This window comes from Xiphias gladius, chromosome 12 (genome assembly GCF_016859285.1).
Source record: "Xiphias gladius isolate SHS-SW01 ecotype Sanya breed wild chromosome 12, ASM1685928v1, whole genome shotgun sequence".
Taxonomy (NCBI): Eukaryota; Metazoa; Chordata; class Actinopteri; order Istiophoriformes; family Xiphiidae; genus Xiphias; species Xiphias gladius.
This window is the reverse complement of record NC_053411.1, coordinates 6,373,328-6,445,416: the sequence shown is the minus strand read 5'-3', so window position 1 is coordinate 6,445,416 and position 72,089 is coordinate 6,373,328. Positions and strand designations below refer to the sequence as shown.

The following is a 72,089-nucleotide window of genomic DNA, read 5'->3' as shown; positions in this document are numbered from 1 at the left end:
TGTTGTACTTAACTTTTACTCATTTGGATTTAAAAAAAAAAAAAAAAAAATGAAACCAGACCAGTACGTTTTGATTTTTGGGGGAAATGGTTCTTTACATTGTGAGCAGTTATGACTAATGCTGTAACTGTGGTCCACTGCTGCTGTTTGAATGTAGAAGAAACAATGGTGTGTGCAACAGATCTGAGTCAAACTGCAGATTTATCACCACATGCCTCCTACATTAAGCCTCAGTCAGCAGAGTGGAGTAGAGGCAAGAGAAAAACCCGGAAAATCATTTTGACTCACATCTTCTGTGGGCTTCAAACATTAACATTTTCTCTTGTCTCTTAATCCATTTTTGATTACTTGTGGCTAACTGAATTTTACTTTTGCCCTGTTGCTGTCTGAACAAAACACATGCAAAATGTTTTCCCATCCCAGACAGATGTGAACAGGACGGGTGTGTGCTGAAAAAACAAAAAACAAAACAAAACATATTTTCTGTTTTCATCCTTTGCTTTTTCCTGTCATCTTCTTTTAGCCTTCCCTCAGTTTTTTCTACTTTCAGTTTTAGTTTAAATTCAGAAATAGAGTTGTTACACAGAATGCTGGTATGCAGATCTCCCGACGGAACAAAAATGTTTTGCTTGTTGTTGTAGTACACATAACAAAAATAAATATATAGAAAATAAAAGATCCAGAAAAGTTCAAAAGAAACGAAACAGAGGACAACATTACAGATTATGCACTTCAAAATGAAAATTAAAAAATATCTAGAGTTAAAAAATAATATAAATAAGCAAACAAACAGACACAACAAGAAAGAAAATCAATACGGCAAAATAGGTCAAATGTTCACACATTTTAATCTCTTATATATAAATCTTCATTTCTGGATCATCAACTAAAAAAAATTCTAAAAAGAAATTATATTAAAAATTGATATTAAAGCAGCATTAATTCTTTTTTTTGCCCATATGATTCCTTATAAAGTTGATATAGTGGACATGTTAGCAAAAAGTTGCCTATTTACACATCATGCAGTCTAACATTAACATTCAATTGGAGTAGTGTTTCTGCCCATCTGAAAAAAAGTCCAATATTTACCCTTTTTTTTTAACTTCTGTTTTTGGTCTCCAACTCCTGAGGGAAATGTCTGCAAGCATGTCCAGCTAGTTGCCATTTGTGTTGCACACAAATGACAACTATTGACAACTATTGACAACTATTGACAACTAGTGACACTATTCACATTACACATATACTTTTGAAGCAATGTTAATATTTTCGCCACTAATATTTCTTTTTCACTTATTAGAAATGGAAGAAGAACTGGTTTGTCCTGTACCCTGCCAGCCAAAATGGCATTGCCCGCCTCGAATTCTACGACTCACCCTCGGGCGGAGGGGGCAGTGCCGGTGGAGGCTCAGGAAGCGGGTCCAATGAGAAAACCAGGAAGCTGGACAAGAAGATCATCCGCTTGTCTGAGTGCATTTCCATCTTACCAGCGCTGACGGAGAGCTGTCCCAAAGAAAACATGGCAGCATTCTGTGTGGAAACCAATGACAAGACTCATGTGTTTGCTGCAGAGAAGAACGCCGCCAAGGAATGGATGGATACCATGTGTGACATTGCATTTCAGGTATCTCTACACTTTTCCTCTCCCTAAACTTTCAGGTATGCAGAGGTGCGTTTCATACAAGCAGGGTGACCAGTGAAATAATGTGTTTGCTTTAGGAGATAGTGTTTGCAGTTAGTGACTAAGATATGGGTGGATGTGTGGTTTTTTTTTAAAGTTCATGCTTCCTCTGTTTTAAATGTGTTTGTCTTTTGCTCTATTTACAAAATATTTTTGTGCACTCCCTGTCTCTGCTCTGTGTTTTATTTTTTTGGTCTATTTAAATAATGAAAGAAAATATTCTTATTTAGGTAGGAAAAAACTGAAGAACTATTGCCTTACATTTAGTTTTCAACTGGGATTGCAGTTTAATTCTCTTTGTTTGCATGTGTATATCAGTCTTCCAAAATTTCCCACATGCCCCTGGAGTGCCTGTGCAGGCCTCAACTTCTATTGTGTGCGCGTACACACACATACACATGAACACAACACATATTTGCAGAGAGGAAGCCAGAGGGAGTTTCCAGGAGGAAGACTCCATCCGCTTCGTTCTGAATTGCACACACAGCCTCTCTAACTCTTTATTCTTTTTCTCTTTCTCTTACTATCTCTCTTTTGGGTCTACTTTGACCTTTTAGTGTTTATACTTGAAAGCTCCCAGTTTCTTTAGCTCTCCTCTAAGCTGGAGAGCAAACTCCTGCATGTAATGTTAAAAAAAATACTATTTTTTTTTTTTTTTTTTTTTACTACTAATACTAATTCTTTCTCAGCTTGCTGATTGTCAGTGTCTCTGTGTGCCTGTATTCACAGGGAGGAGGTGGCAGCAGCACCACTACTGCTGTGGACTCTAATGGACGACCCCAGGACCTGCAGATGTCTGAAAACCTCATCTACTACTCCAGAGAGGAAGGTAAGGACACAATTTAATAAGGACATAGTTTTAAGATCTCAAGAAAATGTTGCAGTACAGATCGTTTGGAAGTAAGAGGATTTAAGTTAACCTAAGCAAAACCACATTTCCCATCTCCTTGCAGTGAATGAGTTCTGGGTGAGCATTCAGCGCACTGAGGCGTCGGAGCGCTGCGGACTGGCGGGTAGCTACTGGCTGAAAGCCGAAAGTGATGTCTTGATCTTGAAGGAGCCAAAGACCAAGAGGAAGGTGCTGGTGTGGCCTTACAAGCTGCTGAGGAGATACGGGAGAGACCGGGTGGGTGCCTGATGCACAGAAAAACCCTGTGCTGATGAGAAATGACAAAATGTCTCTTCGGGGATCAGAAATGGTTGATCTCCGACACCTGATAAGTACAGGCAGAGTAGATTTGGTTTGTTAAATTTAAGCCCAGACTGCAATGACTGATAATAGTTAGGAAGTGCTCAAAATATTTTTGGTATCGGTGTGTGTACATGTGGTCAGAGCCTTGATGTCAGAGAGATATATCATTACAGTCTGTGGTTGTTTTTGGGCCACTTTGGTGCCTCAAGCTAGGATTGAAAAGTGACTGATGACCTTTAAAGAGTATGTCAATTTATCTGCATATGATGTTTGTTAATGCGTGTGTCAAGACTGATACTAATTCTGATGATATGCACAGACAAGATAAAAATAAGATGCAACTTTTTTTATCCGTATGCGTGTATAGAATGGAATTCAACAGTAAGTGAAGCTTTCAAACAAAACAATAGATGGACCTAGAAAACTGAAAAGTAAAGTTCAGTGAAAAGAACAAAGCAAGCATTTTAGTGCCGAGAAAGATGATTAATGACAATCACTGGAAAAGGGTGCAGGAACTTCTATGACTAGCTTCCATGACTTCAGCCCATTTTGGCATTTCAGGCACCTCTGTCTGTTTTTATTTAGTCACATGAACTTGGACACATATTGAACACTGTTGACCTTCCCCCATTTTGTCTATTTTATCTATTTCCTTTTCTTTGTTTCCTTTGTACTTTAGGTTATGTTTTCGTTTGAGGCGGGTCGGCGCTGTGACTCGGGCCCAGGTAACTTCACCTTCGAGACCAAGCAAGGCAATGAGATCTTCATGCTGGTGGACCAGGCCATCCAGTCGCAGAAAGCTCTGGCTGAGGAGCGCCACCTCAGCTGCCCCCTCAACTTCGACCCAGACTGCCCCGTGTTGCTGCAGCACATGCGCAACACTGGTGGCATCACAGGAAGTGGTGACAGCAGCAGCTGCAGCAGTCGGGAGGCAGATGGCGATTCAGGTGGCAGCAAACCGGGGTCTGCTGACGGTGTGCTGGGGAAGAGAGAGGGGGGAGACGGAGGAGGAGGAGGAGGAGGAGGAGGAAGAGGGCAAGGAGGTGGAGCAGCAGGAGGACTTAAAGGCAGGAGTTTACCAGAACCACCCGCCATGTTGGGGGTTTTGGGAGGAGGAGGGACCCCTCCGCGGTCTCCCAGAGGGCAGTCGGCAGCAAAAGGTCTTTCTTCAGCTGATGAACATGCAGGTCTTTATTCTGAACCAGCTGACTCGGTCCGCCTGCCTCTGCACAGCGCTGACTGCCTCTACTCCGACCCGGTGGACAGCATCAAGGGCCAGAACCAAACCAGCAACGCATCCACCCCTCCAGTGCCCACCCCACGCCTCCGACCAGTAGGAGACGAGGCCTCAGCCGCTGGTGTCCAAGGAGATCAGCACCACGGAGGCACCAACCACAGGAAGCCACCAGACCTGTACTCACATGTGTACGACCAGATCAGCATGGAGCTGAACCAGAAAACAAGCGCTCTGAGTCTGAATGGGGCTCCAGGGGGAGGAAGAGGGGGAGGAAGAGGGTTGAACAATAACAGGCGACCACCAGGAGGCCAAGCAGAGGGGGCTTCCTCACCTCCTGCTCCACCTCCGGAGCACATATATGATGAACCGGAGGGATGCGCCAAAGGAAGCGCGACCATGCCAGCCAGTTTAGGGATGAGCATTTACAATGAGGCCTGGTTGGAGCCCCACAGCCAGAAGAGACAGGAAGAGGTGTCGGCCCCATCAGGACTGGAGGGGAATTACAGCACCCCCACCCATGGAAAACCCTCAGAGTCCCACAGACACTCTCCTCCACAGCTTGGCCTGGGCCGTGGCACGCCGCATCCTCTGGCTCTGAGGGGGCCCAAACCGATCACCGCTCCCAAACCTGGCAGGGGCATTTTCGGTCGGAAGGAGCCTGTGCCACTGCCCCCTGGGAAACATGGAGGTCCTGGAAGTAATGTGAACAACAACAACAACATTTGGGGTGGAGGAGGAGAAGGAGGGGGGAGGGAGCTCTACAGCAAAGTTTCTAAACAGAAGCCTCTGCCATCGAATGTGTGGTATAGCCAGCACCACCAGGCGCCGCTTAGATCACCAGATATCATCTATGACAACTTGGGAGATATTTGACATCTTTATTCTACATTGACTGAAATGAAATGTTTATCCCTTTTTTTAAAAAGAGGAAAGATGCTAAAAGAGAAAAGATGATGCTAAAAAACAAATTTTGGTCAATACCTTTATTCTTGCAGCTTTTGTAAGGACTTAAGGACATTTTTTCATTTCACGTTTCTTCCATCTGTGGACTGGAATAATTATTTGAGAGTCGATTCAATGGGAGTGGATTAGCTCACAGCTATGAGAAAACCACATTATGGATGCATTTGGTGCAGCTATGGTAGGGCCACCCTCTGCGTGTGTGTGTGTTTGAGAAAGAGAGAGAGTGAGTGTTTGCATGGTCAAACCCATAATTTCTGTACCAAGCCACAGTGTGGTTGGAGCCAGGCACTTCACTTGAACACACACACAGAAACCGCATGGATTTGCCAAAAGGAGCTCGGCCTACAGGCTTCACTTTAACAAGCTGAGAGAGCGGCTTGGCTCCTCTTTTATAAAAAGTCTGCCATGCTTATGAAGTGACTGGGAAACATGTTTTTGCACTGCTGCTTTTCTATTTCTCTGCAATATGAGACAATGTGACTATGAGGAGTTATTGGTTGGAGTATCTATTGGTGGCTAGAACTTGACCAAAACAAACTCAACTTTTTCTGTTTCGTTTTACTGGACTTGATAATTATCATAACTCCCATCCAAACGAGGATGTATAACATTTTCAGCCCAGGACACTAATATGCGACATGGTTTGCATCTTAGGATCCGCTAAATGGAAAAACATTGTTGTTACTGTTTTGGACGAAGCATGATAAGGTGGGCGTTTAAGACCCCATCTGGGTCTTGGAAAAAGACATACATGGCTCTTAAAAGGGGCTATAGGGTCACATGGATTTACAGTGGCAACTTCCTGCACAAGATAATATTATTTGAATCCTATATGTTTCTATGTACAGATAAACTAAAAATCTAACTAATCAGTCCCCCGCAAAGTGTCAGTATGTGTGTATGTGTGACAAACAGCTGTGCTGTCTGTAAATATATAAAATAAAACTAATAATAAGAACTCCCCTAATGTTGCATCACTACTTCCCCTCTGTCTGTTTGTCTTGAGCCAATCAGACACAGTTTTGTGTGTTTAAAAGACTTTTCTGTTCTGGACCAAACGGGTCAGTAAAACAGCCTGACCTCATCCTCCACTTCCCTCCCTCTGCCACGCTCTGTTTTTGTTGTTTCAGTCGGTTTCCAACCACTTAATCACACCGTTAAAGTTGAGCCTCAAAAATGAAACAAAGACTTTCTTTCTTACTTACTTCGTCTTTCTTGCTTCATTTCTCCCTCTCTGCGCTAATTCTGTTGTTAGGTTGCTGTGGTGACAGTCAATGGCGGCTGGTTTGTGTCAGACACGCTGTGCATTTTAACTGCAGAGAGACACCGTTAAGGGAGGGCAGGAATACAAGATGGAAAGAGCAGACAAAAAAGAGAAGATAGAAGGAAAAAACAACTGACATGTTGAAGAATGCAGCAGAAAAAGGGGAACATGTGGGTGAATATCCTGAGCTGAGGATGATGAATGAGAAAGGAAAGGGACTTAAAGAAAGAGAAACAGAAGAAAAAGATACTGACATGATGAATGCTTGTTAGATGAACCTGTCTGTGTCTGGTTGGCTAACAAACAGGTACAGACTGTTCCCTTCACTACTGCTGCGGCTCTTTATCCCCGTCATCCCTATTTATCCCTCTCTTTTTTTTCTGTCTTTATTTCCCCACTTGCTGCTGGAGTACTTCCTGGGCAAGAAACTTCTCTTGAAGTAACTGAACTGCGTCACAGCTTCCCCTGTTCTTTCAGACAGAGTAGGGGAAGAAAAATCATGAGAAAAAAAGCAACGACAAACTTCTGTCTTTCCCCTTAAACTCCAGTTGAACTCATTGAAAAAACATACGCATGGTGGGGAAAGGGAACACACACACACACACACACACACACACACACACACACACACACATTCAGCACATTCACGCTGTCAACATTTGCGTCTTTATATGGTTCAACACTTCCTTGTCGAATTATCCAAAACAAGCTGTTTACACTGTTACAGTCAGTCTATGTGTGTTTGTGTGTGCCTATGACTTTGGCCATATTCTGGTCATAAAGTGAAGCGCACATGGCTATAAGAGTGAAATTTAGATTGTGATTACTTATTCAGTGGCTGCTACTGTGCCTTACCTAAAGGGACTTCTGTTCGGTTCTGCTTTAAGAAATGATAATTCAGCAAAAACTCTCTAATTTGAGAGTTTTTGTGTCTGATAATGGTTTAAATGCTTTCAGTAGATTTTCGGTTTTAAATACCACTTTAATCAATCATTGGCGTCATATATTGACTGATTAGAACTTATGTGGTGTAGCCTTTCAAACTTGTAGTGGTTCAGATCTTATTCCTGTGTTACCAAATGCTGCTCTTTGGTTTGTCACCTCCTCTCCTTCCTTCCTCACATTTTTCTCCTCGTCCGCTTTGACCTTTTACGCATCTGCAGAACAGTTCAAACGACTGCCTGATGAATGCTACAGACAAGTGTACGTGTGATAATGTATAAAAGGGCCAGTTGCTGTCAAGTTTGTTAGGCTTATGGCACCAGGGTGGGTATTTCAGTGTGCGAAATGAATGAATGCATTGCACCACTGTGTGTGCATTCCTGTGTAATTGTGTGTGTGCACTCAATTTTGGTAGCCTCATACTGAAAGCATATAAGAGACCTCACTTCATAGTTTCAGATCAACCTCTGTGAGTTTTCTCAGGTTTTGGAGAAATCTTACGTCAGTAGGAAGTCCCTTAAGGTTTTGCTGCAGAAGACAAAAGTTATCATCAGTGGATTAAAAAAGTCCTCCTGATTAGTTTTGAATAAGGAAAAAAGAAAAAAGGAGAGACAAAAGCCACTTTGGTACAGATAGATACACTGACTTTCAAATGACAGTGACAACTCAACTTATATGTGTGTTTGTGTGTGTGTGTGGCTGGCTGTTTCTTGCCAGATGACTATCTTTGGCCAGCCAGCTGTATCTGCAGGTTTGAGGTCTCTGCATTTTTGCATGTCTGCATGCAGATGTCACAAACACATCTTCGACTATTAATTCTTCTTGTTCTCTTCCTGTTGTCTACCCTGCCTATCCCCAACATTTTATGACTGTTCTTCCTATCAAGGTCTCTTGTTCGGTCTCCTTTTTAAAGACTTACTGACAGAGAACGGGATCAGTCCATCAACAAGAGGCACTGAAAGTAGGCATCAAACAAACAGGTGAATCTTGTGGAGGCTGGACTGTTTTTACATGCTGGGAAAAAAAATCCCCAGAATTTTTAAAAGATTAAAAGCCTTCACATCATTACTGTCTGTTATGACAGAAAACAAAGCTAATTTTAGTGGTGGCACTATTGCATGCAAAGCTAAGGAGATTTGTGATTGGATGCAGATGGTCAAATTTGCGCTAATGACTCGAAGTGAAAATGCACATTGCTTTTTGTCTAAATGCACCTTTAGTCCTGCCTTATTTGATTTTTTGGCCACTTGCAGCAGATGTAAACACAGCCCTTAGAAAGTTGATAAGGCAACACAACATGTTAACACACTTGTCTCTTTACATATACAGCCAACACAAGAGTAGGATTAACAATTTGAAATGTTTGGCCATACGTCAAATGTCAGTTCTTTTAGCTCTATTTTGGTCTTCACCCACTCCTGAGGAAAATAACTGTCTCTTTAGCTGCGAAAATGTGCCATTATGTTCACCAGCTAGTCGCTAACTTTATCTATTTGCCATTTGGTGCCAGGCAGGTAGTGTACAGTGTATTTATCCTATTTGATATCATGGGAAGGTGTATAAATAGCACGCCACTTTTAAGGACATTTCGCGCTATGCATTTTAAGCGTTTTGCATGTCATTTAAGCCCGTTCTACTTCCGGTTAGGATTAGGGGTTAGTCAGCAGAAAAATGTGCAGTGATAACATGCAAAATGACTTCAAAAATTGGTGTGTTACACATATGCCACTAGGTAATACCAGGCTATGTATATCGGAGCTTTTTGTTAAAAACAGCTGCCTGCTGCTGCTGGAAATAAGGAGAGTGGTGAGACAGAAGAAGACAGTAAAGTTGCAGGCCCAAACATCAAAACAATGAGCTGTAAGATACTAAAACGCTCTGCAGAGCTGACGGAAACTGTAGTTAGTTGATAATTCTCTGAGGGTTCATCACTATAGGTGACACCTTTCACATTATACATAGTCATTTGATACATTGTTAATATAAAAATATTTTTAATGTAAACCCAGTCTGTTTAACTGTAGAAAACTCAGTTGACAAATTGATCAGGCTAAGATTCCAAATAACTTTGTAATGATTACCAGTAAATATAAAAAAATCAAGATATTTGTCAGTGCTATTACTTGAAATTTCTAAACCTGAAAACTTAGAAAATTGTTTTCAATGCAGACTATGCAGATATGTTGAGACTCGGCCTGCTTCTAATCTTGTGAAAATTTCACACCTGTCAGCTGCTCTTCTTAAAATAAATCGTGGTACGCAGTTCCTCAATCTGTTAAATATGAGAGGCCTTTCTCTTGAGCATATCTGTTGAGGGTTTGTGCGTTCTGCCTTCAGAAACACCTTAAACTCTAGTCTTTGATTCAACAGACCACCAGCTTTTATTTTTAGCTCTGCGTTGGCAAACCCATTCAGTTATGTGTCTGAGAGTTTCATTCACTCTTTCTTGGCTCTCAGCACGAACTAAAGGAAATGGCAGTTTCTCATTCAGTTTCTTGCTCTATTGCCTCGAAAATAAAAGGAATGCCTATGCAAAACTCAGAGGAATATGTGTATGAAGGTGAAGAGTGACGATCAAGTGAGTGACAACAGCGTATTGTGCTATGCAAAATGTGCACAAAAATGTTTTAAGACAATAACAGGCAAGTTTTCACAGACCAAATTAAGTTTTTAATTCCATACTTATTAGTGTTTAATTTCCAAGCCAGATTTGGCGATTGGAGCTGTTTTTTTGTGTGATTTATGTTTATGATTTTGTATGAGACATGAAAATAAGCAAATCAGATTTCAAGACTTTTCTACTCTTTCTGGACTAGCGTGGGAATAGAGACCTTTCAGATTTCTGTCAGTAGGATTATAATTCAGGTCCAGCAGCCTTCTGACTTCACCTCCTCACTTCCTCCTCACAAAGATGCATTTCCTCTTTCTGTTCTTACTCAGAGCTGCTTGTGAGAGAGTGGCTTATTCTCTGCCTGTAACCTATATATGAATTGTGACTCTTGTGCTGGCGTGCTCCTGCTCTGTTCTTCTCTGTGTATAGTACTAGAGTCCTGTGGCCTGTGACGATAATTACAGGAAAGAGACAGTATATGACAGTTACAAGACGGATAGAGAGTCCGACAACGTTTTTTTCTTTCTGCAGCAAAGAAGGAAATGGAACATTGAGAATAAAGCAGGAAGTCAGAACACTAATATTATCCCGACTCAGATATAGACACCAGTGAGACATACAAGAAATATTATTGCACTTTTTAGACAGGCAGACCAAAAAAGTTCTTTTTTTGAGGTCAGAATGGAAAAAAACTTTCTGAAACCCCAAAATATTTTAGTAAACTGCATCAAATTCTAGAAGTTTCAAGAAACAGAAAGCCAAGAAATCTATGTATAAAAATACAAAGAGCCTATTAGCCAAAGTGTCTTATTCATGCTGAATGAGATATATAGACATGTATTCTCTGTCTCCAAAATGAGACAAAATGGTGCAGTGAAAGGTCATTTCTACATCCGCAGGACACAATGAATCAAGGCTTAAAAAAGCAGGAGACAAACTGTTTCCTGTACAGCGGTGAGTGATCAGTCTATACTAAACAATGATACATCTTATAAATGTTATGGTTTTAGTTGTGTACTCTGCTGTGCGTTTTTTCTGAAAATGAGTCTCATCAAGCCCCAGCACCAGGCGAAACTAATTGCGCAGGTGTTTAATTTTTGATCAGGAGTTACTTTTTCCCCCCAGATTTTCTGCTGATTATTAATTCATTAAAAAAAAGTTAAAAAAAAAAAAAAGTTTTAAGTTTTTCTTGCTGTATAATCACATCTAATTCATCCATTTTAACACATAAATTAGTTTAACTACTGATATGGTATGTCTACACAGCAGCATTTTTCAGTTGTCCATCTTGCGCCGAAGACAGAACAGATTCGCTCCTCCACAGGCCATGTAACAGCTTGCATTTCTTAGTTGTGCCTAAACCCCCGTAAGCATGACCCGAAACTTATTTTTATGCTTCAAGGCTATTTTCCTGCGTTTTATACAGGTAACTAAAGTGACTGTGTCCTGGGCTCTGAGCGCTTCCGAAGTGTGGGTTCACCAACAACTCAATACCGTGCTTGAAAGCATCCTGTGTGGACACACATGGATCACTGGAGCTGCTGCTGCTCTGCTAATGTGCTGCGCACATTATGCCCTCGGTGTAGACACGGTAATACTGTTAAGCAAAGTAGCACACTGCATTAAAAACATGACAAGGATATTAATCACATGGAGATGGACACCTGCTGACACTAATGCCATTTCTAAAGTCAGGAAGGGCACACCAGAGAATAGGTGCTGGTCATAGCAATGACATATTGAAGAGAAGATGATTAAGCGCCAATCACTTTATTACTGGCCTTTTGACCACACTTGGGCTTTCTCAAATTTGCCTCGAGATGCAATTTCTACCATTTTGCAAGCAAAAAACACAAGTTCCATATATCATTTGGCAATGTATAAAGATGACGTTTCACTGTGGAGAAGCTGCACTGTATGTGTCAATGCAGGACTGGACTATACCCTCCTGTTATCGGCCTTATAGAATATGATATTCATCATTTCTTCAATTATCAGAATTGTTATTTTGTCTGATACTATGTTGGCTAATTGACATTGTGATGTTTAGTCAACATTGGGTTTTGGTCATCATACCTCACAACTAGAATGTCGTTATTCTATGTCAAGATAGTTATGGAATGAGACGTTTAGAAGTGTGGGGTTCTTAACAACACAATTTAAAACCAACAACATATTATCATCAGCTGTCATCAGTATTATACGTCAAATTCACATTGGCAGTAAACGTTGACACTGAATTTTGGTCACCCGATGTCCCTACCTACATTCATATACTGGGGTTAGTGTATATAAATATAAATATAAATATATATATATATATATACATATATATATATACATATATATATATATATACACACACACACATATATATATATATATATATATACACATATATATACACACACACACACACACACACACATATATATATATATATATATATACATATATATATATACATATACATATATGTGTATGTATGTATGTATATATATATATACATACATATATGTGTATGTATGTATGTAGAACTTACAAGATCCTGAAATCAAACAACAGCTGAAATATAACCAACTTATATGAATTTACAGAGGGAACAAATGACATAAATTCATGTTATTTTCCTTTGTACAGTAAACGGTAGTTTCAACAGTAAATTAGATTAAACAGTCAACACACACAACATGAAAGCTGAACAGGAACATGAGTGAGTCGACACTGAGGTAAGATTGTTTGTCATGAAAACATCAATGAACAAAGAACTTTCCTAGAAAGGAACGGCTCTAGATCAAAAAGTTGCCAAAACCTAAAAAATCTCCTTAGTAATGCAATACTCTGTCAGATTCAACTCCCAATGAATTTGCAAACAAAAACAATCACACTTTTGTTACTGTATGTCATATTCCATCAGTCTCTTAAAGTTGTGACATTTAATGAGGAGTGTGTCTGATAGCGTTCAGGTCAAACAGAGGAACTTTGGCTTCGACCTTTTTGGGGATAGAAGCTGCTGTTGTTCCATCTGAACAAATTTATGAATTTCAAACACGTTGACTCAACTTGAGCTCGTGAGGATTAAAAAGAAAGTACTGAGTGAGGGAGAAAGGGGAAAGGACAGAGAGAGAGAAGTGGGTAAAATGTCAGTGGGTAGTTTTGGATGTCCAGTTGAATTTTCTTCAGAGACAAAAGCATCCTTGTGGTTGTAATTCGTGAATGCGGAAGTCTTGTAACTTGTAACAACGTCATGAAGTCATTTGCCACTGGGTAGTCCCTAATGTTATATGGTTCAACAAGGGGGTGGAATGGCGGGAGACTGATTAAGCCCATGTGTAAGTGTGTGTGGATGACGAAGCTCCTTGACGAGGAATAAATTAGTAATAGTGACGATGTATGTGTTCAATGACTAATATCTACGTAAGAGCATGAATCAATGACTATATGTGTGTAAATGTTGTGCAGAATTCAACCAATGATGCCACTGCATGAACTGGAATTGACCCTTCCACGCACACAGAAAGGCACGCGCGCACACACACACAATGGAAATTTCTTTCTTCATTGCAAAGTTTTCGTGTTCCTTATTTTACAGAAAATACTGGACGTTTTTTTTTTTTTGTTATCAGTTTTATTTTGTCTCTGTTTCTTCCATCCACCCCCATCTCGCTGCCTTTCAACCCCCAGAGTGAGAACTTGCTGTGGGGGTGAAGGAGAGCAGAGAGGCCCCTCTGTCCGCTGCTTTATTCTCTGTCTCATTAAAACAGTGAAGCTGTGTTCCGACTGGGACTTAAGGGCAAAATGGAATAGGAATGTGCATATATGTGTGTTTGCTTATATGTCATTATAGTATTATAGCTTCAGTATGTGTGCTTTATTATGCCTCAGTTGTATTTTTGGAACTGGTTTCTTTCTGTTTTGAGTTTTTGTGTTATACTGTGTGTGTTAATGTGCATTGTGACATGCAGACAATGCCTTTTATACATCCATCAGCTTTTAATCTCCCTCTGATCTCCCACACCAACCACCTTTTGTCTTTTGTTCTTTCTTATTACTTTCCGTTCCTTCCCTATTTTTTGACACTTCCAGGCTTCCATTGTCTCGCTGTTTCCCTTCTTTTCATCTTTTCGCCTGCCTTTTCATTATGGTGTGTGATTTTTAAGTTTTGCTGCCTCAGCAATCTAAAGATGGCTGTGAGTTGAAACGCACACACGCACACATTTTCACACACACACAGACTTGTTCAATTCACATCGAGCCAAAGATGGCAGAGAGTGGAAACTTTCCTTTCTAGCGCGTGCACACTCGCGCCCACGCACACACACTCGCACACTCGCACATACACACACACACACACACACACACACACACACACACACACACACACACACACACACACACACACACACACACACACACACACACAAAATTTAAGGCTGAATTTAAGGGTTGTTCAATTCACATCTAGCTAATGTTGTTTGTGTGGTGAGAATAAATAGAGATGAAAAGAAGTTGTAACCACCCGGAGTGCAGCACAAAATAAGTGTGTATTCACAGTCTGTTCACAGCATTTGACTGTGTTTGTGTTGTGTACATTTATGTGCAAATTAGAGTGTGTCTTTAAAGGCTTTGTGAGGTGCCTGATTACTCACAAACTTTACAATGGAGAAAGATTAGCTAAGTGTGTGTGTGTGTGTGTGTGTGTGAGTGCGCGTGTGTTAAATGACTTGTTAAGAATGTACTTCAATGCCTCCTTCTCTTTCTCTCTCTCTCTCTCTCTTGCCTCTGTCAGTGTATTGCTCTCTTGGTCCACTTTCTTCCACTCAGCCTCCAGTTGTTCTTACTACATTACCACGGAGTCATGATCGTCTTCTTCCTGTTGTGTAGGAGCCGGGGCCCGGCGGCATCCACTGCTGCTGCTGAGGAGCATCAGAGCCGGACGGGAGGCCTTAGCAGGAGGGGGTCCAAGGGAGGAGGAGTGGTAGGAGGAGGAGGGCATCGGAGCCACAGTGGCCCTCACCTTGCTGTTTGTTCCCAGTTGGCGACCTGGGTTTTGTGGCTGAATGGAGACAACACACACCCTTCACGTTTCAAAATCAAGCCTATTTATAAGTTTTGAAAATACTTTTTAAATTCTATTTAGAATGAAATTAAACAATAAAATAAATGGGAGGAATCTGACCTTTTGTTCTATTTGATTCATAGAGAGACAAGAAAAGAAAGAGTGATATAAAAGAGAGGAGGAGGAGGAGACTCTGAAGGAGGTGGAATGAAAGAGAGATAAGGAATTACAGAAGAAAAGAAAAGAGGAGAAAGACAGACATAGAGTGTTTGTATAAGCAAATCCAAACATGAAGCTAAGGGTTCCCATAGTGGATAAAAAGAGTGTACCAAAGAACAGAACGAAACAAGAGCAGAGCAGAAGAACTTTTTCTCTGTGTTTTACCGCCGTAGTTAACTATTTGCATGTCAGCAGCCTTATCAACCCAGATGAGTCATACTGCCAACAGCAATAAATTCTCAGGTCACAGTAGCTTTCAGTTGATGTTAACGAAATACCATGGACGGAGGAAAGGTTAAGATCTTTCAAAGTAAGATATCGACCATGTGTAAAAAAATTGACCCTTACTGATTATTCATATGAGATCACTGTAAGTTATAAAACATTTTAAGATCTTTGACTAAACAGTAGCTATAGGATTAAAATACTCACTGGCATATTTCAATGGTTGAACTGTTAAAGACTTCTGGAGAGAAACCATTCTTATATTAGGAATGTTAGTAATGCATTATGTAACAAGTACAACTAAGTCTAAACCTCTGGGATGAGTCCTTTGTGGTGCATATACTATACTATACTATACTATACTACACTATACTATACTATATATGAGGATCAGAAAGTGCCACAGTACTCACGTCTTCTAAATTTATCAGTGTTTATGACTCATTATGAAAAATAAAGAATAAAATAAAAGAATGATTCATACCATTATCTGTTTCAGTTTACAAAGACTCAGTTTGTGTTTGACTCAATGAGACAATCATCTTCCTGCAATAACACTTTAGTTATGAACCCATATGAAACCAAGTTTTAAAATAAAAAAATAAACTTTAATATAAAGAACAAGTTTGTGCTTTTGTGTGTAGTTACAGTAAGCATTAAACTGCATCTAGAGATGTCTGCCATCTAGTGAGCAAGGAAGTGAGAAGTGAGGATGAAATTGCATTAGTAAAGTACACACTCCCTGTAGACAAACCTCAAAGAGGTTTATAAAAATATTCTTCCGGCTTTCAGCTGTCACATTGGTCTTGACTCATGAAATAATCATTGTGCTCATATACGTGAGCAGCACGTCATGACCTTTATACTGTCGTAAAGCTACATTGTTTACCTGCCGAGGAGGTCTGCTGGCTGTGGTTTTAGGGCCCTCTGGTGGTTTAGGATGGTCTCTGAGGACAGAAGCTGGCTGGAGCCTGGAATCAGTCATTATCATCATCATCATCGTCGTCGTCGTCGTCGTCATCGTCATCACCACCATCACCATCATTGTTGTCATCATCCTCATTATCATCATCGCTATCATGTCCTTATAATTACCGTCTTCATCAATTCTATCTATAATCTTACATTATCACAACTATCATATTCTCATCCTCATCCTCTGTTACATAACCACTATCAATATTACACCACAGCCTTTATCGTAATCATCTTGCTCTGCTAAGTCATTATCATCACTCATTCAGTTGCAATGTCATCATCCTCGTTTTCAACGCCTTCTCTTACATCGACCTCTACATCCATGAATGTAGTCCACTGTTCGAACTTAATTGTAAGGGGTACCCAGATTTCTTTGCATCACTATTTCATCCAGGCTTACGTTATCATCATCCTCCTCCTCACTGACCTCAAGCCCAGTGCGTGCTGACCTGTATGGGTATCGCGGCTGTGAGAGCAGGCCTCTGCTCCGGAGGTGCTGGTAGAGGTTACTGCTCAGAGAGAGAGGGTTGAACACAAACTCCTCGTCCAGCTGAGTGAGACAACCCTGATGGAGACAGAAAACACACAGTCATCAACCGAACCAGCACCTTTTTAATGTCTAGACTGCTGTCTGTGGGCTTTGAATACGTGTGTATCTGTTGACACTTTGTTAACATTCAAATAAGCCATCTGAGCGGTATACAATATGAAGCAATGTAGATAAGCATATCCTGTCCAAAATATGCATGATATATAATAGCATCTTGACAGCCGTCTCATCTAAAATTAAGCTAAAACTTAAGAGTAATTCATTTTTTTAGAAAAAACAAATGCTACTAATATTTAGCAAAAAAATCTATAGTTTCATTGCAACATAAAAGGTGATGAAATTAATCAAGCAGTGTGACCATCTTTGCATCTCTGCTTTGGCGTGAGTGGCTGATCATGGGCATTATAGTCATGTGATATATGCAATAATAAATAATAAACAGTAATATAGACTTGTAGTGATTTGATACTGTAACAATTAGTGTTGTCTAATAAAATATGCAGTTTTATTGGTTATCTCACACCCCTTGTGCACATTTGTATAAGTGTGCTTGTATTTGAATTTGTCATCATAACTCTATATATACTGTATCTATATCTATAAATATCCATATACAGTATATCACTAGACGAGTGCTGATTTTTTTTCTTTAATTGGTTCAAATTTGATTCATGATGAGCTGGTCTACATCACATCCATAAACCGGACACTACTTCACTGACACGCCTTCTTTACCTAAGCACCTCTAAAACCTGTCAACCTGTTGGATTTTTCTTCAGTTTCCTCTTGCAGTACTGTTTTTGGCAATGATACATTTACTACAGAAGAAGGGAGAATCACCTGACTGGTGAGCTCAGTAGACAGATAAAGAATTAAACAGGTAATATACGTAGTTTTGGATCAGCCTTATATTCAGTTCCTGGTATAACTGCACACATAGGTGATTAAAATTGATCTGTTTCTGCTTTAGAGTTCTGGATGCCTCGTCTGTACTTTGTTTATAACGCACAAAGGTCACCTAACCTGTATAGCCTCCATGGCGTCAGGTGCAGCGTCCTGAGTTGAGACAGGCAGTGAGCAGGGCAGCAGCAACTCTCTGGAGACCACGGGCTTCAGAAGGAAGGAGAGAGACGGGGACGGCTGGAGGACATAATAAGAATACACACCTGTGTTGTGCACAAACACACAAACATACACAGGGCATATGAGTGTGCGCACACAATCACACACAATCACAACACACACACACACACACACATATATTTATATATATATATATGGACCTGAGCTACCAGCTGTGGCCCTCTGGACAGGCTCCACTTGCAGAAGAAGGAACAACTCACGACTCTGAAAGAGGGAAAAATAAATCTCACATAAATGTCATTCATTTGTACGGGAGAGAGGAATACCGGGGATGTTTAGAAGTGCAAAAAGTAACTCAAGAGTCAATCAGAGAGAGAGGAGAATGAAGAGTGTGATGCAAATTATTATTTTTTCATACCTGATTTATACCTAACTTGTAGCAAAAAACTGATGCAAAGTTGTTTGATTATTATTTTTGATTATAGCGTAAATGTTTTTACAATAAAGTACTTGATTTGATGTATCAATTTTACTCTTAACAGAAAAATGACCAATACTAATCCTAGTAGCTTTTTTGTTAAATGGTAAAGAAAAAAACTGGATTCATTATAACACACACGCAGATTCACAGAATGAAAAACCTACCCGAGAATTATCAAAAGACACCAAGATGTTATTATGCGCAGCTGGAGCAGCAACAGTCTGCTCTAAACTAACATAGTGATATGAATCTTTCAGGAGCTGATGCAGAAGTTTTGATGTGGTCAGTTGTTGTTTCAAAAGTTATTTTGAAAAATAAAATGTTAAAAATGTTTAAATTGAAAGGACAATTGCCACAAGGTGAAAGAACAGTGAACACATTCACTTACCTTAAGTGTGTGGCAGAGAGCGTGGAACAAGTTGTGGTTTGTCTCCATTTCATCCCAGTCCAGCTGCCAGCAGGAGGTGGGGCGGATCACCAATGGAAGGCCGTACAACACACTCTCACACACCCCGTTTGCACGCAAAACCCTGTAACACACGCACACACACAATCTTGGTTAGCAAGCAGACCAAATAATGAAGGACAGCTGTGTCTACAATGTAACCACTTCCTTCTTCTTTAAGGTCACAAAATATTTTTCAGCAGAACACTTTTAGTATGAAAACACGTAACAGAGAAACCAAGAATGATATCAACCCTGCTGAGACGGATTTGTTAACAGTGTGACCGTCCTTCAGCTTCATTGAAATATCACTGCTGTAAATCATGATCATCAGTATGGAAATCACACAGACACAGACACAGACACAGACACTCACGCACACACAAAAACATACAGAGCACAGTAGCTTTTTGCACGACCCGAATCGAAAACAAACACTCACAGTCACACACAGGCACAAAAAAAACCCCTACAGTGTCAAGTATAATGTAAGTATAACATATGAATGATGACACATGAAAATGCATTCACAAACTATTACATGAACACAAATGAAAAGATTTGATCATATTAATTTGCTATGTATGCTAACTATGTTTTCATGCGCTAATAAAATTATAGATGCACATCTGCTTAGCATTTTACCTTGAGTGCACCCATGGAATAAGTCTTACCCTGGTTGTGATCTATTTGAGTTTACACAGAACCCGAGAAACCTGGTTATTCCGATTTCTGATCACGTGTGTGCATGCGTGTGTTGATTCCTCAGCATCTCAACTTCTAATGTCAAATGTCACGGAGCTATTTTTCTGCTCAGCTCTAGTCGTTTTGAGTGTTTTTCAGCATCACACGCAGATGACTCCAGTGGAACAAAGCAGACTCTGACATGATGACAGAGTTTCATCTAAGAAATATTTCACTACTCCCTGCTATCAGAATGGCGCCATTCATAGACAGACAGGGTTTTAGTGAACACAAACTACATTACATGGAGCATATACACATGATCATCCACACACATATCCTCCCTCCCTCCAACAATCTAAACAACAAGGAATGATGGATGTGACTGGAAAAACTGTGAAGGCAGACATCTAATTTTCAAATTGGGGATTATTTTTGAGAAACATATGCACGACTATTTAACAAAGATCCATTCTTCAAAAAACATAAAATAAAGACCAACTAGAGGTATGGTTACATTACAATTTCATTTTACATTTTAAAATATGCAAAGGGTGTGAAAAAGAATTAATATTCATTTTCAAATATATAATTTACATGTTATTTACTAAGCAACACATTTCCTGGCCTTTTAGTAGTCTGTGGCTTTGAATAAAGTTTAAAAAAAAAATAATTACAACACTAGTATTGTATTAGGCATTAAACACATTAAACTTTAGTATACCATCATATGAGCGTCAATGAAAATAATACAAGTTGGGTTTCTGGATATAGTAAGAAGCCACACAACCTGCTGTCTTACTTGATTACTTTCAGTCTCTGTGGCGGTGGGCTCTGATTGGCTGAGCCCTTAGTGACAGCCAGGAAGTCCCGGACGCTCTCAGTCCTCACTCCCAGGTTGGGGGGCAGGGGGATGAGTGCAGGGCTTATCAGACGCTCCTGCATGTCACACTTCACACACACTACACAGGGGACAAATGTCATATGTATAACAAATGATATACAGCATTATACATAAAAGACTTCTTTATTTTCTTAATTAGACTTCTTAATTTTTATCATTATTATGTTTTTCCTGCCTTTGGGACCAGTTTTTATATTCTCTGTAACATGTAAAAAAAACACCACTGGTTATATTAAAACTGTATAAGTAAACTGTATGTTCTTACAGCATGAGGCTCAAAACGTCCACTCCAGTTATGGTATGCTGTGTGCAAGTGGGTATGTAACTGTGTAGATTGGTCCATGCTTGTACTAGTTTTGTCATTAGCTGAGATTAAATTTATCCATGGTGCTGATAAACTAGTGAATACAAGAGTGTCTGCATGTGTGTGTAGTTCAGTATCTAACCTGGAGTGGGACTGTCCATGGGGCTTGGCAGCAGGAGGTGGAGGTGCTCTCTGTCTTCTCCCTGCTCTTGAAGCCATGCCTTCAACACCGTTTCCATGGCGAACACACTGTTTTCCACCGGCTGCAGGTCGACCTCTGTCCCCAACATCAGACACTCTACAGACAGACACGTGGAGGTATAAATATTTGGATATAGGTAGACAAGACTGATTTAGACTGGGACTCTGGAAGAATTTGATAAGTGTCAGTTAAAAAGAAGGACACATCTGGTAAAAATGAACTTTTCAACAATTTTCCTCTTTGACCACTAGATGGAAGCATCATTCAATAAATTAAATAGACAGTATGGTCTCAGTGACGGAAGACCTGTTGACATCTGAAGGTTTCAGTGTCTCTGGATCATCAAAAAACCTTATTAAGCTTGTCTGGTTGAGAGGGTTTGACAGTGATTTCCTGAAGGGAAAAAGCAGGACTGCATTTTGGATGTGATGCCCATTTTCTTTCCGGAAGACACAAGATGCACGGAGGAATTAGCCTGACCATTGCTCTGCTTGGGTTTATTTTAGTAATATAATGTCATTCTCTTTGTATGTTCTCTCACTTTCTGTGCCGATGCTTTATCCCAGAAGACAGAATGAACTGACCCTGCTCTCCTCTCTTTTCCCACTGATTTTCACTTATCATTACAGAACAGAAAACAAGGCCCTATGGACCTGCCCCACCCTCCTCCCCATTCTTCTCTGTTATCATCCCCAAGTGTCCATTTATTATTGTAGACGAGACACAAACCTTAAAGAATGCCCCTCTTCTCATTTCCCTCTATCTGGTGTGTAATAGTTAACGATCCATCAGGAGATAACTAATGGGACTAAAGAGGGTTTTTGACAGAGAGCGGGAAGAAAGAAGAAAGAGCAGAAAAGATGGAGGGAGAGTAGGCAAAGAATTGAAACTCTCCCAGCCAAGGACTTTTAGGGAGAAAACGAGAAACTTTAAATTCTTAGAATAAAACATGTCATTGCTCCTTTTCATCTGTCAGAGGCAGCTACAGTACAGAAGCTATTTTTGGCCAAAGTTTCAAAAAGTGCTTCATCTAGAAATAAGTACTTCATCTGAGGGGAAAGAATTATGTTTGCTACGTTCTTGCTGATGGACGTTTGTGGTCTGATCCCTGCTGGGTGAAGGCAAGAAGGATGAAGGTTGAGGGAGAAAGAGAGAAGATTAAGAGGATAACAAAGCATGTACTAATGGCACTTTTGCTTTACAAGTGCTCCTTTTATGTGTCAAAAAAAGCATACAGTAAAGTCAAGATGCTTTGCTTTTAATTCTGACATGTGCCACATTGCTCCTGCTCTTACAGTAATAAGGATTAAAGAACTAGTGGAAATTCTTTGATACTTGGGAGCAGCACTATAATAAGACCTGTGTACTTCTGTATACCAGCATCAGCATTACTATGATCCTTACAGTGTGACTCAGGAGAAAGAGTATAAAAGGAAAAACTAAAGAAGGCGGTACAAGGAAGAGGAGGGAGAAGCCTGGATCATTTCATATTACCCCATTAATAATTACAGAGAGAATGACAGAAAAGTGAAGGCAGAGGAAGAGGACATCACAAAGACGTGTGCTCCTGCCTTTATGGAAATGATAATGGAGAGATAAGAGATAAATCCTTGAGATGGACAAAGATGGAGGAAAAAGGTTGAGGAAAATCAATTGCCATCCCCTCAAATAAGGTCTGTCTGGGAATAGGAATGGAGAGAGCAGGAGACAGAGTGAGTGAGAGAGGGAGAGAAGAGAGAATTATGGAAGTTGGTGTGTACAGAAAAGGGAAGAAAGTATATATGACAAAAAAGAGCAAGACCAGGAGAGAAAGAGTGGAAGAGAGTGGATGATAAGATGAGACAGAAGAAGAAATAGATGGGAGTGATGGATGAAGGGCGATGGAACACAGTGTCAGAAATGCCTGTAATCAGACGATGGAGTATGTATCTGTGTGTGTTTATATGTATGTATAAGAGAGATAAAGGAAAGAAAAGGAAAGCGAGAGAGCTTCTCACAGCAGTATAAATAACTCAAGACAGTCCATCTTGTGTGAGTGTGTCGTAATTCTTTCCACAGAGGAATACGTTACCAACTGAGGGGGATAAGCAAGAGTAGTTGACCCCGATGTGTGTGTTGAATGAGACAGTAAGGCACTGAAGTAATGATGCTGTCTGTGTCTCTCCAAAAGGCTTATCTGCATTCATGAAGAACTTGTTTACCCTGCTAAATCCTCCTTCAGATGTCTCTCCCTCTCAATCCTTGCTGAGTTCATTAAGTGTGTGTTTAGTGTACGTATGCAAGATTAGGAAAAAGAAAAAAGAAAAAAATCAATAATGCATTATCATTCTTCCCTCCCAACTCTATCTCTCCATGCCTCTTGCTTTTTCTGTTTCCTTTCTCTCTGCTCGGTGTGAAAGATTAAGAATCTATTAAATTATGAGCCAGACCAAGTGACTCATCCTTCTGGTCTACAAGTCTAACTGTGCTCCTGAATCTCATTAGCATGTCCTCTGTGTGTAAGTGAATACATGAGAAGATATAGTGTGACACACGTGCTGAGGTTAGGATGCACGGTCACAGTTGAATCTCATTAAGTGTGTGTTAAATTTTCAATCACACACACGCTGGTGGTAGGTTCAAACATGAGGATCATGGGTTAAATATTTCGATGAATGTGCATGGGGGTGTGTGAGTGACTATTCAGCTATTGCTGGCTATTAATTCACAGTCCTTGTAAATTGTCATCATACGAGGAGGGTCATGAAATTAGATTATTCAGATCTCACACACTACTATACACACCCTGAAATAAAAGCTGTAAACATTTAAGATGCTAGACACAAGATGTTCCTCTGTCACTCAGTTTAAGAGACAGTTATGACGATTACTATAACCAGTACTATATTAACTCCAAAATTTTCAAATGGGATGTTTTATTTTGTTTATTTTATTTTGGGGAGTAAAACCTTGAACTGTCAAAGCCACCGTCATATGCTCTTCAGTTTTAATATAAGAGAATCTATGAATCAAAACGAAAACGCACTTGTGGCATTTAGGGCTCAAAACTAGACTTCTATGACTGCTCCACTGTGCCTTTTCGGTTACACCCTTTCTAACCACAAGGTCGCCCAACTGCCTTTACTGTGTAGCCTCTACACCGCATCTGTTGCAACAATTAAGACAGTTCAGATTTTGACTGCAGGAACTGAGTTCCTGTTGCTGACTCATCACATCCCTGGAAACAACAATTATGTAAAGCATAGCTGATAATGCCTTGGCTGCTTACTTTTACATTAGCATCTCTCATCTGCCTCCACCTATGTATTGATCTGAAATCTTTTCCCATTCATGACTCATTTATGTTTCTAGATGTTGATGCACACCTTAACAACACCCATATCAATATTTTGCTTTACTTGACACCTTATTGCTGCTGCTGAATCTTTGGCACATTTGAGATTTGCCAAAGGGTAGACATTTTTGTGATTCACCTCCATACAGACACAAATAACCTTGAAAAACTATTTGATTAGATGAAAATGTAATGACTTCACTTTTGCTATACTTTCGCTGGAGACATCTGTTCTTTTTGTGAAATGAATGACTGTAATGATTGCTTTTCAGAGAAGGTTGGGTTAGTAAACACCTCTGTCAAGGGGGTAGGAGTTTTGCTTTTTGTTTAAAATTCAAGCTACTCTTGGATATGAAAAATACAAAACAAAAACATAAATATGAATTCAAAAGAGACAATGTGTAAGCACAACAGGCTGTGCCCTGTGCCCTGCACTGCACAATCTGTTCTATTGTATGCCTTGTTGCTCTCAGTGAGGAGTACAATTGCTGGTCTTTTCGTTACGTCAATCTGCAGAAAACCATTTTGCATATGACACCATCGAATTAATGTAAGGCCATTTGCTGTTCCCCTTTTAAAAATGCACCTGAATCAAAGTAACCTTACCATAAAAATACATCTGCATAATACATTTGCATTCAAATTAATATGAATGCTATATGTTTAATTGTAATACTTGAAAACTTTAAGTTTTTGGAAAAATGAGGGGGAAATACAAGGGGGAAAACAACTTAATTGGCTGTGGCTTCCTACAAGACATCAGGTGATCTCTGTGAGTTTCTGTCTCTCTGACCAGATACACATCATTTTGCTTTGCAAGGTGGTTACTGGGAAAGTATAATTAAATGCAAATTACACCGGAGAGGTATAAATTCCTTGATTTCTGTAACTCAGGCTCTAGGGATTGTATTCCCCACAGTCTCTTTCTCTAAATGCCCATCTCTCCGCTATTTCTTTTTATGATCCTCCACTCTCTCTGTCCCACCCTGGCCCACGCCCAGTAATGGTTCTTTTCACTCTGTGCATTAGGAAGAGTGCATCATCCTCATGACCATCGACCAATGTAACATTAGCTTGTGTGGGGAAATCAGTGACATGGTGAGCTAATGCACTACTACAAGAGGAAGCAGAGCACTAGACTAAAAGTCTGTTTTCACCCATTCATTTAGATATGGATCAGCCTTACCAGATACAGATAATGGACACTGTGCTCTGTATTGGTGGGAACCTCATGAAAGCTTCTGACCATTACATTGTCTGATTCTAGAAAGATCTTGCTAATGGAGAACTCCTTTCAAATTCTTCCATCAAAACATTAATAGTTTGGAATTCTATGTTCTGTTTTAATTAATTCTTTTGGCTTCACGAGTTGTTTAGGATGAAAAGTTAAGATTACTTGATCCAGTTTAAGCTCATTTGAAAGCCTATTTATCTATTTCCAAGAATATTATTTTTTTCATGTAAATTATAGCATTTTACTGATAACATAACATTTCTATTGAGGTCAGAAGACAGATAGCTTGGGTCTTATTTCTATAGGTTTGGCCCTCAATTTTACTTATGACAATAGCATTGTACTGACCAAGTTATTGCTTTTAGCTATTGTTTTATCATTAAAAATAAGTTTTAATTAATTGATAACCCATATTCCCAAATTTCAGCAATTAACTTGTTGCTACAAAAATAATGCCCCAGTTGAAATAAACCGGAATTATCCTTTAACATCCAGGTAAATTAATTATAACGTAATGAAACCACTCTTAGTTTGCCAAGTGACTCTGCTTATTAACACAAATAAAAAATATTGCTAAACCGCACCAATGTGTCAATTTAATATGAGGATGATGCAATAGTGTGATATCAATGTAATTCATCCCCCTGACACAAACTTCAAACTTCACAAAGTGCACATTAACATGAAGGAAGCAGTGATGAGTGTCAGTCTGTGGAATTTCCCTTTAACATCCATATTTCACTTACAGAGCAATACTGACAGCACAAACTCTGTCCATGTCCGTCAGTGTGTCTGTGTGAGCACTAATGATGAATAGCTCATTGATGTAGTTTTAGACTGTGACAAATAGGACATTGATCATCTGGTCTGAAACACAGGCACTCGACACACCAGCGCCAGTGTGACCTAAGTGCCTTGCAGTCACTTCTGCTAGAGCCATGTGGTCATAGAGACAATTAAAGCAGACAGACACTTGAAAAGGACTAGAGGACGAGGGGGCAATAAAAGCAGTGTTATCTGGCTGTCATCACTGAGGAGGAGGAACAAAAGAAGACAAAAAAAGAGATACGCTGACAAATATCTGGGAGGTCAAAAAGGGGACATCCTTTTATGACAGCTCATAAGGCGTGTTTGAGTCTGTACATGTGCAAAGTGCACATGTAGCTGCAAAATGATAAAATGTTGGATAATAAATTGCAATTGACTTATAACATCCCTCCATGTTCCTGCTTTTAATTTGTGCTGCTAATGAGATGTTTCCTGTAGCGCCCCCCCCAAATCCTTCCTGACACCAAACTACTATCAAAAAATTATGTAAACCTGGGATGCTAGGGAAGATGAGCTGTAGCCATGTTAATGTAAATAAATCATGTTATAATGAGCACAGCCAGCAGATAGAGAGCAAAGTGACAGCAGGAGATCAACTGCTTGGTTTCAAGCAGAATGTGGAAATAGGAGAGGGGTAGATGGAGGAGAAGGACAGAGACTCAGAGAGGATGGCAGCTGGGTGACTTCTTTGAAGCTCTTGAAAAAGACAAGTGGACAGAGGATGAGAAGAGCTCTGCAGACTGAATTCATAGAGGCCCAAAAGAGAGAAGAGGGTTACAGAGGATGAAAGGAAACCAATAAAGGTGGTAAAGAAAAAGACAGAAATCTACTTTTTTAGAAAGTATACTTTTTTGAGGACGTAACAATGAAAACAGTTAATCACAGTTGCAATTACAGCTCTGAAAAATCTACTTTCAAGGAATCAACAAACGTTCACTCTCATAGTGACTCCAATAAACTTTTGGGGGGTGTTTAATGTTATGAAACGTCCACAAACGAAAAATACCATGAGCTTGTGTGACAAGACAGAAAGATTTTAGGTGGCAGAGCAGCCTTATAAAAGAGGGTGTAGAGAAAGATGAGAGCAGGGATGAGATCGGCTTGAAAGCCAAGATGAGAGAGAACACAAGATATAAACTAACCTTAGGCAAATGAAACAGAAATTAAAAATTGGGAGGATGAGTTAAATTACTGTGTTGTACTTATAGAACAATCTTAGCAGGCTGTATCTTCTTGCAGTAAAAGCACTGAAATAAAACACATTTAGCATATTTTTATATTGAGTTAAGATATACCGGTGAGTGTTTTAAAATGCTAATATATTTAATCACATATAGGAAAACGATTTATTTTGCCAATCTTGAAAAGATGTTCAGAGGTAAGGGTCAGCTACAGAACAGAAACCATGGAGGAACTGGTCAGGTTAGATGGTCTTGCTCAACAGCACTTCAACATGGCAGATATTACAAGGGTTTGATTCTCCTATTTGATCTCTGGGCGTTCCTACAATCTGTACTGTCAGAGGACAAGACAAAAGCAATCATTTACTTTGCCTTCAATTTTCCATCACAACATTCTCACAATACATCTGACTTTCAGATCTCGTAATACAATTTTGTCGTGGTAGTAATACAACGCCCAGTCTTTTCTCTTTGGAGAGTGAGGTGATGAAGGCAGAAGAGGGATATGATTGACGGAGCAAGATAGCGGCAGACAAAGGCAGGTACACAGAGAATGGAGGGGAGAGAGTGTACACTCACTGGGTGTTTAATAGCTGTGAACCACTCTGAGGAACCCTTTTCTTAGTTTTCTTTCACTTCTTTCTCTGTTCACCCCTTTGCGCTTCCTTTTACTAACCATCTGTTGTTCTAAACACCTTACAAAGAAAAAAAGCAAGTGGGAGGAATCACTGAAGATTTAAGACATTTGTTTTCTCGTTAAACAGTAAAGTGGAAACGATTAAAAGATTTATACGGAGATAGACAGACTAAACAAGATGTTGGGAGGGGTTAAATTAAGGAAATTAATAACCTGATGTGAGAACAACCAGCAATTTCTCAGTGTGGGACTAATAGGTTCCATATCCTGGTGTGAAGAGTGATGCCAGTCTCCATCTGTATGATCACCTGCTGCTCTGCTAACGTCACACAGAGGTGTGAACAGCCTGACCTTGGCACCACGTGTGTGGGTGGCAAGATGAAAAACATGCAATGCTGATTTTCATGCGCCTACATTGTAAATCATGTTAAACCATATGTCTCGACAAATAAATAAAACAGCGACATAGAAAACAAACTTTTTCTTACTGTCCTCAACAATGCTACCCATGTTAAGGCCAAATTATCTAAGTGTGTATGCAGGGTTCCTCCTCTCTGTGTGAACGTTTTGAAGCAGCTGTGTGTCGGGTGTGCGCTCTTGTGTCAGCAGGTCTGGGTGGATTCTCCTCCTGACAACCTCTGTGCACTTTTACAAACCACACACTAAACTAAACTAGCTGACTGTGATGGAAAATTAACTGGATGGCAGAGACAGAGAAAGAGACTGAGAGGGAGAGAGCGACCCTGGGTTGAGGGACCAGAAGTATGTGGTTGTAATTGCAGCTAGGAACTAAAAGTCTGGCGGATGGTGGAAAATAGTTTTTACACAGAACCAATTACACAAAAATGTAGGAATGTTGTTTATTAACATCCTATGGGAGTTAACAGTGGAGTTAGTTGCACAAGACTGATACACTGAGCAGATCACAAATACCATCGATAACATCCTCTTATTACTTCCAGGGTAATACGAGAGTGTTTCCCTGTTGAGTTCCAGTGGAAGAATAGTAACAAAAAGAGATTGTTTAATCCCAAAAGACAGTAACTTTGGAAGATATTTGTCTAACTGACAGCTGAAGCCTCGTTAACTGCAGATAAAGAGCGACAGTTTAAGGGTAAAAACTCCAATTGGCCTTTCTATGAGGGAGCATGTGCTGGACTATTTCCAAACATTTTCATGAAATCTTTTACTTGCTAGCAAAAATGTGTTGTTTTGGACAAGTTAGAGGAATTTTGTCATTGGGGGAAATGCTATTTGGGGCCCAGTGTGTGTGGGTGTATGAATCCTTTTTTAAGGCTGAGCATATTAAGGCTTTATTCTCATTTGGGGTCAGGTTGCAGGGACACTATCTTTCACCATCCGGATGACCACAGTTAATACACCCTTTTTCAAGCATTTGCTCTGTCAAAAATATTTTTGGAAAAGCTCCAAGTTTTCTGCTCTGTAAGTCTAAACTCCTTGTGGAGAGGAGGGCAACTGAGCAGAGAAGTTACCTCTGGGGACTGATGAAGTTTTACATTATTATTGTAATGTAATATGAAGAATAAGGTTCATTGTGAACCCTCAGGATGAAGACTTGGTTTACCCTTTTATAATTCTTGACTGTAAAACAGTGGATTATAATCCTCCTCTCAAGGGGCACAAATTTTCAGAGTCATTATTCTTGTGACTAAAAATGGTTTTTGAAATGTATGCTGATCCAAGTGCAACTGTGTGGGGGGTGGGAATGGCTTAAGTGTTCTAAAGGAGGCAAATAAGGGAGAAGGAAGACACTTCTAAACAAAAATAGCTTTACGTATTCAAGGTGGCAGTCACACAGATGAAAAGGCACACAGTACATGCTGCAGGCAGTGTAACAGTTAATATGATTACGGAACACCCACAATCTTGGCAACAAGTAGATATTCAATTGTGACCTGATCTAGAGTGTAAAGACTGAAAACAGGCTCCCTTCAGAGTATACAGTATGTATTGTTTAGTCATGTTTACCGCATGCATTTTCATCCTCGAAACATTAACACGCTGATCCGCCACAACCCTGTTTTAGGCTGCTAAACATAACTTAATTCCATGCGTAAAGTGCATGTTTTAAATATTTTGGCTACATAAACACTCTAAACTCTGATACAAATTTCCTTGCAGTGTACCTCTCACAGTTACAGACTGCTACGGAAGTAGCATTTTATTGAATGGAGCCCACTTTTAATCTAATCAGACCCACTTCTTGAAAAATCAAAAGTGGTTAAGGCTGAGGAGTACAATAAATCTAGGTTAATACCTCATAAATCTATGGTAATACAAAAGAGATACAGTGAGAACAAGATAAAAGCACAGAGGAAATGGGACACGAGGGAGGAGAGAGAGAGAGTTGGAGACAAAAAACATAGCGGCGAGATTCTTTTCTTTCTCCTAAAGACAGACAGGAAAAGAGGAAAAGGGAGGTGTAGGAGGTGAAAGTAATCAAGGAGCTTGAGAGAGAAGGAAAGGGGAGAAAGTCCTCTCATCACTCGGTTATGCTTTGATGGAGCACGAGAGATCTTGTGAAGTTGGGTATGATTAAAAGAAAAGTGAAAATTATATGCCCCACCCCCAAATACACACAAACAGAGAGAAAGATCCTGGTGAGTCACTCGTTTATGCCATATTTGTTCTCAGGCACATGACACACACAAGAGCTTACAAATGTTCATAAGCAAACAAAAATAAATAAGCAACAACCTGCAAAAACAGACACATGCCAACTGAATTACATATCACTGAATCACTGATGGGGTGCCGCTTTAAAGAACTGTTTGTCCAAGATGAGTCTGCTTTTAGACTGCTTCGGCCTATAGCTCAGAGGTCACATGGAGAAAAAAAAAAAAATCTTTGTGAACAATTGTTTGTTTTGAATAATGTTACATTACGAAGCAAATATATGTATTCATAATATTCTTATTATAGCTTTTATGGAATTACAATAATTTTGAACAACTGTAACATCCCACAATACAGATAAGGCTGTGGCAAACAGTGAGGGTGAAACTATTCTTGTATGATTTTCTAAAACCATAATAATTGCACTAGTAATTATATTAAAATTGCAATATTAAATTGAATCATAGACAACACTGATGCTAGCATTAACATTTAGATGACCTCTCCATAAATCGAAACAAATCGTATTTGAATTATGAAATAAGAATTGTTTATTAATTTATTAGCAACTCAATTTCTAATTACCATTTTAGTGAGAATTAATACTGCTCCCAGATAGGAATTAAAGTGATAAAATGTTTGACTTTGATTTTTTGCCAGTCCTGGGGAAAGATGAGTAAGTTTTGTTTTTAAGTTTAAATTACATTAGCTATACCATATATACTATACTGACGTAATTCAATAAAATGTTCTCAAAAGTAAAATACAAACAGGTGTGAGCCTGTTGCATGTGCACAGTCACATTCTGAATATATTACATTTTGGGTTTTGAAAATGGAGTAGAGGTCAGGAAGCATACAACATAAATAGAATGCCTGCACAAATCTATGCATCAGATGTAGTGCATATCTGCTTTATTTCTTTTCAAAATCTACCTTTAAATGTTAAACTATTGGAAATCAGGTTGGATTATTAAAGGTTTTGAAAAGAACATTTCTCTAATGCTATTGTAGTTTGCATAGTCTGAAAGAAACCAGGATCTTTAGGTATTTAATCACAGAGGTGAGACAGCCATCTGCTAGTTTAAAGTGGAAACATGTTAAACTACAGATAGAGGGGATGTAGCTCAGTGGTAGAGCGCATGCTTTGCATGTATGAGGTCCTGGGATCAATCCCCAGCATCTCCACCTCTTCTCTTAGTAATCGTGCTCGTGATGTTCTTGGATGACGAATTAAAAGCAAATGTACACGATACGCACCAGAATATCTCCACATCGAGAGGGGATGTAGCTCAGTGGTAGAGCGCATGCTTTGCATGTATGAGGTCCTGGGATCAATCCCCAGCATCTCCAACTTCAGTCATAACTGTTAACATTTTTTGGCTGCGGATAATAAATTAAGTTTGTGTCAAAGATGCACAATAAGACTGTGGTTCAGTGGTAACGTGTAAGGGGTCCTGGCTTCAGCACGACCGTCCTTTGCTGACAGTAGCATTGCTATGAACCTCTTGGAGGAGCACACCATCTGCTTGTGTTGGTGCGTGTGTGAGGAAATAATGTTTACCTCAAAGCTCAGAGCTAAACTAGAGAAGCAATAAAGGAGGTTATTGATTTGAGAGAAATGAGTGGATGGATGAAGGAGAGATCAATGAGGGGATAATACACAACCTCCACAAGCAATCTCAAAAACAGTTCTGTGGACGGTTTTTAAACAGAAAAAAGACTGTCACTTGAAAGCTGGATTTAGGGGCTAAATATATGTGGATGGAATGGCTGTGTTGTCACTTTGAGAGGGATTTGCAAACAAAGACTAAAACTATTTGAATGAGTATTTGTCAAAATAAGATGATACTGAAAAAGATTTTGGCAGCCATTTGGAAGGGATTTTTGAGAAGCATGCCTCACATGGATTTTCATTACATAGCACCTTATTATAAGGCAATTCTAACAAGACAGAAAAATACACACTTATTTGCATACAGATTTAAATACTATGTAGAAAACCGATGAAAATGAACAAATATACACAGTAGCAAAGAATGCAACGTCACATACTGTACTGAACAAACGCAGATTACTTGTGTCATTTACCAACGTTTGTGGATCAGGTATGTAGAAAATATACTTTTTCAGAACAAAACGCAGATGAAGCTTTGTCATCTAACACCCAACATTGTACATACTTTTTATTTAAATAGCTACGTTTAAAGGTGATAAAAGATAAAAACACATAGTAAGCAGAAAGCTGTAGTTTTTAGAGAGACAAACATACTATATTGCATTTATAGGTAACACACAGGTAGCAACATTGCCTGATGTGTGATAAACTCCGTCAGGGAGGTTTCAATTCAAAAGTGTCGAGTGGAGGTGAAGGGAGAGTGTTACTATCAGCGGATGTGTGTTATGATTCATAATTTTTTCTCTCTCCTCTTTTGAAGCACACCGTGTCTCATTGCTGCCAGCAGGGAGGCGATTAGTTTGGTTGAGCAGTGACCACAGACAGATGCGCCAAAAAGGCACATCTGGCCAATTGTTGCCTAAGTAGGTGTGGCTTTGGGAAATTACAAAAATTGTACGTTGAAAAAAAAATAGTATCTATCTTCTGAGAGAGGCTTGTGCCACTTAATCTCTTGGTCATAATCTCTAAAAAATTATTGCGCAGCATTAATGACAGGTGCATAAGATGAAAGACTCTTTACTTGAAAAGGAAACCAAAGAATCCCTCACACTGTCCAAAATTTGAACTCACATTATGAAGACAACTTTTAAACCCTCAGACTTGAATCAGGCAAAATTCTTACCTTCTATTCTGTGAATTTTGCTTTGCTTTGCATGTATGAGGTCCTGGGATCAATCCCCAGCATCTCCAAATCTTTCATTAATAATTTTACTATTTTATTTTTCTTGGTTGAGGAATTAAAAGCAAATGTACACGATATGCACTAGAATATCCCCACATCAAGAGGGGATGTAGCTCAGTGGTAGAGCGCATGCTTTGCATGTATGAAGTCCTGGGATCAATCCCCAGCATCTCCAAATATTTCATTAATAATTGTACTATTTTATTTTTCTTGGCTGAGGAATTAAGAGCAAATGTACAAAAAATGCACTAGAATATTTCCACATCAAGAGGGGATGTAGCTCAGTGGTAGAGCGCATGCTTCGCATGTATGAGGTCCTGGGATCAATCCCCAGCATCTCCAAATCTTTCGTTAATAATTGTATTATTTTATTATTCTCGGATGAGGAATTAAGAGCAAATGTACACGATATGCACTAAAATATTTCCACATCAAGAGGGGATGTAGCTCAGTGGTAGAGCGCATGCTTTGCATGTATGAGGTCCTGGGATCAATCCCCAGCATCTCCAAATCTTTCGTTAATAATTGTACTATTTTATTATTCTCGGATGAGGAATTAAGAGCAAATGTACACGATATGCACTAAAATATTTCCACAACAAGAGGGGATGTAGCTCAGTGGTAGAGCGCATGCTTCGCATGTATGAGGTCCTGGGATCAATCCCCAGCATCTCCAAATCTTTCATTAATAATTGTACTATTTTATTTTTCTTGGCTGAGGAATTGAAAGCAAATATACACGATATGCACTAGAATATCTCCACATCAAGAGGGGATGTAGCTCAGTGGTAGAGCGCATGCTTCGCATGTATGAGGTCCTGGGATCAATCCCCAGCATCTCCAAATCTTTCGTTAATAATTGTACTATTTTATTATTCTCGGATGAGGAATTGAGAGCAAATGTACACGATATGCACTAGAATATCTCCAGATCAAGAGGGGATGTAGCTCAGTGGTAGAGCGCATGCTTCGCATGTATGAGGTCCTGGGATCAATCCCCAGCATCTCCAAATCTTTCGTTAATAATTGTACTATTTTATTTTTCTCGGATGAGGAATTAAGAGCAAATGTACACGATATGCACTAGAATATCTCCACATCAAGAGGGGATGTAGCTCAGTGGTAGAGCGCATGCTTTGCATGTATGAGGTCCTGGGATCAATCCCCAGCATCTCCAAATCTTTCGTTAATAATTGTACTATTTTATTATTCTCGGATGAGGAATTAAGAGCAAATGTACACGATATGCACTAAAATATTTCCACAACAAGAGGGGATGTAGCTCAGTGGTAGAGCGCATGCTTTGCATGTATGAGGTCCTGGGATCAATCCCCAGCATCTCCAAATCTTTCGTTAATAATTGTACTATTTTATTATTCTCGGATGAGGAATTAAGAGCAAATGTACACGATATGCACTAAAATATTTCCACAACAAGAGGGGATGTAGCTCAGTGGTAGAGCGCATGCTTTGCATGTATGAGGTCCTGGGATCAATCCCCAGCATCTCCAAATCTTCATTAATAATTGTACTATTTTATTATTCTCGGATGAGGAATTAAGAGCAAATGTACACGATATGCACTAAAATATTTCCACAACAAGAGGGGATGTAGCTCAGTGGTAGAGCGCATGCTTTGCATGTATGAGGTCCTGGGATCAATCCCCAGCATCTCCAAATCTTTCATTAATAATTGTACTATTTTATTATTCTCGGATGAGGAATTAAGAGCAAATGTACACGATATGCACTAAAATATTTCCACAACAAGAGGGGATGTAGCTCAGTGGTAGAGCGCATGCTTTGCATGTATGAGGTCCTGGGATCAATCCCCAGCATCTCCAAATCTTTCATTAATAATTGTACTATTTTATTTTTCTCGGATGAGGAATTAAGAGCAAATGTACACGATATGCACTAGAATATCTCCACATCAAGAGGGGATGTAGCTCAGTGGTAGAGCGCATGCTTTGCATGTATGAGGTCCTGGGATCAATCCCCAGCATCTCCAAATATTTCATTAATAATTGTACTATTTTATTATTCTCGGATGAGGAATTAAGAGCAAATGTACACGATATGCACTAGAATATGTCTACATCAAGAGGGGATGTAGCTCAGTGGTAGAGCGCATGCTTTGCATGTATGAGGTCCTGGGATCAATCCCCAGCATCTCCAAATCTTTCATTAATAATTGTACTATTTTATTTTTCTTGGCTGAGGAATTGAAAGCAAATGTACACGATATGCACTAGAAACTCAGTGCATTAAGAGGGGATGTAGCTCAGTGGTAGAGCGCATGCTTCGCATGTATGAGGTCCTGGGATTCCCAGCATCTCCAAATCTTTCCTTAATAATTGTCTGGTAGGCGCGTGCTTTGCATATAAGTCCCTGGGATCAATCCCCAGCATCTCCAAATCTTTCATTAATAATTGTACTATTTTATTTTTCTTGGCTGAGGAATTGAAAGCAAATATACAAGATATGCACTAGAATATATCCACATCAAGAGGGGATGTAGCTCAGTGGTAGAGCGCATGCTTCGCATGTATGAGGTCCTGGGATTCCCAGCATCTCCACCTGTTTTATTAATATTTGTCTTCTGTTATTTTTCATGGCCGAGGAATTAAAAAAAATGTGTAGACGAATACGGAATATCCAAGATAAGGGATGTATCTCAGTGTTAGAGCGCATGCTTCGCATGTATGAGGCCCTGGGATCAATCCCCAGCATCTCCACCTCTTTTATTAATAATTGTACTGTTTTATTTTTCTCGGATGAGGAATTAAAAAGCACATGTAAAAGACACACACCAGAATGTCCACATATCTCAATGGTAGAGCGCATGCTTTGCATGTATGAGGTCCTGGGATCAATCCCCAGCATCTCCACTTCTTGTGATCACTAGGGACCACAACTAGGGATAGTTCAGACTGATGTGTAGATCAAATCACCTCAAGAAATTGAGAAAATTATACTCTCTGACTATACCAGCCATAAATGTGAGGGAGATATTTCATATAAACAGGAGTCCAACTTATTAATGCTTACAGATGTTGTTTTCAATTGCAACATTCAGAAAATGCAACTCTAATTCAGAATATCACATATCATATCCGAAGGTAATGGCTAGCTAATGTCTAACTGAAAAAAGTCAGCAAAATGCCTCCTCCACACAGTTACTTTTTGATGTAAGTTTTTAATTTAACTTTCAAAAGAATCTTCTTTATAAGCTTTTCCCTCTTTTTCTCTCCCTCTACTTCTCTCTTGCATTTACTTGAATTAATTTACACTCCTGATAGAAACACCAGTCCATCAAAGCCGGGCGGCATTGGCAGCAGTGTCCAAACCTGGTTGAGAGGACGGTTATGAAGGAGGTGGGGACCCATTCAGATAGGCCCTTGTCACAGGGTTGATGGGCATATGTAGCTGAAGGGGATGTAGCTCAGTGGTAGCGTGCATGCTTTAAATGTATGACATCCTGGGTTCAACCCACAGCATCTCCACTTATTGTAAAACCTCAGGTTAAAAACGTGTTAAGATCAGAATTAAGAACGGTGAAACTGCTGACTGTGTAGATGAAAGCCACATGATAGTACAAGAAAATACAACATTGCCACCAAAACTTTGCATAATGGCGCTCTGGACCTAACGTTAGGGTTTGCAATCAGATTTTTACTATAGGATTGTAAAGCTGTGTCTATTTCAGAAGCTTCTTTCTTTGAAAAGAGATGTTTACTGGCAACAAAAAATCTTAAAACTTATTCAGACTAGAAGGCTTTAAAATGCAATATCAGATGATTTTTGAAATCTATTAAAGGGTTGCAGGATAAGGTTGGCAGGTAAGCAGGCAAAAATTTCAACCACATGTTTAAAACACACACACACACACACACACACACACACACACACACACACACACACACACACACACACACACACACACACACACACACACACACACACACACACACACAGTAAAGTAAAGTAGATTGGTGATTAGACTTTGGGAAAGCTCTTAGCTTCCGAAAAAATAAGGGAGATCAAAAACTCTGCCAGCTCACTCTCTGTCATAGTGTTTGGGTTTAAGATGGCTCAAAGAGATAGAGAGAGAGAGATGCAGCTCAGCGGACAAGGCCAGGGTATTCATGGGAGACAATCAGACAGTAATAATCTATCAGTGTAGCTGGTCCAGGTAGTGTTTGTGTACGTGTTCGTCTGTCACAGTGGGTGTCCTCTAGTGCTGAGGATGACTTTGCAAAAATAACATGTCTTACACGCACGAAAAATGCTTCTTTTTGGAACTGATGACTCTGTCTTGAGAGTAAATGGTATAAGTTTTAGTCTGGTCTGTCTACCTATTTGACACGAAACCAGTGTGATGCATGTTTGGAAAACAACACCAAGTGTAATGAGACTGATTTGGAAATCAAGCTTGAATGGAAACTGGTGAATTAGCTTGACTATGTGCAACAGATTGTACATGCTTAAGCACTATATGGCCAGAGATACATGGTCCGTCTCTTTGTAATGAATTCACGTCTCTCACGACCGCCCGCCCGCCCGCACACACACACACACACACACACATACACACACACACACACACACACACACACACACACACACACACACACACACACACACACACACACACACACACACACACACACACAGCAGCAGCAGATGGAGGGGCTTGGAGAGCTGGACATATTCATTTTTCTAGTCTGGACGAAGAAAGGGCTAAACTGCTAAGACTGGCAGGAACTTCATTTGGCCTGTAGAATGCATGATTTATCCAATTCATCCTTCATATTGCCTGCTCCTTACTTTCAGATAGCAGATCCCCATTGTCTGGCTCTTGGATTATCTGTGTCATAGTGTGTGAGTGCTTCACCAACAAACACTAAATAGCTAGCTCACTAGGTGGTAGTAACGAAAGTGTGTAACCTTGAAGATAATTTGGAATTTTTGGACATATCAGGGGCATATACAATACATTCATTAGCTTTCAATACAGACCTACATTGGCTTTGTTTCCTGAAAAGCAAACACACAAACTGCTCCCCTGATATCAAGCTCAATGGCTGTTTCCTGGCTTGACATATTTGTGCTTTACTACTAGGATGGAAAAATGAACCAAATCCACAGAGGGAGAAAGAAACAGAAATGTGTGGGCAAGTGAGAATAAGCTTGTGTATATACACAGAAAGGAAAGAGTGAAATTAAAAATGTACTTTATTTAGTCAACAATGTGAGTCTGTGTCCTGTGATTTGTACTGACTGGATTCTAACCTTTCAATGGCAACCTTTGAAAGCTGTTTCATGTGTATGGGTCCAGTGCAGGATGAACATACCTTCAGTAGACTCATTTCATCATGTATCTCGTTTCTGAAAGGGGTATAACATGCAAGCAAGAGTGTAAAGTTCACTCTTTGCGCGTATGAGGTCCTGGGTTCAATCCCTGTATCTCAAATTAAAGCCATATATCTCCAATTAAAGCTATACAAATATAATATTTGTCTTTAACTAAATAAGATTTGCATTAAAGACAAAGACCTTTACAAAAACTGAATACAGGATTTGTTGGTACATTACATTCATCCCAGTTTGGACCAATTCTTATGAAGCAGCTTTCAGTTTAATCTTACATCACTGATAAACCAGAGAATTACATTGAATAATTACCAGTTCAGTCTTCACTGTATCCTCTTGGCTACTTTGGATCTTTGTAAATGTGACTAGTTTTTTAGGTGGTAACTTTCTAGCAGTTTGGAGACAGATTCTCCTGGAGCAAAGTTATAGCACAGATGTGGAAATAATTCACTGACTGGTAAAGAGGAGACACACACACACACCACGTCTTGGACATGTCAATCGGGCAAAGGGCCAGAGGTCATCTGCCGACCTACTGATACTCTTATCAACACCTGTCTGTCACTGTTCTGTCTGATCTTTTTGTATTTGTCCTTATCTTTCTGTCTCTCCCTCCGCTTCAACACTCTGCTACTCTTTGTGAATAGACACAAAGAGTAGCCTCTGCCTCTATTCCTTCATTCCTCTACTATGTCATTGAGATCTGGATATTTTTGAAAATTCCAACGGTAAACCCAGCAGCTTTAAAGTGACTACTTTTAATTAATTACACCAACAGGACATGCCGAGGGATAAACAGAGACTAAATACACTACATCAACCCTGCAGAATATGTACATCCCCTGGAAAAATCACTAACAACCTTGTTTTGACCGATGATCCTAGCACCCCCTTTTGGCTGGCTAGTGTTATTTCTAAAATGCTGAAATACTTCATTTCCCTTACTTTCATTAAACACTGACCCCAGTTTCATCATGGGGAATAATAAAAGTAATGCTCTTCTGCACTGTCTACTAGTGTAGGGGAGCCATGTGTGTGGGCGGGCGGGTGGGCGGGCGTGAGAGACGTGAATTCATTACAAAGAGACGGACCATGTATCTCTGGCCATATAGTGCTTAAGCATGTACAATCTGTTGCACATAGTCAAGCTAATTCACCAGCTTCCATTCAAGCTTGATTTCCAAATCAGCCATATATAGCCATATAATGCCCAACGAAAAGAAAGGGAAGCCCTTATAGACCTTTTGCGCCTACAATACTGAGAAAGTAGTTACAACTACTAGTTTTTGCAGATAATGTGAATCTGAATATTGACATTATGAGCAAAATCATATTGAGAATAATTTAAATAAGATGCTTTTTGAAAATAGATGCTACTCTCAAGGAATAGTAATTGTGTTTTAATATATGCAGTAGCTAAGGAAAAACCATGAAATTTAATTTCTATCTAAACTATGCAAAGAAATTTTAGTTGTTGGTGACTATCCCTAAGGAACTGCTGCATCTAGTGTGGGATAACTTGTTGACTCTGTTTCAGTCAGCAACTTGGTTGCTAAACTGTGTGGAGAAAAACCAAAACCACTGGTGCCATAATCATCCCCATCTCTGTCTCACTCTGCTCCTCACACTCTGTGTTCCTTCTCTCTCTCTCTATGACCCATTTCTGGATCTGCTCCCGGGTGATTAACTGTACAATTACCGAACAGACCTGGGATTCAAGGATACACTGGTTGAATTTCAACAAAAACAGGATGCTTATCAAGTCATTGGCCTTCAGACACACACATTTGTACTTTTATACTTGTGAGGACACTTACCGACACAAGTCCTAACCCTAACCATCACAACTGCTTAACCTCAATCCTTATCCCAACCTTAACCTAAACCTAGTTCTAACCTTAACCCTAAAACCAAGTCTTAATTCTTAACAAGCACTTTTCAGAAGTGAGGACCAACCAAAATATTCAAACTTTCCAAGAATATCCGCAATCGTAAGGTGTGAAACTCTAACTGATCGCACAAGGATAGACATACAAGAGCAACGAGAGCATACACACACAGAGAGACCTCACAGTTGTGCTGCAGCAAAAAAAGACACCATAAAATATGCTGTATCTCAAGCACACACACACATATACACACACGCACGTTTTCAATTTGCACAACTGTCGTCTTAGCGATGTTCTATAAAGTAGCTGCACTGTACTGTCTGTGTTAATTCCTGTTTGTTTTAACTTGCCTGTCACACACACACACAATTATGCAATACACCATCTTTCTTCGTGATAAGAGCTATGGCCCTCTTCCTGCAGTGAGATAAGACAATGAGTGACAATGATGAGACTGAGAGAAAGAGAAACTGAAAAGATTAGTTATGACTTTTGCTCTGACTCTAAGTTTGGCACAGAACGAAAAATGGATACCCCACCCACTTCCTATAATATACTGCACTCCATGGACTGACTGACTGACTGACTGACTGACTGACACACACACAAACACACACACACACACACACACACACACACACACACACACACAGAGCTAAAATAAATAGTCTGGCGCTAAGTGAGACATATTTGCTGAGATCTCTGCCCCTCACAAAACATTTCCACCCACGGACACGATTACGGATTCCACAATGCGTCCAGATTCCAAAGTATTCCCAGAATCAACTTTTGTTTCTAAATTTTAGCATATTAGCATTGATATATTAGTTACACGCCCGTTTTCACAACCCAAATTACAAAGTGCTTAACAAATTGAAAGAACAAATTGTAAAATGGGTCATTCAGCCATTCAGAGCACTTGATTCATCCCATTTTTTTTGCAAAGTTTTGCTGGATAAAACTTTACCTCAGGGTAATGTAAGTGATAATAACCCTAAAAAATGAAAAAAGAAATGGGAAGTGACCAATAATTGGAAATGTAAATTCAAAAAGAGGCATTGCCCTGTACACTGTAATTTTTGAAAGTCTCTGCATCCTCCCTTGTAGGTTACACTCCAGTGGCAGGTATCTCTTTTTTTTTTTTTTTTTTTTTAAACACAGTAAACACCCTGTTTTCACCTTCACTTGCATGTTACATGTAGGTAGCCTAAACCACTTTTAAACACAATTTAGGACCTTTCTGAACTTTTAGTAAATCTAAGTAGAATTCATACTGGCTAGACATTTAAAGCTCTTATCTTTGATTTATTCCTGCTTCAGTTTTCAGTTAGATGAACTCTGAGGTTAATGTAGCTCTTGGATATAGTCCTGACCCCATTCCCTATTCTATGTTAGCCAGTTCTTACAGAACCTCATCCAAAATGTTTGAGATTTTACTGTGAATAATGTCACAGACTGAAATATCATACAGAGTACATTCAGGAAACTGGTTTTCGTACAAAAAGACTCTGTGGTCCCATTTTTAAGGAGCTATCTTAAGGCCTGATTGTTTTGTCAAGTTTTTCAAACAAGCGCTTTCTAGAACTTATACTTTATATATAACTTAGCGTGTTGGTATCACAAAAAACAAACAAAGAGACAACACGAGAGGCTGTTAAGTAAGTCTTTCAGTTAAAACATTTTGTATTTATGAGAAAACTGAAGCTGACAGAAAACACAGAAAGATGCATATTCAGACTGACTATTCTGTTACACAGTAGGTATAAAACATCCATCATTTCTGTAAAGCTACCACAGTAGAGAAGATCTGGGCTTTACGCCACCCAAACACTAATGGAACCAATAATACTTTGTATGGAGATGTTATGGTAGCAGCAATCACGTTTTCTCCACTATGGAAAGAACTTTTAATAAAACAGCTTTATGTGAGACATCAGTGGTCTATTAGCATCACCATTGTTGACATAATTAAGAGGGTGTATGCCGTTGTATCAGAGCGTTAGAGTGATGATCGTGTTTCAGAAACTCATGCTATAAACACTTCTGAGAAAACAACGCTTTGGAAGAATGCAGTGATCAAGTCCCACTGGCATCACGGCAGCTAAAAGGGTGTCAACCTCTATCATCAAACTGTGGTTACTACGAGACCATGTCTACAAGGCTCCATTCCAAACATTTCTTTGTTGAATGATGTTGCTTTTTTATTGCACCCTGGAGAGACAGGAATAAACAACACTCTTACTGTTTGATGAATATAATAAATACAAAGGACTTGAACTACTTGTACTTGAGTCGCTGCTGCAGGGATACAGACCTAGTGATTCCTGCAGATTTTCTGCTAGATACATTTTTACACACAGACAGCATGCTCATCATGCCAACTGGTTTTCCAATACATAACTCAGACATTTTGGTGTTTGTATAACACTACACCATTCCCTTCAAATTAATATTATATATATTAATATTATATTATAATATTATATATTAAATTAATATTCACCACCGTAATTTGTATTAAGAGCTACCCATAACCACGAGCCATTACCTTCAGGCAATGGTTCCCATCCTTTTTGTCTTCATACCCCTTAAAATGAAGTCTACTTGTGACCCCCTCATCACAGGTTTCATTTAAAGGCCTCAGGAGGTGAAAGTTTCCCGTATTTCACAAGAAAACAAACAAAAATTAGAAAAAGATCTGAAAAAATTAACACAATTTTGTGTGACGGCAAGATTTTTTTCTTTCTTATTCCTTTAATTTCTTGGTGACCAATCAGATTTTCCTTGGGACTCCTTAAACTGTCAAGAGCCCAAGGTGGGGAACCACTGGATTAAAGACGGGACACTATAGGACAGTAATGCAACATTAAACTGGATACCCTTTGCTTTTAACAACACAAACAGGTCATCCACATGCTTGTGGTCATTCTTTATCTATAGTCTCTCATTTAGTTTAGTTTATTGACAATAAAAAGCAAGATAAAACTACAAAGGCCAGGACCTATTTCCATTGTGGCCCTTGATAGATCTGCTACTGGCTTCCACAGACATACGCAATTCATAAGTGGCATCCCATTTTATAGCACATTTATTTTACCACGGCAAAGTAGCTCTGTTTTTGAAAGGCCACTCCAAACCAAGGGGGAACAGGGGCACAGTTTAATGGGGATAACTGGAACAAATCTATAACATTTCACCTTAAATTTCATGTAAAAATAACAGAGGGGGGATTATGACAATAAACAAGTTTGCAGGCAGGATTACATAACTGACATAAATGTGTGAGATGAGTTAAGATGCACAACATTGTTAGTATCATGTATCCAACGTCTCAAACACTCCTTAGAAAACCAAGTTGAAGTCATTTTATCGAGTGATACAGTAGCTATTTATCACCATGGAATACATATTTCAGATGGTGTATAAATAATTTTCAATAAGGACTTTACTGCTTGTGTGTACCACACTCCTCTCTTAAACTTCTTTTTATATTTTCTCTCCTCTCGTCCCTGTATGTTTTTCTTATTTTTTTTTCCCTCCCTTTCCATTTCTCTCCTTTTCCTTCCCTTCATTTCTATCCAATCTTCACTGCACTCTCTACTTACTCAGACCGCACCTCTTGAACCTTCATGTAATTTCAAAGAATGACACATCATTATGAAATTAAGCTCTCTGAGAGGATAGGAAAATTTTGGATTGCAGCCAAGTTCTATAAATTGTGACATCTGTCTTGAGGGTTGAGTGCAGATATGTTGCGAACAGTAAAATTACAGTGTAATAAATGGGTCACCACGACACAACTCGACTGAAGAAGATTAAAAAAGCACAGGGGATAAGTATGTTGAACCTGAGGGGGAATAAAGTCTGCTCAGGAAATAGATAACAGACCTCCTTCAAGTTGTTGGACTGTGTGTATTAATGCTCCTTTACATGTACTAATAGCAGTGCAGAACATGTTGATGTCCTAGCCTTGCAGGAACAGTAAGTGTACGACCTGTGTCAGTTTGTGATCCTGTTGAGTGTAACTGTATATTATTTGTCTGCATGTAATGTATGTATGTCTCCTACCTTCTGTCTCAGTGTATGTGGCTTCAGGTGAGGGAATGTCCTGGCCCCAGTCTCCTGCGCTGTAGATCTGTACGACCAGAAGCCGCTTGAGTGACACCAGGTTAGCATCTTTGAGCGACATCTCCAACTGGCGGACAATGCCCTGCCCTGGCTGGCTGGTCACCACAGTAACCTGGGAAAATAGTGAGACGAAATTAAAAAATGTCTCCGTAACCAAGGAACAAAAAGGGCTCAAAGGACATCAACTCAAATAAAAATAGTTTACAGTGACATCTCTACAGTGAATGTATGAATCCAGTTAGGGGAGCACAAGGTGAGATACAAATTGGTAAAGAGAAAGTGGAGCTTCCAAACAGGGAAATCTTGACCACACTGTGGGACTAGAGAAGAAGAGAGCGGCCTCTAACATGAGAATCATCCCCTGGAAGTTATGATTATTGATATCAATGTGAAGACGGCTTGTGTTTTATTGGCTGACTGACTGATCACTTACATTAGGCCCTAAGAATCCTGGGACAAAACACCATCCTAGACAACACAGCTTAATGCTTCACAGGGGCCACATCAACATTCATATTACATTAGCTTAAGTTTTCGCCATCATTTCACAACCACACTAAACAACCTCTATCACCTTTAATTGTACTATTATTAGGCCATATTAATGTTCCTCCCCACAACTGCTTCCCAAAAGCTAACTTTTGAAATGTTCCAGCCGGCATTACAAAAGATAGTTTATATAACAAGCTGTCATATCTGGAAAAGTACAGGAAACAAAATCTCCACAACAAAGCATTCTTTGGGTCTACAGTAAATTACAATTACTAGATTAAATACACAATGTCAGAATTACTGCCTAGTCCCAGTAAAGCAAACTCTCACCTTACAGAAAAGTGCCCTATGATAGGTTGCAATGACACAACTCTACTAACTCACTTCATGAAAAAAACCCAGCTTTAACTTCCGTCACGCTGTATGATCTGTAATTTTAAAGTTTGTCTGTGTCTGAGCTATCATCATCTCACAAGTCATGACACAAATTAACAAAACTGCTGATAATGCACTTAAAAAAAAAAAAACACACATCCTCTTAAAATAAACACATGCTATATCTGATGTTGGAAAAAGATAAAATTAGTTTGCCTGGAAAACAGAGTCACTAATGTTGGGCTGATGTTAAGCACCCTATTGAATCACATGAACAGTTGCAGTAAATGATGATTGTAATGTGATTATTGATGGGTTCTGGTCTCTGCTTCCTGCTGTTCAGCCAAAAGTAGAATCTGTTGTTGAAGCCTGATGGACATTATCAAGCAGGACACACACATGTGAATGCTAAAAATGTGTAGATGAATGCAAATGTTCATCATATAAGTGGATCAGCAACACACACACACACACACACACACACACACACACACACACACACACACACACACACACACACACACACACACACACACACACACACAGTGCCATGTCTCTGCTTAGTGTCTCTCTGCCTGCTAATAGTGCTATTCATATCGGCTGCTGTCGGAAACAGTGGGTCTTAGTGTAATCATCTGTCCAGAGCTTCCTAATAAAGCTAGCTGGATTTGAGAAATCCTCGTCAACAACCTAGAGCCTTGTATCCAGGAGACATGTTCAAATTTGACAAGCAGGGAAGAGACTGGCTCATTTCTCAACTGGCTCCCCGTCTGTCCATGATTTAAATTTAACAAAAGAGATGCTTTCAGTAAAGCCAGATTATATTCCTCTTCCCCTTAACTGTAGTTTGCTGACATTAAAAATTATGTATTTATGTCTCAAGTTTTGAGCCTGGAACTGGAATAACAGCCTAAATCTGGCTTTGAAACCGGTAACTGGTTTTAATGTTGTGGCTGATTAGTGTAAATGTGCTGCATCCAAGTGGTAGCTATGATCTTTTATTAATGACAACAATTCCATCCACTTTAATCATAATGAAGCGATGTACAGTTAGTGAGTGGAAACAAATAACACCAGGATTTGCAGACTGTACCAAAGCAGGTGATACTCAAATTTTGTACACTCAATGGATTTGCCACTTATAGCTGACTAGATATTCTAGCAGGATGGCAGTGACAACTACTGAAGCTTTTCTGATGTCAGTCTTACAACTCGTTCTAGACAGATGGCTCTGCAGCAGATGAGTAGAGCTCATTTGCTTCAATTGAAATGTACATGAGCTGGTTTTAATGGACTGCCTGATATAAGATGTGAGGAGTTCTCAGCTACTAAAATGGACCGTTAAAGCTTTTAAAAACATGCTAATGAGATTCCTAATTCAATATGTTTTTTTGCAGCAGCTAAATACAGTGAATTGTGCCTGGAGAGAGCTATTTAACAGGTATAAGTGGAGCTTCTTCACTACATTAGCATGAAGTACAGAGCTTGAATATCAAAAGGGATCTATTCAGTCTATACTGGTCTGCAGCTGAAGAGATGTTCCTTCGTGACAGATATTAAGAGACAGAAACAGAGAGATATTTGGGGGAAATTACCTCATAATCAATAAAGGTGCGCATAACTATCAAAGTGGTTACTGTACTGTATGTTATGGTTTTCTAATTTCATGTCAGATGCTGTTTTTCTGTCCTACAGACTGACATGTCTCTGCTGTTTCAGGTAGGCTTGCAGGGATGTAGCTCAGTGGTAGCGCGCATGTGCTTTGGGTGTATGAGGGCTTTGGTTCAATTCCCAGTGTCTCCACTTCTCGTGGCACACTGCTGCATTAATCATTCGGAATCATCGTTGTTAAACTCACAGATCGGTACATTCCTGTAAAATAGACTACATGTCCGCTAAGTCAGTAATGTGTCTTCTATACACACTAGTGTGGGTGAGAAAACTGAGAATTTGTAGAACACGTTAGCCTGCTAAGTCATAGTGCGAGGCTGTACATTAGTAAATCTAAGGAAGCAACTTCTTGTCACCTCTTATCCTTTCTGACTCGCTCATTTTTAATTTCAATATAGCCAATCACACAGAACAACCATTATCATTAAACTGCATTTATGTTATACACAGCCAAAGAGCTGCTGCTTGCTTTGTCAACAGGTATCATTTATGATCTGCAATCAAATCACAATTTAATGCTCCCTCATTTCTCTGACAAGAGAAACAGATTAATATGTAAACGAGTGCATCTAAATCGTGGGGTTCTCTATTTTATCTTTCTCACTCCTTTCCATTTTGCATAGTTGTGAAGTTTGCCCACCCAAACCAAATGACAAAGAAGAGATTCCATCTTATTATGTAGGTCTTTACATATGGATAGAGACCTTTCCAAAAATGACCTGAAAACACTTGTGCGAACATATGGGTTTCACACCTAAATTAAATTGTGAAAAGCAGGTGGCTTGTTGTGGACATGGTTCCAACTTTTGTCCTAATGGTTGAGGTGTGTGACAGAGGGAAGTGTGGGGATGTAGCAACATCTCAACATAGCAACTGCTGAAGCACTACTTTACCACCTTAACATTAAGCAAAGCTTTGTGACATTAAATGAACAGACCTTGAGTCACAGCGAGTGGATGACATTTGCTTTCAGTACTGTATTCAACAACTGTTTATAAGCCGCCTAAAATACAGAGAATCATGCCCACTTATGATGGACTAACTTTCCCAACCATTTACAGTCAACCTGAGATGCATATCTTTTCAAAAACCCATCAGCATGATTCACAAGTCTGTAGCTCTGTGCTTTTGGTTCTTTATGTACAAATGTATTGTGAACTGTAGTATGAGTGTGGTTGCTTCTATAAGCAACAGCACCATTAGCGAGCACAAAGTCAAGGTAACCACAAAGTTCTGCTGAAACAAACTTTGTAAAAGAAAACTCACCCAAACAAATATCTTTTTTTTAACAATAATATTAATTAAAATTAAAAGGAAATTATGTTTTCCTGTTATGCTGTTTGTGCATAAACAAGATCTATCTATTCTCACCTCCAAATATGTATTGTTAGCCTGGTTTCCAGTACTGGTATGTCTGGTGTACTGTTTAAACTGCTGCAGACTGTCTAGCACTGCCTGTCGTAGCAGCTCGCCTCCTCTGGCTGCTCCCCTGATACAGCCTTCACCTGGAATAGACCTCAGCTCCTCTACACAGGAATGCAGCCTGGCCAAGTTACCACGAACCGGCTAAAAATAGAGGGGCAGGAAAGGAAAAGGGATAAAAGTGAGAGATAATGTGGGTGACAGAAAATAACAAAGGTAAGAGGGGTGAGAGAAAAAGTACAAGAAAAGGCAATAATAGGAAAGAGATGAAGTGCTTTCTGCCGCTTTTAGAATTACCTCACCTTTATCTATCTTACCACAAATGGCAACAGACATTCCTGCTGCCTGCTGATGGCGTACAGGCTGAGTAGCGGTACCCTACAAGGTCCATCCAGACTACAGGCCAGGGACAAGAAGTTATCCAGAGCATCACAGAGCACCGAAGAGGTCTCTGACCACCAAGGTGGCAGTGCCTCTACAATCAGGACCCTGGCTGGTTGCCGCAGGAATGAGGAGGACCAGAAAACAAAACTCCCAGAGTTGGAAGGAGCTGCTGGCTTCTTTCTGTTGTCCATGGACATCTGAAGAAACTCAAAATACTACAGCACTCAATGACAAAGAAAAGGGAGAAAGGTATAATGAAAACATCTGAAGCAAGATTTAACCCCAGAGAAGATGCCAGATGTCAGAAGTAAACAAGCAAAAAATGTTCTGAGGTATTTTCAATACATGAAATTGATGTGGATATGAAGAGGAAAACCAGTAATTACCAAAGAAACACAATCTTAAGGACAAACCATTGCCCTGTAATGAGAATCACCCCATGCAGTCAACAACATTTATTACAAAGTACATTAGCTGTGGTCCTAATCATCTCACATAACCTCTACTGTAGATAGAACACGAATGAATAGGCTATGATGAACATGGAAAATTATGTAATAACACAAGTTATGAATGGTTCAGTTTTCACATAACTCAGGGGCTTTTCCAAACTTCTGAGGAGGCTAATGTGAAAAAGTTATCACAAAAGTAGGTTTTGTCCAATAATGACTTAAAGATATGGTTAATTCATGGTTTCCCGTAAGCCACACAGAAACAATCTGGAGACCCGAAGGTTCTAGTAAGGTTCTAGTAAGGTTCTAAAGGCATGTGCAAAAAGGACAACATATTTTGCTATCCTGGGGTGTAAATTCTTCCTGGATTGGTCAAGTTCCAGATTTACAATAATATAAAACAGAAAATCTGCAGAAAATCCTCACATTTGAGAGGCTGATCAAGTGAAGTTTTATGTTTTTGCCACAAAAAAACAAAAACAAAAAACAATTACTCAACTATAAGAATTGTTAATAAATATTCTGCCAATCGATTACTTGTTTAATCGAGTAATTGTTTCAATACTAGTTAATATTTAAATCTGTAGCTCTTTAATGAGCATCATTTAACACAAATCTAAATTTAATTCTTAATTCCATGTTATAAAAAAAAAAAAAAAAAAAAAAAAAGGAAACAAGACTAGGTCAAAACCTAGTTATACGGCTGGATCTCCCTTTATCCGTCTTCTTCTCTCCTACTCTCTGTGCTCACATTTACAGTAATTTAATACATCTGAATTAGCAATAAAGTTGTTCTCATTTACATGTTTTTCTGTTTCTGTTGTCAGTCAACGGAAAGAGTGTGAAATAGTGACTGAAACGCGGCGAACGTTAGAGAAAGTTAGAAGCTCATTCACGTCGGTGTCAGCTGCCGTGCGGTCAACTGACTGAGACACATAGAGAAGGTGGCGGAGGGGAAAAGCCTGAGCTCTCCCTCGCGGGGCAATACCGGCGACACTCCTCTACGGAAAGTATGTAAAGTTTGTCCAGAAAGTTGCTAGATTTGTCACTAGGTGCTACTGTGAAGAACAGTCGCTAAAAGGGTGTGAAACGTCGGTAATTCTAGCGACACAGACGCACGCAAAGGTGCCTTGGCAACGCTAGCTTTAAACGCCCATCTGATGACGCCAGGGAAACTGGTCGCGCCAACTCATTTTGAAAGAGCAACGAACAATGAGGAAACGCCAACACTTAGTCACACTTAGTCTGACCTATGAGTTAACTTTATCAGTCAGCCAATCACTAAGTCACGGACATTCGCATTTGTAGGGCCCCATAAAATACAATTCCAGACCACTACGCTTTTTATATACACGTCTTTGATAAACCCTTTACCCAATCCATATGTGTCAAAAAAAAAAAGAATATTAGTTTCCTTTTTACAGCATCAAAAAAAAGGAAAAACATCTGTGTAGCTGTCAAAAGACAACAGTCAGTCATGCAACACAGAGGATGTGGCCAGAGGGGTGGAGAAGGGAAACCCCCCCCCCAGCCACAGAGTCAATCACTCCATCTGAAACCCTGTCATTATGGAATATACTGTCTGTCTGTATGAATCTGCCCTTTTGTTTCCAGTCCCTGGCGCCATCATTACTGGAGGGAAACCAGTAATGATGACAACTACATCAACCCCCTTTTTTGACACACACCAGTGCTATTAGTCATTTCATTTCCACACCTGAGTGGATGAGAACAGACAAGACCACAGAGTCACATGTCAAAACTGTTGAAACAGCAAACAAAGCAATTAGTAGGTTTCCACAAGACCATGATACAGGTTTTTGGGGGCTTTCTGACATTTCACTAAAGTTGCTTTGAGGAACAATTCATAGCTGCAGACCAGTCTACTAATATGCAGAAAACAGACTGAAATGCTGAGTTGATTAAGTAATTAGTGCATTGACAAAAAAAAAAACTAAATTTGATCATAAATTAATTGTTTGAGGCATTTTTCAACCAAAAATGCCAAACATTCACTGACCAATGCTTCTCATAAAGGAGGATTTGTGATTTTATCATTGTAAATCTTTAGGTTTTGGACTGTGGGTTAGAAAAATATGTAATCTTAAAATATCACATTGGTACATTGTCACTGATATTTTTTTATTTTATAGAATAAAATATAGAAAAATAAAAGATTCATTAATAATGAAAATAATCATTACTTGTAGCCCTAAACTTAACCATCTTGAAGCATTATACCTCAGATCTCTAATCTGATACCTAAACTGTATACCTAAATATTTATTCCTAGCCCAACTACTTTGCAACAGGGAGGCTTCGTCACACTGGTTGGCTGGACCAAGGCTGGAAATAGCATAAACACAAGTTAAATGCTTTAATCAGCCTGCGTCCAAGGTCTGAGTACTGCATTTCTGTGGATTTACAGAGGACAATTTTGTTTACAAAGTCCCTTTCATATTCGAGTGATGAATTAATTTAAAGGCAGATGGAATGTTTCAGCTTTCTGTCGTCATGTTGCCATGAATCTGCCACCGGGCCTGCTTCACATCATTTGTCTGTCACATGGTTTAAACACACACACACACACACACACACGCGCACGCACGCACGCACGCACAGACAGACACATACACAAACACACATACACAAACACACACACACACACACACACACACACACACACACACACACACACACACACACACACACACACACACACACACACACACACACACACACACACACACACACACACACACACACACACACACACACACACACACACACACACACACACACACACACACACACACACACACACACACACACACACACACACACACACACACACACACACACACACACACACACACACACACACACACACACACACACACACACACACACACACACACACACACACACACACACACACACACACACACACACACACACACACACACACACACACACACACACACACACACACACACACACACACACACACACACACACACACACACACACACACACACACACACACACACACACACACACACACACACACACACACACACACACACACACACACACACACACACACACACACACACACACACACACACACACACACACACACACACACACACACACACACACACACACACACACACACACACACACACACACACACACACACACACACACACACACACACACACACACACACACACACACACACACACACACACACACACACACACACACACACACACACACACACACACACACACACACACACACACACACACACACACACACACACACACACACACACACACACACACACACACACACACACACACACACACACACACACACACACACACACACACACACACACACACACACACACACACACACACACACACACACACACACACACACACACACACACACACACACACACACACACACACACACACACACACACACACACACACACACACACACACACACACACACACACACACACACACACACACACACACACACACACACACACACACACACACACACACACACACACACACACACACACACACACACACACACACACACACACACACACACACACACACACACACACACACACACACACACACACACACACACACACACACACACACACACACACACACACACACACACACACACACACACACACACACACACACGCCAAGACGATTGGCTACATCTTTCACGTTCACTCTTTGGATCTTGCAAAATTTCTTACACCACTTTCTGTGCAAACATAAACACATTCAATAAGATATAGCCCTGTAGACAAATACTATAGCTTCTCTTTGCCACACCTGTATTGGGTTGGTGCATGTTCTGGCATAAATGCATCTCATCCATACTATTACCAAAACGGTATGTAGGGTATGTGAGATTTCAAATTTCTCCTGCACCATTCAGCACTACATTACAGTAAAAAAAAAAAAAAAAAAATGCGTATGCATACTATATGTGTGATGAGCCACGCCGGCCATGTCTATAAGCGTGGAAATGAAGTTTTATTAGCGTTGAAAAGGTTCAAGATGACGCGTCGAACAGGTTGAAAACAGCAGCTGAAAAAACGAAAGAGCTACAGTGGATGAGGAGCTGTTAGAACTGAATTCTTCTGACAAAACACTAAGTGGCGAGAAATATGGTTGTTAAAAGCTAAATATTATACATAGAGTCAGATTTTTGAGCTGAGTTTTGCTAGTCTAAGTTACATTAAGCCAACTTTAGCTGTTACCTTAGCTAGGTTAGGTTCCTCCTCTTTGGTTGGCCTCTGCTGGAATAGTTATATAAATGAAAAGGAAAACATCAACCATTAACTACCTCTAAATCAATGAGTAGCTCTAAGCTGACAGTTTCCTACATGGCAGGTCAATAGCAGTGGGAAGTAGTAGGCTACCTGTAGATAACGTAGGCTACGCGCAGCTTCTGTCTCTAGCTGGTCCGTCAGCTCAGTGGCGCACGGAGAAATAGTCAAAGATTGTCTATTGCTAAGACGAATCACTCGATATCGTTGAGTACTTACCACGTAGAAATGTTAACGTAAAGCTAAATACACTATACGATTTCCAGGATTAATAGATTAAATAGTGCGGAATAAATAGGGCTGTCAAAAACTGTAATGGACATTTTTCACTATTTTATAATGTTATAGACCAAATGATGAATCAGTTGACTGATGAAATAATTTGCTGAGTAACAATAACGGTCATTCGCTTTAGCCCTGTTTCAGTGTTTCATTCACTGAAGGACTTTCTTTGAAACCAGGTCGATAAAAGGCGAACCGTAGCTTTTAGTAACAATTTAGCCTACACTTGAAAGTCACAAATGCAGATTACAAACGTGGTTCACAGAATTGTGAACAGAATTTAGCAGTGATGGCACAAAGTCTCGAGTGTCCGCTATGTATGCAAATAGACAAGCACAAAAAAAAAAACAATAGAACTCAAAATAACCTACAGGGACACAATAAAAGACTGATTTGGAAATTGTTGGTCTGTTCAATTCAAGTGCTTCCCGGTAGTCAGTGTGTGTGTGTGTGTGTGTGTGTGTGTGTGTGTGTGTGTGTGTGTGTGTGTGTGTGTGTTTGTATACATTTTTGTTACCTCTTTGGGACCTTTTCCGGTATAAACACCAACCTTGTGGGGACCAAAGCCCAGTCCTATTGAGGCAAAACATCACTTCTGAAGTCCTGGTTAAGGTTTGGGTTAAAGTGTAAACTAAGGTTAGGTTAATGGTTTAGGGTAAGGGTTTGGGTTAAGCTGTCCACAATGAATGAAGGTCAGTGCAATGTCCTAATATCGATAGCTGCACAAACTTGTGTGCTTGTGTGTGTGTGTGTGTGTCTGACAGAGAGCGTGATAGAGAGAGAGAGAGAGAGAAAGACCTTCCAAGCCATGAAGGTAAAACCAAGATGTTAAAGGGATTGGGGAAGATGGGGAAACTATAATTTTGATGTGTGTGTTTGTATGAATATGTGTGTGTGTGTGTGTGTGTGTGTGTGTGTGTGTGTGTGTGTGTGTGTGTGTGTGTGTGTGTGTGTTTGTGTGTGTGGTGTATGAAGGGGTTTTGTAAAGAGCTGTGGACTGTGTAAGAGGCTTTGGTGAATGCTGGATTGTGAAATGAGAGGGGACTGATGCACAGTCACATAACTAACTCTCTTTCTCTCTCACACACACACACACACACACACACACACACACACTCTGCAACATATTACTTTTTCAGTATGTAGGAGACTGACATGAAGAAATGTGTAACATGCACATCTGCTTATTGGTGATAAGATGGGGTGTGTGTGTGTGTGTGTGTGTGTGTGTGTGTGTGGATGTTTGAGACAGGAACAACTAACTTCTGCCAAATCTATGTACCTGGCAAAACCATGAGATGAATTTGCCCAGTGGAAAAAAAGCACACTGTGTGAGTGTGCATGCATGTGTGTGACCAAATGATCAAGGCTTAATGTTGCCGGTTGGGCAGTGGCTTCTTGAAAGCACTGGCAATTCTCCACCATAAACTGCTAATCAGACATGTCCTGACACCTCACACTCTCTACTTCCCATTCATTCAGGGCCTCCTCACTCCTCCTCCTCTATTTCCCACCTGCCCCTCACTGCTCAAACCTCTAATTTTAACTGTAATGTACATGCCGTGCGTAGGGTTAACACTGGGATGCCTAGATTTCACTATGGGCATCTTCCACTGAGACTGATGTTGACTTTTCAGTCTTAAATATGAAGGCCCATGTAAGGGGATTAGGTGTACCGATACGCCTGGAGCTTAATCGCTCTTTCACACAGACACACACTTACAAATGCATTCACACACGTAATAAAATACACACATATGGTTCCTAATTTAGTTGTGATAAACACACATACTTCTAGGTCAATAGGAGCTTTGCGACCGTACACAAATCCGCTATGCCTCTTTGATTTACTGAGGGGATCTGGGGAAAGTTTGCCCAGTAGTGTTAGTTTTTATTTTGCACACTAGTTGCTTTTTCAGTCTAGTGCGCCTCTTACACTATTTTAACTTTTACTTTTAGGTTTAGTTTTTATTCACTGTGTGATTGAGGCTAAATTAATGTTTAGTCGGTTGTGTTAAGTTGTTTGCAGACTTGAGAAGTTTCAGTTTAATTCCCTAAAATGGGATTTGGGGCATGAAATTAGGAAATCCCCTCAGTACATCCTGGCAGTTTTAGTTGAAGAGAGTCAGATGGAAGTAGATAGGCACAAACATAGTTTCACAACTTGGGTTTTTAATGAGCCGCCTTTTTTCGTGATACCCACTCATGTGATGTCTGCTTTGTCTCTGCACTCACTAATTAACACATAATATCTTGTTTTTTTAACAGCTTGTGGTTTTACTTGGCGTTATGGCTTAAACAAACAAAATTTAACTTTCAAATTAGTGACGGAGAGATGCTGGTAGATGGATTTTGTTACCGGTGTTCATTCACCAAAACTGGTGAACCATTCCAAGAATGGCATGTTCAGAGTTGCCTGTTACATATGCTTACAGAAAAAAGCAAACAACCGCATCCATCCCCAGGAATTGATCACAATTCTGAATCGTTTCATGGAGCAGCAGCTCTGATGAGGGAGAATATGAAGGCATCTTATGAAGGCCAGAAATGTACAACAGGACGCTGTGTACTATTGCTTTACAGCAACTGAATTCTACCTGACATGTAAAACATAAGTGCAAACATGCCAAAATACTGTAAGTGTAGAATGGGATTTACCTAATCCACTTGAAAGAATTCAATCTCGGGTAGAAATTTGGCTAACATGACCCTCTCAACAATCTACACTGGTCTGTTTAAAATTCTTACATTTAAGTGCAACTATCGAGTTCAAAAATGTCACTTTACAAACAGCAATCAGACGGGATCATTATTCTCTCCACAGGGAATTACTTCCGTGAAACTGTGTCTCTATAACAGCATTCAAAGATTTATACCGGCTGCCAACTGCAAATCCTCAGGGTAGGGGAAGTTTTAGTTTGAACCTCTCTGGAGGTGTGCGCACTGAAAAATGATCTTCAGTCAAAGTCATTTTAAATCTGCTTTGGCTCAAGACAACAAATAGGGACAAACCATGCTGTTCTTTTATCCAATGAGACCTATTTCAGAGCCAATCCTGTCTTATTGTTACAGAAGATCCGTTTGGGTCATAGTCTAATGATGAGTATTATGGGAATTGTTGCTCTAGGAAGTCAAGTCAAGTCACTTTTACTTATGTAGCGCTGAATCATAATAGAAGTTATCTCAGGGCACTTTTCATATAGGGCAGGTCTAGACCATATTCATTATAATATTATTTACAGCCAACATTCCCCTATGAGCAGTCACTTGATGACATTGGAAAGGATATGATTATGAAAACAATAATTTGTGTGTGTGTGTGTGTGTGTGTGTGTGTGTGTGTGTGTGTGTGTGTGTGTGTGTGTGTGTGTGTGTGTGTGTGTGTGTGTGTGTGTGTGTGTGTGTGTGTGTGTATTTTGGGCTTAGCAACGGTAAGCATTAGTACTTTGAGTGTTTCTACTAATCTGCGTGGGAAAACAACTCTTTTGGATTGTGTTCATGCACACGTGAGGCAAGTGCTATGTATGTCAGAGCACAGAGCCAAACCAGTTTACTGTGTTTTTTGTGTGTACTGCTACTACAGGGTATAATAGAAGAGAATAGGGCAGAAAAGGGGGAACGTACTGATCAGTGCTTTACGGTAAAAGGATGGATGCAGAGCCTTCATGGGTTAATGGTCTAATGGGAGTTGTGCTTTCTAGGGAGGTAATGTTTTGGTCAATGCTGATAAATCAGCTCAGATGTTTCCCAGACAACAGAAAGAGCCATCTCCATCTTGAACCACAGTTAATGTTAGAAACAGGTCTTCTTTGTTCATCAGAGGCCATTCATGTCTTTCTGAGTGCTACTAGGGGGTGCTTTCATGACCATACATCAGCACATTTCCTGGAGATATACATAACTAAATGGTTTTAGGAGTAATGGCAGCATCACAAGGTGCCATAGTGAGGTCAGAAACGCATAGCACAGACTCTGTAAGTCAGAAACCTCCTAGCATAATTCCTTAAAGCTGCTATAATCAACATTGTTATATTAGCAATGAATCAAATGACTTTGTGTAATATAAAAATGGGTCGCTTGTACTAATGAACCAACAGAAAATTATCACCAGACTCCAAAGTTCCCGGCGGCTCTAAGGTGCTTTATAGCATCTTTCAGATCATTGTTTTGGTTTTACGACCCGCAACTTAACGTTCTGTTTCACTTTCACCGCTCTCATCAGCTCAGTTGTCAGCCGCTACAGACTGCTGTTTTCATCAAAAAATCTCCCGCTGTACACTCCCAGCCCGCACCAAATGACAGACAGACACAGGTATCAAGTAGCTGGTGAACACAGTGGAGCATTTAGCGAATAAAGAGCCAGATATTTCCCTCAAGAATTGACGGAGACCAAAATAACAGCTAAGAGCTCATTTAAACCCCATATAATTTAGGTTTCCTTTCTAGCATATAATGAATTTTGGCTGGTGAAAGACTTCTTCAAGAGCAATTAATGCTGCAGCTCTCCACCTGGTGTATTCAGCGTGTCACTAATACCATTCAAACATTGTGAAATGTAATTATCCATTACATATCAATCGGTTATCTAATTTGCTATTGAAAGCCTGGGGACACTACCCTCTGGAATGAGGTGATGGATGGAGAGTTTTAGCTGGTCTTCTGCCAGGGAGCATTTTATTTACAGGAGTGGGGAGTAAAGATTGACTCAACTCCTTTATATTGACGCTCAGCAACAAGCTGATTCTTTTTCAGTCTGCAGCACACCACCGTAACGTCATCTAATCGTTGCTTTTGAGAGTCATCTTAGCTTAGCTAGTGTTTTATCTTAGCTGTGAGCTTATTCCAAAGGCCATTTGCATCAGCCGCAAGAGAAAATGGCAGAGGAAACAGATTGTCTACCAGACAACAGAAGCTCCTGATGATCTTGTGACTGCAGCCTCATCAATAAGTCAGTGTTTCTAATGTGCCTCATGAACAGGAGTGATGTTCGCTGGAGGAAAACTGTGGAGAGAGTCCTCATAAACATGGATGGCTCATTTTCAACTGAACATCAACATCTCTAGGGCTAATGCTATGAGTTGGATTACATAATTCTGGTCAGGTCATCTCCTGATAGTCTTATGATCTTATTAATAATTTTATTATATCATTAGAACTTGTTATATCACCACTGTGTCACCAGTTTGGTGATGTGGTGTCTTTTAAGCCCTTTACAGAATTTATGATGAATGACAAACAAAATTCCACCCAAATATTGCTATCATTTTAGTCCTCCAGTTATACTTATCAGGTTGTATGGGACATCTAAAGAACGGGCTCCTGACAAAAAGCTAAAAGGGTGATTTTATAGTAATTTTTCCCATCGCTAAAATGCAAAAACAGGGCGTCTGACTGAAAAAAGGCCTTGATTTTAAGCTTTTTGTGTATTAAAAGATAACTTTCCACTGGGACACAAGATATTACTGTGTAGTCAGCTGTGTATCGGTCTGCTCTAAACGTTCTCACTCCCAACTCGTCTCATACGAATGCTTGGTCAGATCCCCTTGGTGTCACTTATTAATGCGCTGGGTACCCATAATTTCTCAACATGCAGTGTACACCACAGTATTATTAAACTTTTTCATGGTTATGTTTACGCGCTCACAGCACTTAGTTAAGGTTAGGGAAAGATTGCAGTATGGTTTAATACAGAAAAAGTTCACTGTGACTTCAAAACCATAATAATAGTAATCTCGCCCCATATAGGTCATCAGACGATCTGCTTGACTCATATGTCAACTGTCAATGCAGCAGAGAACACTGAACACTATAGGACTACCCTGCACCTTGAAGAATGATTCTAAAGGGGTTCAAAATGCATTAAAAAGTAACCCCAAGCGTCCATATGTGACGTGTTGGGAGTGAGACCGTGTTTGTCTACCCCCTTCTCAGACCACATGCTGTATGAGTGAAGCCAACCCTGCCCCATGCCAGCAACTGTTACCACAGTGCCTAATCGGGTGCAAAACAACTAAGAACAAACACATGACTTTAGCTCAAAATACCAACTTTCACGATGTGGCTCAAACATGGTGTTCTTTTTTTTTGCTGATGTATGCAAAAAGAGGACATTGGTCTTCTTTGTACTCTCTTACCATATGTGTAATGTTGAGATGTCAGAAAGCACTTCCTGCTTATCTCTGCTGAGGGACAGAGTATAGACAGTATAGCTCTGTACAGTAACAGTTACAGCACAACATGGTCTCATCGGATCTGTCAACGTGTCATGTGACTCTCCAACAATCCACGCTGTTGTTGCTCTTTGTCCCCATGGCTCTCTATACCACGTTCAGACAAGGAACAAGCAGCAGCGTAGACTACAGATGGAGCCAGCTGTGGTGGTCTGATGCTAATGTCTTTAACACAGTGCAATTTGTGTTCTCCATTTCCTTTTACAGAATCAAAATGGAAGGTTGTTATAGATATCATTAACAGTGACTTGGTGGTCAGGAAGTGTAGCCATTTGTGTGGTGTACAAAAGTCTTTCACTTGGGTTATAGATTTTCCCTTTCTTAGCACATATAAAGAAGCTTTATGGTAGGATATTGTTGTGCCATTAGTGGCATTATTGGAAATATAACCTATATCTCAAGTTGTTTACTGCAGAAACACTGTGGATCTCACTGAAGCTATAACATTTTGTGTCCAAGGACTGTTTTGAGGGTGTTACTGTATGACCAGAGAGTCATTGCTTGCTCTCTCTCTCTCATGTATGTAAGAGGTGAAGGGTTGACAGTGAAGCTCAGTACATCATGGTAACGATGTCACCGCTCTCCCTCTGTGTTACTGTTAGCTCACTGTTCTCCTCCGGGCTGTATAATGATCAGATCACTGTCATGTGTCTGTTTATTTATATATAAACTGTAGTGTCCAACGGGTGGTCCTTCTTAACATATTCATGAATCTTGGTCCTCCTGTTGATCATAATTTAAAGATTCATGTCATGTGCATGTATGTGCTTACATATTGCCTAATGTGTAACACTGCCAAGGAATTTATATAATGCATTGTACATGTATTGTAAAAATACATGTACAATGTACATAAAAAAATGTTCCTTAGTCCCTTGTTTTGCTAATAGATGTGGGTATTCAAATGCCTTCAGTTCAAAATATTTTAACCTGATGTTAAAGTTACAGGAACTGACACAGTCAGCACGGCTTTGCAGTGGAACAAAAATTGTCTATTCATTAGATCCACTTACAAACAGCAGATGTTTTGAGATGAACACGAACAGCTGCTAACTTTAGAAGGAGCTCAAGAACGGCTAATTGGAGGGAGGCTGCATCCAACCGTGCAAATATTGTTCCAAGCCGATCAACAGAAGAGACTGCCATGAATGACAAGCGCCATGTCTATTAAATTTGCAGACGGGTTCAAGATTTGTGCATAACGAAAGAAATCAGTTCTAAGCAGCAATAAAGCATATGGATCATGTTGAGGGAACATGTCAGATTAAATGAATATGAAAAAATGAAAATAATACATAAAAGCTTTTGCGCAGAGGTGCCAAAATATATAAAGCTGGTTATAAACTTTAGAAAAGAGAAAGATTGACCAGTTGCCATAGCGGAAACCATGCAAGATGCTCACACAGGAGGATTTTTGCTGTCTGGCTGTGCTTTAAAAAAGGGAATATGAAAATTGTGGGAAACAATCCTTCTTTCATAGAAAGATTAGGTGAAGCAAAAATAAAACTAAAATTTAAACCATCAAGGTGTTCCTTTAACCTGCCTCCAGTCCCCTCCAGGTGTACGAAGCATCCCTAAGATTACTTCTGCAGCTGAGGATTCTTCATGGTCATGTTATGTTTGGAGGCAGAGTGCCACGTTTTCTCTCCATCTGTGGTGTAACTGCCACATGTTTAACTCAGATACATGTTCAACCATATTAAATCTGATATTATATGCAAAAATATTGCTTCATCATTAAATAATGGAGGACTGTTACCATTATCATCTTATCAAACTAACCTTTAAAGTCCTCCATCACTGAAAAATGTGTGTTGCTTATTGTTACTTCACTTCAGCGTCACTGTGCAGAATGATGTATGTGCATAGTTTGTCTTCACATTCATCTACTAATGGGGGAAAGTGTCCCTTAGCTCACCTTTAATCTGAGTTTAAGACGTGCAAGTATAAGCATTTTTAAAATGTAAGCATTTTGTAACACCTCAGTTCTTTTGGAAGAAAAAAGTGGTCCAATATGCCACTTACACAAGTGTGATGTGAAAGCTTCAAACCTCCAGGTCACATACACTGAGAGGGGACTTTTCAGTGAAGTGGAAGACACCATTTTCCAGCAATTAAACTTGTGAAATTAACATTATTTGCATATTCATAGATTCTGGACTCATCAATAACTTTTAATGATTTTTTTTTACTACGTTATTGAGTTGTTTTTTGGAAAAACCATTTCAGACACAATTTATTTTCTAAAGTAGAGCATTTTTAATGTGATCTTAAACATGTCAGAAAGGGATCTTTGAAGTTATTCACTGTAGTTGAAGAGGTTTATCACAGCCACATACCCGTTTTGTGTATACCCGTACAATTGGACAGTATTTTTTCCATAAATCAATACATACAGTATGTTAAGGTTTGCTAACATATCAAAAAGTTAAGAGGATCTATTTTATGATTCTAGCATTTAACTCAAGTGTAGCATTTATGAGCTTAACAAATGCAAAATCATCATAGTGCAAAGTAAGTGGATTTTTATTTTAGGCATGTTTAGCTGCCTTGTAAGGATTACCAGGTGCAGCTGCTGGACTATTTTGATGCTTCAGGTTTTGTAATTGTCTCCTCTCCCTCCTTTCTTCCTCTGCACCACCATCTTTTCTCTTGTCTTCTCCCTTTTTCTTTTAATCTTCTTCTCAGTGTCTTTATAACATATCACTGTGCATTGACATTTTAGGTGTTTACCTCTTATTCATAGTGACTTACAGTGAGTGAGGATGTGGGTGAAAAGTGATCTTCAGCAGGATCATTACCCATTCCTCAGTTTCTCCCTTGATCCCTCCAACCGACCCAAATTCCTCTATTTCCAAGCCGTCCCTTGCTCCTTCCCTTCACTCGTAAGTATTCTTCTGAATCAAGGTGCTCTGACAATTACTCTGGAATGACAGTTTTTCAGCCTAATCCTCAAACCTGTTGTCATGGAAATTGGGCTCTTCAAGCGGTACTATTCAATGCCCCTCACATGAAACATGAATGATGAATTTGAATTTTTGTGTGCATCACTGTATGCGTGTGTGTGTGTGTGTGTGTGTGTGTGTGTGTGTGTAGTTGTGTGTGAGAGGGGGCCAACAGGCGGATTTCAGCAGTTAATCACTCTTTCTGTCATTTCATCAAAAGAGGAAAAAAGGAATGAAGTAAAAGGAAGAAGAAAAAGATTTGTTGAATGGAGACAGGAAGGTAGAAAAACTGCACAGTGGTTAATTTCTCAATGTGCGATTGCATTCAATGCATTCGCTGTCAGGGCTAGCGAGTTTGCCTAATTACTTTGGACTGAAAACTGCTCAATCAACAAAGAGAAACTAGGCTAGGCGCTTAGCCATCTCAAAATAGATAGAGCTGAATGCCTTAGTCTCTTTGGTACTGATGCGACTTGGCCAGTTTTTATAATCCTGCTAAGACTGAAAATGTGGAGAGCGAGTATGAAGCGATAAGGACTGATTCTACTGATTCATTTTCTAGATTCTCCACACATTGTGTACCGGATTTACTTTACTTCACGTCTATACACTTCTTTTTATAGTATACTAATTTATTTTGTTAGTCATTTTTTTTATTCTGTAATGAATTTTCTGCTTGGCAACATTTTTTTTGACATTAAGTACATTCCAAAAAAAAAAAATAATGCCCTATCCCAGTTATAATCTTTTCTTTGATCATATTTAGGATATGAAATTCACACTGAACTTAAAATAACATAACGTTATTATTTCCTTATATACCTGTTTATAATAATATAGTCTTGCAGTTGTTCAAAACTAATGATATTCAATTTTTTGCACTGCTTGGGTGGTTTCCCCCAATGAAATGTTAAAGGCTACATTTCAATGAATCGACTCCTGCTCTTCTCCATTTAGTATAAAGCTTGACAGGAACACCTTTGCTGTGTCCAGTCTGCTATAACTTCAATAATAAGATGGAGAGATGGACAAGGCACTGGGTTGGGGAGGTTTGACTGCTTTGCATGCAACGACAGAGGATTGATGACTGACAAAATCAAACGTCATTTCAGGTCATTACAACTAGGCGGATAGTTATTTCTTTCAATTATATCTGTTCCTTAGTCATAGCTCTGTGATTAAACACTCATAGTAACTTCCATCTGTTCAAATAAGTGAACAGATTTCTGTTTTGAACTTATCAAAATATTTGGGTAGAAATCATTTTGCAATGTAGTAATAGTTTTGGATTTGTCTAAACCCATAGCCTACTAATAAAAGACGACCAGGGGTGATGAGGGCTTTATTTTTTCAGCTTGTATTTGTATTCAGAACATGTCAGAGAGGCTACATGTCAGAGGGGACAAATTCTTCCTCAACACGACACGACAAACCCTGGGACCATTACTGATAAGCATGTTGTCTAGGTGCTGGCATTGTTGCAGCAAAACAGATTGTGTGTGTTTGTAATTGCAACAAAATATCCTCATATCCCATTGGACAGACAGAGATTTGGTTTTAAATCTGGCAACGCTGCAGTTGGAATTGACTTCTCCACTTTATTTCTAGTAATTAAATACATTAATAAAATAAGAAATGTACAAGGGATAATCGGTGCATCTTTTCCCTTCGACTGGTGTCAGGATGTTCCTCTAACTTAAACTTTTTATCATCATATTGCTTGTTTTCTCACTAGCCATTCTTTACTTGAGTTTAAGAGCTATCTACAGCAGACATCGATCAGACCTGTATAAGGTGATTACATGATAGAGTATCAGACACCGCAAAAAACGGATCGCACCAAGGTTGTGCTCTACTCATCCGGTAAAGCAAACTAAATAGCACTGAACTGAAGTGATGAGACAAATAAAAGAAGTGAGTGCAGAACACTAAATACATTGCATGTTTCTTTGTGATTATTAATAAGTTAGTGTTCATTTTTCCCTTGATTAACAGTGGAGTACGACATAATGGAGTACATCATGTTGCAGACACTCCATTGTTAATCAAGCGTTGAGAGGTTCAATTGGTCTGTTGCCATAGAAACCAAAAATGAAGAGTGGGCCAAATCACTTGATTGGACATTAAGTTGTTCCAGTCATTAATGGAGAACTAATAGGGCACTTTGTCTTAATTACAAGAACACGGAAGTCTTTGTGTGTTTATCTGTGTGTGTGTGTGTGTGTGTGTGTGTGTCATGTAATTTTTCAATAATGAGCATCAGGGTTTCTACAGTCTGACTCAATCTGATACATTTTTTGCCCCTTTTTGCTCTGTGACCTACACTAACCTCCACTACTGTATGATAAGCGATAATCATCCTTTATCACACACTTCTTTAATGTGTGTTTAACTCAAAGTAAACTTGCTTCCAGTATCCAGCTATCGCCAGGGGCTGGAGGACCCCTGTAACAGCTTTTACAAAACTGACCAGGAAGTGTTTTGTTTGAGAAAATTCTCAGTTGTTGAACTGAAGCCCAAGGCTGAGCTCAGATAGGTCTCAGGACATGTGAATATCACGTGGAAATGTTTCTTTCTTTTTAACTGAAATTTCACTTTAGTCCTTTTCCCTTAAAACAAATAGGCACCTAGTGGTACTCACATATTGAATCTACTGGTCTCATTAGGGACTATTAGTTAATCAACAAAAAGCGGGTCAGAAAATCCAGTATTTTCCATATTTTGCTTCAACACCTTGGTTTGTAAATCTATTTGTTACAAACCAACCATTACATGCCACTTTTTATATATATGTTGTATATACTTAGTATCTTCCTAACGTTTGTTTCTTTTCTTGCTTCATGTCACTGTTTTCCATTTCCCTTTACTTTCCCCATAAGTCATGCTATCTCCAGTGAACTCTGTTCTCTCTGATGTGCTTCAAATATTGCCGCAGGTACGTATCACCACCTCTGTCATATGATGTTGTTTTCATGACTGCAGCCTTTGATTTCTGTGCAGACAGATACTTCTAATCACCTTTCAATGAGCCCTATGTTCTTCTTAATTTCATGAAACGTCTGTTCTGACAGAAGTTTCTTTTTAGTGTAACTGTGTTTGTTTGTGAGTGGAAAAGAGATGAGAGATCATATGACACGTGTCTGAGCTTGGTAAAAACAATTAAGTTAATTCATGTGACCGTATGTCCATGCACACATGCTGTCGCTCCTGTTTCCTGTCCATTCATTGATCAACTTCTCCTCATTATGACAGGCTGCATCCTGTTTGTCATTTCCTGTACCAGTTGTAAGTGTTGTAGCAAATCTATTTATTTGTCATGACCTAGTAAAAAAGACTAGGGACATGCAAATATAACCTTACACACTCCATTTTAGATTATGATAAGTACTTTCTAATCTCAGTTACACAGTCGAGCATCTCGCAAACCATAACCTGATAAAGTCTTGGAAGAGAGAGCTACTTCTAAATGTCGTTTGCTGCAGATTTCTTGTTAGAAGTTCTATGAGTAATGTGATGCGCTGGATTATTTCAGAGTAAGATACACTTTATCAGCCAAGCTTCACCAGTGTGCAATGATTTGTGTGATTGGCAAAGACATGAAAGAACCACTTACACCTTCCAGCTCATGTTTTATATTACATATCCATGTCTTGGTTGCAGTATGCTCATAGTAGTGATTCATCTTCTAAAGAGGTGATTGTGAAAAAAAATAAAATAATCATATTGGATTCATTTGCCTCCAGAATATAGAGAACATGAGGTTAAATGGATGATTTCATCCAGTGCACAGTCTATGATTACAGTTCAGCCAATTGATTTCATGCTTGGAAAATTGCTTCTTTTTCTTCACCACTGACATTAATTCATTTCACCCAATTAAATTACTTCTTATACAACAAACATGGCTTTAATTCAAAAAGTAAAACCATTTCCTCTTTATCCTTTCCTCATTTAGCCTGTTAATTTGATAAATAAATTAGGGAGTAAAATATTATAGTATTTTATAAATGTTTTAGCTCAAAATATTTGCTAAAACATAGGTTAAAGCATAGTGAAGCCAGTGGAAATGATACAGTAATGTCTGTTATACAACAATATGTATTGTAGCCCAAGTTGGTTACCTTAGCTAACATCAACCATGATAAGCTACTCATCATACCTGACCAAGTTAGGCTATAGCACCAAAACCTGTGCATTGAACTGAACACAGTGTGTTTTATTGCTTATGAACTACACTTTTCATTTGAATGAGCAAGAATTTGTTATTTTTATTTGAGGTTACATAGGTAGGTTTGAATCCACCTGTTTTAATGTGCATTTTCAATTTGTGCATAAAGAACATGCCATGGCAATGCTAGTGATTTGAAAAAATCTCAAAATATCGCAAAAAAGATTTTACACTTGGCTGAGGTGGAAAAGCTGGCGTATTGATAAAAGCAAAAAGCCACATAGAGCAGTGGAAACAGACTTGAATGAATCAGTGAATAAATCTTGATGTACAATAATCATGTGACTCAAACGTCCACTGAAGAGGTGAAAATGGCAGACGGGAGTGGCAGATGAAAACATCACATCTGTGTGGGCCGATGAGGAGACTGTAACATTCCTAAAATTTAGACATGAACAAACATTAATGCCACATTTCCATCACATTTCCTACACATTTTTTTCACAGTTTGAGCTTTGACCAGAGCTCTTTTAATAACGGCATCTTAATGCGCCCTCTCTTCTACAGTGCTTTAATGGCACCCAAATGGAAAAATTGTGCCACCAGCTGCTTATCTCGATGGAACAAATCCTAACATAACAGTAGTGGATGGAAATGCACATTAATTCACATTTTCATTTTTCTTTTTTTCCCTCAAAACTCTATGTTCTACATTTGGATGGAGACCCAGCTATAGTCTAGCTTTAAACCTCTACTCTCAGAATTGTTTTCACCAAACCTTTACTGTCCACATGGTTTTCATTCCAGTTTTGAGTCCATGTGGTTGCATGTATGTAAGTTGAATTAAATGTGAATTCAAAGGCAAACCATGTATATTTTGATACATGGGCCAAAATTAGAACCATAAAAGAGGCCTAAACTTGTTTCCACTGCAGTTTTTACTGTTTCTTCAGCCCAAGAAAGAATTTCTGGTTTAGAATGACCTATCATGTACTACTACCTTCTTGCATCTTTCATGCCTGCTTGCATTTGGACCTGACCTATTGCTGCCTCTTTCCCCTCAAAGTCCTGAGTTTTTTTTTCCATGCCATTATCTCAGGGTAATTATGCAACCTCCCGAAAACATGAGGAGGTTGCATAATGATATGAAATTAGAACATCCTGTGTTGATATTAAGGCACACAATTATGTACCTTTAACCTTTATAGCAGCATTTCAAGGCTAAAAACCCAACCAGCAAGCCAAAATAGGTTATTTAATAACAGTACCGTAATAGTTGTTTAAAGTTTGTGGGCTACTTTGTATCTTCAGGTTGACCCTGGTCTGCGGTCAGTGTTGAGATTTCCCACACCAAGCAAGCAAAGAGAATTAACTCAACTTCAGCCGACCATTTGTTAACTTTTTAACAGGAAGAAGGTCCTGTAGGGGTCTACTCTGGGCAGACCTGCTTCCTGTCTCTGCTTAGCAACGAGGAAGGTGTTACTAGGGACTGTCAAAGGGGTCAACAAGCAACTTTCTGTCTTGTAACACAACAGCTATAGACTGCATATTTGCAAAAGAGGTGTGACTGTAAAGTCATGTTGTTGAAGAGTAAGTTCAAGTTTCTGTCTTTGAAATTCAGGCCATTCAAGGACACAGCACTTCACTTTTTTAGAGGTCACTTGAAAAACACTTGAGAAAAGCTATTGACATATACAATTTGGTTGTCATTGAACAGTATCTATTAAAACCTACATATATATTATATTTTAGAAATTGTGTTTTGATTGTGTGTGTGTGTGTGTGTGTGTTTGTGTGTGTGTGTGTGTGTGTGTGTGTGTGTCAGGTATAGGCCTTTGACAGCCCTCTCTGCTGTCTGCTCCCCATTATCTCATCCTCTCTCCACATGCTGCAAACATCCAATGCAATAATTAGCAATCAGTCTCGCCCCAGTGGCTCCATTCAGTGACCTGGCACACACCGTGTCACACACACATACACACTGGGGTGCATAATGCATGGCCACCCTAAATGATGGTTTCTTATCTGCTCATGTCTGTGTGTGTGTGCGTGTCTGGAGAACGTTCTTATCTACTGCGAGGAGTCCTTGTAGGCTTAGGCTTCAGCATTGGGACAATAAAGCACAACAACACTCTGGCTTTTACTCCTCCCTTCTGAAAAAAGCACTGCAGAAACACAAGATGATGGCACAGAGGAGAGACTCATCACAATGAAAGGAGATCACAGCTAGCAGGAACAGACTGAAATATGGTCAGATTGTATAAAGTGGGGACAAATAGTCATAAGACTGAGAATAAATAAAGGCTAAGCCAAAAACATATTAGAATAAATCAGGATTATAGAAAAGCTGGAGCACATACACATTGCAACAAACCTCCAAACAAAACAGAAAATGGAAGAGGCACTTTAGGTAATTGGTTTGTATATACATGTTCATTTCCATGGAAGTCAGCTTTTCCTCTCATTTGTGCTTAAAAAAAATAACAAGCAGACTATCCCCTAAACTGCTGCAAACAATAAAAATCACAGATTGTCTTTTAGGGCAGTAGATGCAGAAATTCTACTTTGATATTTTATTTATTTCTTTTAGGAAGATCATGTTGTAAAAGGGAAATATCTCCTGACAAGAGGTTTACAGACTCTGACAGCAGATAGGGAGTAACTCGCAGTCCTGAATGTAGTGAGAAAAGGACATCAATCCCTGCAAAGCCAGGAGGGTAGAAAAAAAGAAACTTTTATGAGTTTAGTAGTCAAAGAAACGCTTGTTGTGAATATGATGCAGCACTTTTTTCTCAAGTCAGATAAAGGGAAGATGCAAACTTTTGCATCATATTATCCAGCAATGGAAGCTGCATCACAAATAGTTTTTAGTAGTGTCCAAAGAACTGTACCAGTGTGTTTGCCACTGTTAGCTCCTTTTCTAAATGTATTTTTCTTAAAGTTCCAAGCAATAATTGGTTTTCACTCATTTTGCATACCTAAACAACAGCACTCCAAAATGACTCCTAAAAATGTTTTATGATCTGGTGCTGCTGTATACAGCTCCACCACAAAATAGTAGATTTGTCAGTGCCTTCAAACAGAACTCATTTTCAAGATCTGCTTAAGGTTTGGTTATGTTTACTCAAGTTAAGCTGGTGAAGAAAGTCTCATTTCAGTCTCCTGTTTCTGAACGGTATGAAATGGAAATACAATTGACCCTCTTGATACAGTTTTGCTGAGTAATCCCTCTCAGTGAACGTCAAGTCTACATTAATTCTTGTACAGTAAATTTTACAGTATGATTGCTTAGTAATGCAGTTTAGGCACAGACAAATTTGAAAATCAAAAAGCTTTCAGAGTGCATTGCTAATAGATTTTTGTTTTGTATGGAAATTAATGGAAACCAGTCAGTCTGTTATACTAGGCAAAATACATCCAATTTCTCAAAACACCCTAGCATGGTTTGCAAAATGTTTAGTTGTGATTCACGCTAATATTTTTAATAACGTTTCCTTGTTCCTCCAGAACAATCGGGGTTGGGTTAAATATTGCTAGCTACGTAGCTCTAAGTATGGCATTATAGGTTGATCGATCAGTTGATCGCCTCCTTTAGTCCAGATTGAAATATTTTACCAACTGTTTGATGAATTGCCATGAAATATTCCCCAGCAGATGAAGCTTAATGACTTTGCTGATCTCGTGAGTTTTTCTCTAGGGCCACCATGAAGTTGACATTTTGTTTTCTTTAGTATAATGTCTTAACAACTGATGGATTGATTACCATGCAAGTTGGTGCAGAGATTCGTGATCTTTGTCAACTTTGGTGAACCCTTAACCTTTCATCAAGCACCATCATCGTGTCAAAATGCCAGTTTGTCCAATGCTTTGTGCAGCAGTTTTGTTTTCTTTACAACGAGCATCACAGCTCCACAGAGCTAAGAGCGTGGCTTTATGATCTTAGTTTAAATGAAACCTTGTTTGAATAATGAAAAATGGAAGGAAGGGAACCACTGAAACAAACAAACTTTTATGTAAAGCCTTCTCTTAACTAGACTGGAACAATCGCTGTAGCATCTCCTGCTGTGAAATATTCTTCAAGCTGCTATGATCGGCTTCAGTCTTCATCAGCAGTTAAAGACCCAAAGCCTCTACTTCTGTAGCTGCCCCCTGTTGAGTGTGA

At 39.5% G+C, this 72,089-nt stretch overlaps 2 protein-coding genes and 15 non-coding genes across 24 annotated transcripts in view; 16 read left to right on the top strand and 1 right to left on the bottom strand.

The window, feature by feature from the left end:
* The window catches only part of dok1b (docking protein 1b), a 16,501-nt gene extending 10,459 nt beyond the window's left edge, over positions 1 to 6,042 (top strand). Inside the window, exons 2-5 of the mRNA XM_040141317.1 lie at positions 1,301 to 1,624; positions 2,411 to 2,510; positions 2,635 to 2,807; positions 3,553 to 6,042. Coding sequence (XP_039997251.1) covers positions 1,301 to 1,624; positions 2,411 to 2,510; positions 2,635 to 2,807; positions 3,553 to 4,983 — 2,028 coding nt within the window. The 3' untranslated portion in view covers positions 4,984 to 6,042. The remainder of the gene's footprint in view (positions 1 to 1,300; positions 1,625 to 2,410; positions 2,511 to 2,634; positions 2,808 to 3,552) is intronic.
* An 8,293-nt stretch (positions 6,043 to 14,335) lies between these two features.
* Positions 14,336 to 54,503, bottom strand: LOC120797440 (meiosis 1 associated protein). 8 transcript variants are annotated; one of them, XM_040141120.1, is made up of 13 exons: positions 54,396 to 54,501; positions 54,234 to 54,272; positions 49,406 to 49,695; positions 49,038 to 49,232; positions 45,069 to 45,240; positions 20,965 to 21,120; positions 20,417 to 20,576; positions 18,874 to 19,015; positions 18,205 to 18,268; positions 17,945 to 18,087; positions 16,821 to 16,936; positions 16,283 to 16,364; positions 14,336 to 14,946 (listed from the first exon to the last, which is right to left on the bottom strand). In XM_040141120.1, the coding sequence occupies exons 3-13, from the start codon at positions 49,667 to 49,669 to the stop codon at positions 14,731 to 14,733; spliced, it is 1,710 nt and encodes a 569-aa protein (XP_039997054.1). In that variant the 5' UTR covers positions 49,670 to 49,695; positions 54,234 to 54,272; positions 54,396 to 54,501; the 3' UTR covers positions 14,336 to 14,730. The 8 variants fall into 8 exon arrangements, with proteins under 8 accessions (XP_039997054.1, XP_039997050.1, XP_039997056.1 ...); XM_040141116.1 differs by having other exon boundaries at positions 49,406 to 49,687; positions 54,396 to 54,495; XM_040141122.1 differs by having other exon boundaries at positions 49,406 to 49,669; positions 54,396 to 54,495.
* Positions 31,991 to 32,062, top strand: trnaa-ugc. Its single transcript has one exon. It is a non-coding gene; the product is annotated as a tRNA-Ala (tRNA).
* Positions 32,156 to 32,227, top strand: trnaa-ugc. The gene has a single exon. It is a non-coding gene; the product is annotated as a tRNA-Ala (tRNA).
* Positions 33,839 to 33,910, top strand: trnaa-ugc. Its single transcript has one exon. It is a non-coding gene; the product is annotated as a tRNA-Ala (tRNA).
* On the top strand, positions 34,006 to 34,077 carry trnaa-cgc. Its single transcript has one exon. It is a non-coding gene; the product is annotated as a tRNA-Ala (tRNA).
* On the top strand, positions 34,173 to 34,244 carry trnaa-ugc. Its single transcript has one exon. It is a non-coding gene; the product is annotated as a tRNA-Ala (tRNA).
* Positions 34,340 to 34,411, top strand: trnaa-cgc. The gene has a single exon. It is a non-coding gene; the product is annotated as a tRNA-Ala (tRNA).
* trnaa-cgc lies at positions 34,507 to 34,578 on the top strand. Its single transcript has one exon. It is a non-coding gene; the product is annotated as a tRNA-Ala (tRNA).
* trnaa-cgc lies at positions 34,674 to 34,745 on the top strand. The gene has a single exon. It is a non-coding gene; the product is annotated as a tRNA-Ala (tRNA).
* Positions 34,841 to 34,912, top strand: trnaa-ugc. Its single transcript has one exon. It is a non-coding gene; the product is annotated as a tRNA-Ala (tRNA).
* On the top strand, positions 35,008 to 35,079 carry trnaa-ugc. The gene has a single exon. It is a non-coding gene; the product is annotated as a tRNA-Ala (tRNA).
* trnaa-ugc lies at positions 35,175 to 35,246 on the top strand. Its single transcript has one exon. It is a non-coding gene; the product is annotated as a tRNA-Ala (tRNA).
* Positions 35,341 to 35,412, top strand: trnaa-ugc. Its single transcript has one exon. It is a non-coding gene; the product is annotated as a tRNA-Ala (tRNA).
* Positions 35,508 to 35,579, top strand: trnaa-ugc. The gene has a single exon. It is a non-coding gene; the product is annotated as a tRNA-Ala (tRNA).
* trnaa-ugc lies at positions 35,675 to 35,746 on the top strand. Its single transcript has one exon. It is a non-coding gene; the product is annotated as a tRNA-Ala (tRNA).
* Positions 35,842 to 35,913, top strand: trnaa-ugc. The gene has a single exon. It is a non-coding gene; the product is annotated as a tRNA-Ala (tRNA).
* Positions 54,504 to 72,089: the final 17,586 nt, after the last annotated feature.

Coding starts and splice junctions, on each gene's coding strand:
- LOC120797440 (XM_040141117.1), bottom strand. CDS start 49,669: ATGTCCATGGACAACAGAAAGAAGCCAGCAGCTCCTTCCAACTCTGGG. Junction 21,121..45,068: donor CACATACACTGAGACAGAAG/GTAGGAGACATA, acceptor GTCTGTCTGTAG/AGTGTCTGATGTTGGGGACA. Junction 16,365..16,820: donor CAGCCGCGATACCCATACAG/GTCAGCACGCAC, acceptor GACTGATTCCAG/GCTCCAGCCAGCTTCTGTCC.